The sequence below is a fragment of the Amphiura filiformis genome, chromosome 12 (assembly GCF_039555335.1).
Source record: "Amphiura filiformis chromosome 12, Afil_fr2py, whole genome shotgun sequence".
NCBI lineage: Eukaryota > Metazoa > Echinodermata > Ophiuroidea > Amphilepidida > Amphiuridae > Amphiura > Amphiura filiformis.
The window spans coordinates 59,222,876-59,294,964 of NC_092639.1; the positions used below are offsets into that span (position 1 = coordinate 59,222,876).

The 72,089-nt window shown below is 35.5% G+C and overlaps 3 protein-coding genes across 3 annotated transcripts; 1 reads left to right on the top strand and 2 right to left on the bottom strand.

Annotated features, from left to right (window-relative positions):
• Positions 1 to 6,935: 6,935 nt before the first annotated feature.
• LOC140166956 (uncharacterized) lies at positions 6,936 to 7,732 on the bottom strand. Its single transcript, XM_072190439.1, has 2 exons — positions 7,259 to 7,732; positions 6,936 to 7,136 (listed from the first exon to the last, which is right to left on the bottom strand). Exons 1-2 carry the CDS (start codon positions 7,730 to 7,732, stop codon positions 6,936 to 6,938), a joined length of 675 nt encoding a protein of 224 aa, XP_072046540.1.
• A 5,535-nt stretch (positions 7,733 to 13,267) lies between these two features.
• On the bottom strand, positions 13,268 to 39,249 carry LOC140166501 (neuronal acetylcholine receptor subunit alpha-10-like). The gene is made up of 6 exons (XM_072189980.1): positions 38,889 to 39,249; positions 20,332 to 20,492; positions 19,158 to 19,202; positions 17,445 to 17,554; positions 16,035 to 16,962; positions 13,268 to 15,507 (listed from the first exon to the last, which is right to left on the bottom strand). Exons 1-6 carry the CDS (start codon positions 38,959 to 38,961, stop codon positions 15,397 to 15,399), a joined length of 1,428 nt encoding a protein of 475 aa, XP_072046081.1. The 5' UTR covers positions 38,962 to 39,249; the 3' UTR covers positions 13,268 to 15,396.
• Positions 39,250 to 53,730: 14,481 nt separating this feature from the next.
• Positions 53,731 to 54,408, top strand: LOC140166958 (uncharacterized). The gene has a single exon (XM_072190440.1). The coding sequence runs from the start codon at positions 53,731 to 53,733 to the stop codon at positions 54,406 to 54,408; it is 678 nt and encodes a 225-aa protein (XP_072046541.1).
• Positions 54,409 to 72,089: the final 17,681 nt, after the last annotated feature.

Sequence of the window (72,089 nt, forward strand, 5' to 3'; positions counted from 1 at the left end):
CAGGGCTACAAAGAACCACAAACCGCGAAATTTGGATATCCAACCAGATTGCCCGTAGGCCTATCGATTATAAAGAACCACAAACCGCGAAATATGGATATCCAACAAATTGAGACCACAAACCGCGAAACATCGCCAACAACTGCCGCTCAATATTGATATCAAACTAGATTGCCCCGCAGGGCTATAAAGAACCACAAACCGCGAAATTTGGATACGCAACTATTGCCCCACAGGGCTTCAAAGAACCACAAACCACGAAATATGGATATCCAACAAGCTTAAACTATAAATTAGCTCCCGATAGAGGGCAGGGCTTGATGAGGTAAATTCAAACCACAAACCACAAAAGATCGCCGATAACAGCCGCTTAATAGGGATATCCAACTAGATTGCCCCGCAGGGCTACAAAGAACCACAAACCGCGAAATTTGGATATCCAACTAGATTGCCCGCAGGCCTATCGATTATAAAGAACCACAAGCCATGAAATATGGATATCCAACAAATTAAGACCACAAACCGCGAAAGATCAGCAACAACTGCCGCTCAATATTGATATCCAACTAGATTGCCCACAGGGCTATAAAGAACCACAAACCGCGAAAGTTGGATATGCAACTAGATTGCCCGCAGGGCTACAAAGAACCACAAACCGCGAAATGTGGATATCCAACAAGCTTAAACTATAAATTAGCTCCCGATAGAGGGCAGGGCTTGCTGAAAACAACAAACCACGAAAGATCGCCGACAACCGCCGCTTAATAGGAATATCCCATACAAAGAACCACAAACCGCGAAATTCGGATAGCCAAGTAAATTGCCCCGCAGGGCTACAAAGAACCACACACATTAAAACACGATTATCTTGCCTAGTCGGGGCATTTAGACGCTTCCGTAGTATAGGCTTAAATATATGCGCATTAACCAGTTCCGACTTGAAGTAGGCCTAAATCGGACTTACTCTCTGTGTCTCTCTGGCATTGTTAACATTGGGTGTGTGTTGTTCATATTTACATTTTCTTTACATATTTACGTGTATTAAAATGTATAATTATTAACATTACAGTCACGCGTGACGAGCAAGTTTTAAAATAAACGACTGATAAAGTTTTGTTTAATTTATTTTTTATTGTCATGAATCAAGAATAGCAATCTCAAACATCTATTTTTCGTTTTATTCGTTTTATGGAGCACTTCGTAACTTGATGACTTTCCAAGCTTGGAGCTGATTGGCTATATTCATAAAAAAAAAAGAAATCTACCAAAAAAAAACGTTGACAACGTAAAGAAATCAGCAAGTTTAAAAAAACCCACCTCGGCTCACTTTTTGAAACTTGGTCCCATTTTGAACACCAACACCAAATCACTGTTTTTATTTTATTTCAACAGAATACAGCGTTTCCAACAAGATTACAAGCCTACTTGTTATTCGTTTAATTTAATCATTAATCATGATTATTATAAAACAAAACACAATCGGATATTGGTTTACCATGCAAGAACAAGATAATAACCTTTCAAGCCGTTTCAGAAAGCTTACAAATTAGAATCGCATTTGCACATTAAAGATACATATAACACTACTGGAAATGTTTTAAATTTATATAAATATGATAAAGTTTAAATCAGTATCTTTTACAAATGGGACCAAGTTTCAAAAAGTGAGCCGAGGTGGGTTTTTTAAACTTGCTGATTTCTTTACGTTGTCAACGTTTTTTGGTAGATACTATACTATACGCAGGTATACATGGTATACGGCCTTTTCGAATAGTGCCTTATGTGACCCGGTACTATGAAATTACATTGCCCGATTTAAGCTATTCGCGTGCACCTGCAAAACGTGCACCGTATACCCGAATAGTATACTTCTATCTGATCGTAGCCTTATGTGACCCGGTACTATGGAATTGCATTGCTCGATTTAAGCCATACGCGTGCACCTGCAAAACGTGCACCGTATACCCGAATAGTATACTTCTATGTGAACGCAGCCTAAGGCTTTAACCCGCTAAAATACAATTGGCTCTTTTACTCGTTACTACCCAATTTTTAAACCTCTAACCTCCCTTTTGCGTTACGCATTTCTTGCGCGATCGACGCAGTTTACAACGCAATTTACGCATTTTGACGCAATCTATAACGCTTTGACGCATTTCGTTGTGTAATCGACGCAATTAGTTACGCTTTGACGCAAATTATGACGCGATGATGCATTTTTGACGCAATGTACGACGCATTGACGCATTTTGACCGCAATTCGTTACGCTTTGACGCATTTCACGACGCATTGACGCATTTTGACGCGATTCGTTACGCTTTGACGCATTTTGTTACGCAATCGACGCATTTTGCCGCATTTGTTTTATTTTGTTTCTCTACTTTATTATCGTGAGTATTAGCGGGTTAATCGTCGCCGCCTTCGTCCGTGGCAGACTCCTCAACGTTATCATCTTCATCGTACTGGAACAGCCCGTCAAATTTAGACCGATGTTTGGCCATCGTTCTCTTCACGGCTTTGTCCACGTCGACCCCTTTCTCCATTTTCTCCTCGAGATCGTCCGTGATCTCCGTATAAACGTCTTCGTCTTTGAGACGCGCGTGGCTTCGTAGAAACGTACTGTACTGGTCGAAAAAGTCACGTTTGACGGCCCATACGGTCTTCAGGTAGGCCTTTTCCCCAGCCATCTCAGGGTCCATGCCGTCTTTGATGTACTTTTCGTATTTTTCCCTCCTCATATCTTCCGTAGCTTCTTTAGCTCCCTCGTACCATTCCCGATAAGCCTCGTTGTCTTCCAGTTCGTCGTTGTCTTCGTCCGACACATCGCGCTCTTCGACCTCCGACTCTTTATCGTCGGAATCCATCTCCTCCTCCTCTTCTTCCTCTCTTTCCTTGGAATGTATGTGTCGCTTGTGTCTCTCGAGATCGTACTTGCGCGAGAACGTCCTGCCGCACAGGGAGCAAGGGTAAGATTTAAAGGTATTCATGTTGACTCGTTGAAGGCTCGGATCGAAATGACCGAGAGGTTAAGCTAACCGGTTTATATAAGCTTTTGCGTTACGCATTTCTTGCGCGATCGACGCAGTTTACGACGCAATTTACGCATTTTGACGCAATCTATAACGCTTTGACGCATTTCGTTGTGTAATCGACGCAATTAGTTACGCTTTGACGCAAATTATGACGCGATGATGCATTTTTGACGCAATGTACGACGCATTGACGCATTTTTGACGCGATTCGTTACTCTTTGACGCATTTCACGACGCATTGACGGATTTTTGACGCGATTCGTTACGCTTTGACGCATTTTGTTACGCAATCGACGCATTTTGCCGCATTTGTGCATTTTGTTGTATATTTGGTGGTGATGGGAGGAGAGGAGAACCGGTTCTAACCGGTTTTATCCGTTCTATATATAGCATTACTCCGCTTATTTCGCAGCTCGTTGGCTCATTTCCCTGATCATTTACTCATTTACACGCTCATTGACATGCTCATTGATTCATTTCACGCATCATTGACTCATTTCACCGTTCATTTGCTCATTTCACCGCTTATTTGCTCATTTGCTCATTTCCATGCTCATTTGCTCATTTCCTGCTCATTTCGATGCTCATTTGCTCATTTCCATGCTCATTTGCTCATTTTCTTGCTCATTTGCTCATTTTCTTGCTCATTCCAATGCTCATTTGCTCATTTTAATGCTCATACGCTCATTTCAATGCTCATTCGCTCATTTCACTGCTCATTGACTCATATCAGCATCCCTAAATATTAACATCCCTAAATATGAACGCTGGTAAAAAATCAACTTCTCGATTCAAAATGGCGGTATTTTATTTACATTCGCTCATTCATTCATCTGTGGCAATTAGCCGCGTCCTCATGATTTGTGTTTCAAAATTGTTTTGAATTTTTTTTTTTTTTGTTGAATATTTTTTCGAATTTTTTTTTTTAAATTTTTTTAATTTTTTTTAAATTTTTTTTTGAAATTTTTTGTCAATTTTTTTTGAAATTTTTTTTTGAAATTTTTTATTTTGAAAATTTTCAAAATGGCGATATTTCAGTTGACCTTTTCAAAATGGCGGTATTTCCGGTTGACCTTTGACCACTTCCGGTTGACCGATGTTCACCCGGAAGTGACTCTTAACCTTTGACCTCATGACCCATGACCCGGAAGTGACCCAAGTTGACCTTTGATCTCGATTGACCTTTGACCTCGGTTGACCCGGAACCGGAAGTGGTGATGTCCTGGAATACGTATTTATAGTAGTTTGATAAGTAATAGCTGGTTGAGGCATGAAGCTGGTTGGGTGGTTACGTGACGTTAAAACCACTAACCGCGAAATGAGGATATCGAACTAATTTGCCCCGGAGGGGTTCAAAGAACCACTAACCGCGAAATATGGATATCCAACTAACTAACTGTACTATCGACCAGTACAGTACGTTTCTACGATGTCATGCGCGTCTCAAAGATGAAGACCTTTTTACGGAGATCACGGATGATCTCGAGGAGAAAATGGAGACAAAAAATGAAACAAAATACAATCGGCTCTTTTACTCGTTATTACCCCAATTTTAAACCTCTAACCGCACTTTTACACATTTCGTCGCGCGATCGAAGCAATTTGGTACACAATTGATGCATTTTAACGCAATCTAGTACGCTTTGACGCATTTCATCGCGTAATCGACGCAATTAGTTTCGCTTTGACGCATTTTGTTACGCAATCGACGCATTTTGACGTATATGTTCATTTTGTTGTATATTTGGGGATGGGTGGGAGAAGAGGGAGATTTACCGGTTCCCGCTCATTTACTCATTTCACCGCAAAATTGGCGTGTTTGATGCAATTTGCGCATTTGAGGAGAAGTCGTGTAGGGGTCAAAGATCGTATATGGCACTCAGGGTCGAACGTTACCTCCAGGTCAAAGGAAGCTTATTTTTTTTAGCTTAATTTAAATAAAAATCCAATTATTTTTTTTTTGATTTTTGTTTTTCATTTTTTTTGGACATTTTTTTTTGAAATATTTTTTTTGAATTTTTTTTTGTATTTCCGGTTGACCTTTCAAATGGCGGCATTTCCGGTTGACCTTTGATGACCCATGACCCGGAAGTGACTCGTGACCTTTGACCTAAGTTGAACTTTGACCCGAAACAGGAAGATGTCCTGGAAAGCGTATTTACTACTTGCAGGCCTAAATCCCGGGCCTAAATTAAGTGTACTGTTCGAGTAGGAGGATTTGTTTGATATTATTCTTGATTTTGAATAATATTTTAGTACCCGTTTGTTTCCTTAGCATATATCGGTTATTAAAATTACAATTCACCACATACACATTCCAGTTTGCGAGAGGTTTATAATGAATAAATGAATAGGTGTTATTATTTCGAATTATAATTATTTAGGGAGAGTGTTTTAGGATTTTGTTAGAAAAGGGATGATTGTTGATCATGTTTATTTTATTGTTGTATGTATTTTCCTGTCATTTCCTGCAAACCTAATAAAGATATTTTGATAATTGAAAATAGTCTGTATCATAAATCGTAGAGGTTGAAAGAGTCAACAAGCGTCGGAAATTATAATTTGCCATGGAACTTCGGTCATATTTTATTTGAAATATAACTGGATGTTAGGGTCTGCATGCATAGTATGCATAGTATGATGATATACAGACACTGACCTTTCCCTTAAATTATTAAGCAGCAAGTTGTGTATCACACCCATCATGGGTTCGAACCCCTTTATTGTATTTTATTGTTAAACCTGAATAGCGTGATTACTTTTGAATGAGCGGCAGCACGCATATTTTGTTTGAGGATAGCTGGATCTATCTCCTTTTCCTCACATCTTCTCTGTAGTACAAAGCTGTCTTTTTATCTAGTGTTTAGACAATGTTTACTCAACCATTGCTATCAATGGATGTTGCCATATATGACGACTTCTAACTTTTGATACACCCCAAATGAATCAATAAAAACGTGTATATAAGATATTTGCGGGGATATTTGGGCGCGATTACAAAAAATTAGAAAATAAATGGGCACTTCTGGGTTGGGTATCTATAGAGGCCCTGCATGAAATTATTGATTGGCTCCAAACAAAGGATTTGAACCGGTGTCCTTCACCGTAGTTATGGCGTAGTACAGTCCATTCAATCAAATGTTGTCATCAACCTATTTGATCGTAGTGCAGGGTTATGTGTGAGACGAACTGTCACGGTAGATTGCAATCATGCTTTTGTTGAATGCATTTGAGTAGTCTGCCATATTTACGGGATGATATGTCACATGCAATGCCTCTATAGATTCTATAGAATTTAAGTATGATATATTTTCGATGGTAATATATTTTCACTTTCAAAATTTGTAGTTTTCATAATTGCAATTTCTGAATATTATATAAAAAGCACTAATAAGTCTATAAATGTAAGAGTATCGGATCATTTTGAATGTTAATAAATGCGAAACGCCGGCGGTAGACACCCGCGATATCAGGGATTGCCGCGATTCTTGCAGTAGCTTTTATGAATAGAATACAATAGTGGATACAATAGCGGATACAATAGCGGAACAATAGAGCTCTCTTACGGGCAAATAAACCTCGTCGCGTTTTGCTAAATTTCACTTCTTCTTTTTCATGAACTAACCGTTATTTCGTTAAGTAACCGTTATTTTTAAAACTTGGCAAAACCTCGACGCGAGGTTTTTAATAACAGGTCCACATAGTAACTTCCGTAAGTCAAGAATGATTTTCAGTTGCATCGTGATTTGTCGCACTCAAGGGGTCGCACACTGAACGTTTTAATTAAACGTTTTTTAAAAGTGTTTGCTTTATCTAATTATGGTCTGAAGAGTTAATGCTAGTATTCCAAAGTAAGAACTTTCAAAACGTATTTGAATAATTTCTTACCGGTCTTTTTTTTATCACTCTGTCTCGATGACATGTACAACTTCGTCAATGTGTGGTCGTTTGTTGCGGTCCTCATCCCAGCATCTCTCAAGCAAGCTTCTCAGCCCAGGTGACACGTCAGCTGGTATCGCTGGCCTCCTGTTTTCGTTACCAACCGCCCACATGACACGTTCTTCAATCTTCAAGTCACTGTACGGCAACTCCATCACAATAAGCTCCCATATCACCACACCAAGAGCAAATATGTCGGATTTGGGGATAGCTTTAAATCTTTGAAACACTCTGGCGCCATCCAACGTATCGTACCCAGATTTCGTGAAACATCTTCCGTACGCACCAATGTCCTAGCGAGCCCAAAATCGCACAACTTGAGGACGTCCTTCTTATCTATCAGGAAATTAGGCGACTTGATGTCCCTGTGAACTACTTTCATTTCCTGAAGATACTGAACAGCAAGCGATCCGTGTAAAGACCATCTAAAGAACAGACCATCAGGCAATCGCTCTTTCTGTTTTGCGAGGTAGCCTCTGAGCGATCCTTTTTCTGCCAATTCTGTTACCAGAATGATGTGTTTGTCCTTTGTGACGATTGCGCCAAAATACCTCAGGATGTTTGGATGAGCCATCTGCTGGAGCAAGCTTACTTCTACATTCTTAGCGATGTCAACATCTACCGCCTTAAGTTTCTTCGCGGCAACGGCTTGGTCTATACTCTTTATATTAGCACGGTATACTGTTCCGAAACCGCCTTCTCCCAGTCGATCGTTCTCGTATAAGGTCAGATCTGATTCTTGTAAATCCCATGATGCCATTATATTTTGTTAACTGAATATGGAAGCAAAGACAACAATATGTTATTTTCTCTCAATTACGTTACATGTCGCTTTTGTTCCTGTGAGGAGACCGTTTGTATGTTCATTACAAAAAAGTTGTTTGCTAGATATATTAGATTAATTAAATTATATGTTTAATCTGATTTTAATACTTATAATCACTGTTTTGTCTGCGATCTAACTAACTAAAACTAACAAAACAAGTAACTTACTATATACCTAGCTAACTAGCCCAAATTAAAACATTTTATACGGAAGTTTTTAACTATTTGCAGATGAAACAAGATCTTTAAGTAGATCTACTCTGATCTAACGTCAGTAAGTAAACACATTCCCTTGCTCAGTAGGTATATAGCCCGTTTTAGCCTAGCCTAGCCTATATCAGCTTACTGTATGGGCCATGTAAGCTTATAGAAAACTGCTTCTTTTAATTATCCAGGAGACAAATATCTATGTATGATTGATTGAGGAAATGATAAAACTATAACTCCCTCTGTATTGTGGAATTTTATAGAACTCTGTCCCAGCACAATAAGTCATCCCCAGAATTGGGTATTGATAAGCAGCCTTCCAGAATATAAGAAAATTACTATTTATCCTAGAACTACGAAGGAGGGGGTGCACCACATCAGTAGCGTAGCCAGCGGGGGTGGAGGGGGGTGGGCAGGAGAGTGCCCCTGACAAAAAATGAAAGAAAAAGTGCCCCTCTGACAAAAAATGAAAGAGAAAATCAGGAGGGCAAAGGAAAAGAAAAAAGGGCAAGGACTCCCTTTTCTAGCAAAATTCAGGGCTAAAATAGTGTAAAATACGAGAAAATCAGGAGGGCAAAGGAAAAGAAAAAGGGCAAGGAGTCCCTTTTCTAGCAAAATTCAGGGCCAAAATACAAACATTGTGACAATAAAGCCCTTTTCAACCGGATAATGGGCGAAAATAGTGTAAAATACGCGCGCACATCATCTCAATAAGGCCTTTTTCAGGATACATTTTCAGTCTGTATGTATTGTATAATGCAACTGCATTTTTTTCGTCTGTGCCCTCGAAATTTTATTTCCACCCCCCTGACCAAGAAAGCTGGCTACGCCCCTGCACCACATAATAGATGGATAGTATTGATTTTGCTGATGTTTTGCCCACTTCAAAGTACTGCCCTCTATTTATGTACGCCATACATCGAAAATGCTGCATCGTCTAATAGATTTTCTGTGACAATGGTCAACATGGTCGAAGCGCACAATATCAACAGATATATTATGATTATCTCCTTTTCCAACCAGACAAAAATAAATAAAACGACAACCAACGTTTCGAAGAGATATCGTGCAATTCGCACAAAGCGAGAAGAAAGTATGTCACAATCAAAAGCTAATTTTTCTAGCCATGTAAATTTTTCTGCGCGCACGAACCTTATTTGAAATGTTCGACAGCAGTAATTAACTAAATAAACCCATTTTAAACTACTCGTATTGGTTAGCTGAATCAAATAATAAATGTTTCTTAATTTCCTGTTAGCGTCATACCGTTCATTGTAATATTTGAAGTATTGTTATTTACTATGTATATAGCGTCGTACTATTCTTTCAAATATTTTCAAGTATTAATTTTCATTAAGTATGCAATTGTAAACGTCGTTCAATATACTAGTACACCAAAAGAATTCTTTTTAAGTGCAAGACTTTAACTTACCTTCCTACGCATACGGACATGACAGATACTTAACAACATCGAAACTATGTGATATAATATATGTACATGACGATACCAGCTATTGCGTTAATCATTTATGATTATGACAGCGATATTGCGACCTTTGTGTGATTATTATCTGTTCAAACAACACAAGTTCAGCGAGCATATTAACCTTTCACAGATAAAACGTGCAATTTTATCAAAATGTTATAGTGTATATTTTGATATATAGCTAATAACCTGTACGCGCATGATGTAAAATCAATTATTCAAATTTTTCTGTCGAAATAGTATACATAAATGTTATTGAGCATTCATTACCGCACAGAATGAACGGAATTGAAATCCAGTGGCGTGGCTAGTGAGGGGTGTAACCTAAGGGACGCACCATTAGATACTCAGGGGGGGTAGGAAGTTGGGGTCGGGGGAAGAAATTTTTTTCGCCGCCTTCGGCGGCGAAGTTTTTTTTTGCCGTCAAAGGCGGCAAGTTTTTTTTTTTTTTTTTATGCATTTATACACAGTTAGGTGGGGGAAGGTTTTTGTTTTGTTTTTTAGTGTTGGTGGGGAAAGTTTTTTTTCCTCATGTAGTGGGGAAGTTTTTTTTGTTGAAAAACTTCCTACTCCCCCCTGAGTATCTAATGGTGCGTCCCTAAAGCACTGACCACCCTATCCTTGACCTTGAGGTATTGTCTGCCATCTGGATGTCCGAACTGTTCTGAATCTCAGGATGCTTACAGTTTAGGTCATGTATAGTGCACACCCCCACCGAACCGCTTATGTGTGTATCTGGGGTGAGGGGGCCAGCAACCCCCACTCTAAACTGCTGTGAACCACTGATTGGCCCATGTAGTTGTCTTTTATAGTGCCTATGTGCCTATATAAGTTCTTGACCTGTGTCACTCCTCATGGGCTACTGTTTACTCTAGCATTTTATATACGTCATAGGGGCACGCGCCCATGTGCCCCTACCCCTCCATCGATTGGAAAATTGAGAAACTCCCATTGCAAAATTGCCGAAAAACGGCTTTTATAAGGTACGGTATTTATTCAAAGAGCTGAATCAACATGACTTACAACTGTAAAATCACTGACGCGTGGCCATTAATGAAGACTCTGTGGCTATTTTTGTGAGCCGTGTAAACATGCACCAAGTCACCAAGTCAATAAGTCTTTTTGAAATATTTTCATGCTATTTCAATAAGCCTTTTTGAAATAAGGCTGGCACAAAAGGAGAGGGCGAACTTTGAAGTGAGTAATCTTTTGTATGCTTCTCAGCTGACAAAAGATGACTCACTTCAAAGTACGTCCTCTCCTTTTGTGCTCGCCATATTTCAAAAAGGCTTATTGAAATAACATGAAAGTCACAGTTTCACCATTTTCTTTCAGTACTTGACAGAACGTCTTGCAGAACACCAAGTGGAATGGCCACAGGATCTCCTGATCTTACACCTCTGGATTTCTTCTTGTGGGGCTATCTGAATCAAAGGTTTTCACTAGTTGACATCCCCAGGGAGGACAGATCTCTCATAATAAGGACTCAGTGGCTATTTTTGTGAGCCGTGTGAAAAGGGCGCCGGTTCGCTATCTCTAAGGACCGCTATCTCTAAGGTTCGCTCTCTCTAAGGTTCGCTATCACTAATTACAAAAAGGTCCATTATACCTAAGGTTCGATATCACTAATTTTGAATAAGTTTATGGTATTTCTAAGGTCCGCTATCACTAATTTTAGATATAGCCCGTTATCACTAATTTATTGAAGGTTCGCTATACCTAAGGTTCGCTATTACTAATTGTAAATAAGGCCCGCTATTTATCCCTAAGGTTCGTTATCTCTAATTTGAAATAAGGTCCGCTATCTCTATGGTTCGCTATATCTTAGATTCGCTATTTCTAAGGTTCGCTATCACTAAATTTAAATAAGGCCCGCTATCTCTAATTTTAAATAAGGCCCACTAACTCTAATTTAAAATAAGGCTCGCTATTTCTAACTTAGGATAAGGCCCACTATCTCTATTTTTTTTATCCATTTTATCAAGTATCTGCTATCTTTGCACTGATTTGGACTTTCACATCTGTTTTTGTAAGTAATCTACATGCTGATAGTGACTTTGATTGGACAATTTTTCATCCGATTTGTAATTTTTGTATCGTCTTCGATGTAAGCGCCATAAGGTGTTTCGTAAGGCGCTATATAAATGCAGTTTTGTTGTTGTTATTTAAAATTAGAGATAGCGGGCCTTATTTTAGAATAGAGATAGCGAACCTTATTTAAAATTAGAGATAGGGAGCCTTATTTCAAATTAGAGATAGTGGGCCTTGTTTGAAATTAGTGATAACGAAGGTATAGCGATCCTTAATTACAATTAGTGATAGCGAACCTTCGAGATAGCGAACCTTCAATAAATTAGTGATAGCGGGCCTTATTCAAAATTAGTGATTGCGAACCTTATTTAAAATTAGTGATAGCGAGCCTTATTTAGTGATATCGAACCTTAGAACTAGCGAACCTTATTCTGAATTAGTGATATTGAACCTTAGAAGTAGCGGACCCTTTTTTTAGGTATAGCGAACCCTTTTCTCTTTTAGAGATAGAGGGATTCTCACCTCCATAGACTTTACACGTTAGTGATAGCGAACCTTAGAGATAGCGAACCTTAGAGATAACGGTCCTTAGAGATAGAGGGATGTTGCGGTATAAAGGCAGTTGCACAAAGTCAATTAAAATAACATGAAATTCACAGTTTCACCACTTTCTTTACAGTACTTGACAATGGCCATAAGATCCCCTGATCTTACACCTTCAGATTTCTTATTGTGGGGCTATCTGAAATCAAGTTTTTCACCAGTTCTCATGCAGACCTTGATGAAGCCCAGAAACACATAATTAATTGCACAAGTTGACATCCCCAGGCAGCACATATCTCTCACAAGACGGGGTGTGAATGTCATTGTGAGGAGAGCTGATATGAGTGCAAACAGAGAAACGGGTGCAATCCCGGTGGCAATGCCCTGGTGGCTATGTGGAAGACTATGGCCGACTATTATTGTAAAGATATGGTTAAACATGTGATTTTCATGTTGCTTTGAATAATGAAAGTAGTATCATTGTGATATGAGAGTCGTCATTGCCAAAGGAAAGCTGGAACTGGGCATTATTTCAGAGAGTCGTCCGGAACATTGAGTGCAACAGAACTATGTAATCAATAATAAGAAGAAGATTGCTGGATGAGTAAAATTCATAAATCAATGTATTTGATTGTACATCATCATGATCATTGTATCTTCATATTTATAATCAAGGCTGTTGTCTAATAATGCTCTACTCTTCATTAATCCTAACACCCAACCCTACTTTTTTGCTATCGGAAGTTACAGAAGAAACGAAAAAGGAGAGAAGATGAACAAAGAAGTCACTTGGCACCCCCCGGATTCGAACCTGTGATCCCCCGCATGCCAAGCACACGATCACCAACCGATAGCCACACGGGTAACGCTGCCCCGGGCAGCGATTCCGTGAGCATATAGCACTTAGGGTGATTGCGTCATGGCAGACTCTGGGATTCGCGTTTGCGCAGTGGTTTTCATCGTGGTATTTTGTGGTATCTATGGGTGTTTAGGGTTAAATATTTTGTTAACTCAAACAAACAGTGTGTTTTGTTGTGCATTCGGAAGTAAATTCGGGTATAAGATGATTTTTGAATCCTTCCGACTCGTAACAAGCTGCACTCTGACTCGAAAATGCTAGTTTTGAAAAGCTAAGAAACTCAAAAGTCAAAACAAATGACATTTGAAAAACAGGCCTTTTATAACAGTAAGTCAATGGATTGATTTTTTTTAATATCAAAAATATTTATTGAGACTTGAATAATGAATATGTTACACTTACCGCGCTTTCAAAATATTTAGGATCAAACTGAAATGTGTTGTTCGTCATTTTAATGGAATACATGTCTACTTCTACTTTCTTTTGTTCTTCAAGTTACATGTAAACGTTTTTTGTATTTTATCAATTACTTTACTAGTTTAATAGTTATAACAAAGATCTGTAAACACGGTGATTGCAATTTGAGTCACTTTAATAAAATCTGAGTAGCATAAAAGAACATGTTCTATAATGCACACCACAAAACAATTAAGGTACCAGTCATTGGCTTAGGAAGTTTTCAACATGGGGGGGTGCTGAAAATTGAAAAAAAAATCTGTGGGCCACCCTGGGGTGCAGGATGGGGGTTTCTTCTCGGAGTCAGACTATTTTGCAAAATATAGGTCACAAACACCAATTTTCCGTCTATTTTATCACAATTTTTTAACTTCACCTAGGATTATTGGTGTGTGTGGGGGGAGGTGAAAGGTATTCCAGCCCCCTCACCAAAATTATTCAGGGACTGAGCCCCCAGCCTCCCGGTTCCTAAGTCTATGCCAGTTATGTTTACCCCTGTATATCTTAAATAAAGATATCTCATAATTATATAGAACCAGAAGCCAGTAGTTGTAGCATGGACCTCGTTCGTTAAAATCGTTCAACAACTAGAGACACGATGATCCAAAACCCAAGGAAGATAATAATTCAAAAGTTGCAGTTTGCTTCATTGGATGCCGTATTGATTTGTATACAAAGCGTTCTCGAACAAGAGATTAACACAGTGTTTTCCATTGATTAGCACATAAAAACTAGCGCCACACTTTCCATTGATTAAAACATAAAAGTGCAACTTTTGATTACGTTACTTCCTTGGGTTTTAGATCACCGTTTCTTGAATTCTCACCCAATTTAAACAAATGATGTCATAAATCAGAGGGGTCTGGCTGCTTGTTTTAATTGAGACATATTAGTCTTTGTTTATGATATATAGGGGTGCACATAAATAGGTACCTTAATTCTTTTGTGGTGTATACATTGATCCTGTTGTTATATGTAACATTTTCAAACTATCTTAAGATAGTTTGAAAATGAAGAAATGAAGAAAAAGAAGAGCTCCTGCAGCTTAAAAGCTGCAGGAGCTCTTCTGTTTCTTCATTTCTTCATTTGCTCTTCTCCTCCTTGCCTCGTTTATTCTCCTCTTTCTCTTACCCCTTTTTCTTTTCAAGTGGAGAAACTGATTATGAGAACAGATATCGCTCATTTTGAATTATCACAGATAAGTGGGTTCGGAGAAATGGCCTGTCGGAGAGCAAGCTTTTGGAATGTCATTGTTACAGTTCTACAAATCGACGTATTTGTGAATGTTTTCAATTATCCAGGTAATACATCAAAACTGTTTATCTTGGCTTACTATTTTCAATCTCATTAGAGATGCATATCCAGACCAAATTCGCTGTAGAAGTGATGATGAAACAGGATTAACAACCATGGCAATAGCTGACAACAATGTTTGAATAATCGCCCTGCACTACAAGCAGGTTGCACTCATCACCTGTGTATGTCTGTAATTATGGATTGAATAGAATACCGCTATAATCTTACAGGTAGGAGTGATCATTACGACATAAATAGTCCGGGTCGTTATCCCTGTTCTTTGACATCTATGGTTCAATGCAGAGGTATTGCCTGAACGTACTAGTACAGTGCGATATATTCAAAAATTGTTTAAACTTGTTGCTATAGTAGTTTAATCCTGTTACATCATCACTTCTACGGCGAATAGTCTGAAGGTAAACTGTTGACCCATGACGATCCTGATTTAACGTCCGGGAGAGTCGACAAGGAATTTGATGGCTGCGTCGACGTCGTAAGTAGCCTGGACAATTCATAGGAGACTCTCGTGACGTCAATTGAAACTCGTCAACAGGTTAACGTTAGATCATTCGGCCTGAAGATGCATATTGGAAGAGACTAGACATAGTACTGTATAGCCATCAAAAATAGTCTTAAATGTTTAGATGAACAGTATTAATAGTTTTGTGTACTTCTAAACGACACTAAACAGACATCTTGATGATGGTGATACTAAAACATGTTATGGTCGTCTGGTTAAAACAATTAATGTGAAAATGATATATGCACACGTGACCACGACTAAAAAGAAGCGGTCCAAAGTCTTCGTAGCTGTCTGGTAGTCTGACGATGCCTGCAGGAGTGAAACAGAAGAGTTAGCGTAAGCTATTAACCATACTTTCTAATTTCGGTTGTTTGTTTGTGTTTGTTTCCTCTTAAAGAAAGGTGGGAAAGCAGTAGCCATATTTTTCCAATTTTAGCCACTTAATTATTAAACTATTAATCGTATTTATATTTGTGGTTCTTGAGTTATGATTTTGGATTTCTCTAAGTTTTTCGATTGGAATGACATATTCAATTGTTGAGAGAGAGAAGGTATGAAAACCCCCATTGAGATGCCGAGAAACCAACACGGCATTTTGGTTTACACAAGTGGGCTGAATTCTTTCATTTGGTCGGTTAGTTGTCGTGCAATTCTGTGTGATTTTCTGCACCCAAAATCAATACGATTTATAATGTATAATGAGGCTGGAAACCCAAGACTTTAGAAGGTAACAGGGTTAACTATCATATTAATAACTTAAATCTAAGTTTTCTCTTACGTTCATTTTGTCTTAAATGATACTGCACGCGCACGGTGTCTGAATTAAAATACTTTACCTCGACTTTACTACATGCAACTTGAGAAGCTGATGAATATCTCCCCCTCGCCTCATACTGACTATCTTCCTTTGCTAGATCGCTACCTTGATGAAATGTCCGCAAAGTAACTGCATTAGCGCTCTCTATGGCCGAGTCCTCATTATCAGATATTGAAAACTTGTTTGTAGCTGCAACATTCTCAAACACTACATTTGCTGCGATATCATTGTTTGATGTTGGTACACGAGTTGTGTCATCATCTAATGTACAACAAAGTCTTGGCAGAATTTCTAGCAACAGCCTTCTTTTAAATTGTCCTTTTATATTTTCACCGCAATTGTGTAAGTTAACAGAAATAAGTGATAATAACACCGATAGGGTTACGAAAAGGAAAGACCCAAGCCAGTAAATTCCCAGAATTGGTGGTGAAGTGCTCACTGGAAGCGCATCACATACCAGCAGTTCGAAGAATGTCAATCCTAGTAATACAGAGATCCCTGCGGAAAGTCTCTCTCCGCTTCCTGGTGGTATTAAGAATATAACAATCCCTAACAGTGTCAGGATTAACACTGGTGCGGCCGTTGTAGACAAATGATATGCAGACAATCGATTAAGTTGTACGTCAAATTCAACAACATCAAAACTTCTTATTTTCCCTTCAGTTGCAGTATAAGATCTTCCTGTAAGCTTTTGTAATTCCCATTGCTTAAAGATAGCACCAATATCGCCCGTTATATCTCCAGCTCGTAGAGTAATATAGGTGTTTGGAACACGTTCAGCACTAAATTGCACTAGGCAGTTTTGCACGTCGAAAGGGAAATAAGCAATTGCAATTTTACAAGAGGTTGCGTGTAAGAGTGGGAAATCTAAGAAGACATTCCCGTCGGAGGCAAGAGTTGCTTGGTTGACACGTTTGCTAATGATGTCTTCAAATGATCCAACGACTCTGCAAAAAAGGGTCAATATTATAAATCGAGAAGCAATTACTTAGAGAAATGGATTGGATATTTATAATTTAGTTCAGGTCATTTCACTCCTATACTTTATATAGATCCGTGTTATCATGGGGTCCGTACAATGTACAATGTCACGTACAATGTGGAGTATTTAGGAAAAGGAGAATAATGATGAATGACAATTCCTGTATAGGTTTATTTTTTTTGGATATTTCGGACAATTGCCGGGTCTTATGCCCCGTAACTTTCAGATTGAAAGTTTAATAACCAGCGTAAAGATATTATTTAAAGATATGGTAAATATATTTATTTAACAATTGGATGGACAATGCCGCTAAAAGGTGTGGCATGTGTTTGTGTAGATGTCGTAGTGTGTTGCGGGGTGTGCATGTAAGAGTGAAATTTGTGTTTGCTGGTGAAAAGTCCATGATATCAAGTTTTGACCTTTTATACCAAGCAGCTGGCTTCTTACGTATTCTCAAGAATTAATATCGGTGTCCAAACAGCAGATGCATCGGTTGGAATGAATTCCAAGTCACCATAGTCTTCAGGATCCCACACAAGCCGCTCATCTAACCAATTCTGTATTGTTTAAAGAGGATATAAAATATTATTCATTCAAATGAGAAAGTGTAAACTAAATTATTGTAATCATCTTGAACCATATCTGTACAAAGATAACTTGTTACTGTGCTGAAAAATATAAAGGATGTATCGAGATGCATGGTTAATTGGTTTTGCATGAAAATGTTGTATTTAGTTTTGTAGGTAGGCATTGGCGGGTTACGTGTTGGTCGGTGTGTGGGTTTGTGTGAGTATATAACTGTCTATGAGTGTGATGGTCGAAATATAATCACGAGGTGAAAGATGTATTGTTCCATTCCACTCGCCGGATTATATTTCGACCATTACACGAATTTAAGACAGTTAATATGTGACCCGGCAGCACAAATGAGCCGTAAATTCCCTAAATTGTATTCTGAGTTACGATGTAAAATGTGTACGAAGGTCGTATTCATCGGTAACTTAAGCTGGCCCGACATCTATCTTATTTTGATAGTCAAATAGTAATCAATAATCCTATTGTTGAAGTGGATAATAAGCCTCTACCTTAGATGGCTATAGAACTTTTAATAGCTCTGGTCTTTGTTTGTTTTTGCTAAATCCTGTTCAAGTGGTGGGTTACCAGGCATTGTAATTTGTATAGGTATGCATAACCAACAATTAACAATGAGAGAATTTTCTTAAACCTCGTTGACTTGGGGATGATTTGAAATGACCGCCAATTATTACTGTTTGATATTTATTGCCAGCAATGTGGAAAAACAGACACATGTAGAAACGAAAAAAACTATAATTTTGTTGAAGGAGCAAAGTTTAACAAACTATAACCCCGCTTCTGGATATCGTTTGAAGTCAAATGATATACCATTTTTAAGTTTATGATGTTTATTTTTTAAACACAAAATAAAACAAAATTGACCGGGGGAGGAAGTTACGGCTCATTCGCCGTGAACGGTCACATATTTGTTTTATATCACTCGTACATAAATTCTATTCCTTAAAAATACTATTTAAGATAGGGAATACATTTTTCCATCAAAATAACACCATGTTTTATCGTGACATACTTCACATTTTGGTGTCAATCCCATAACTAAATCGGCGAGTCTAAGAGTCAGAGCACGGCATGGCGCAGGCGCAGGCGCAGCAATACGATGGTAAGAACTATCACACGGAGAGGCTAATGGTAAAAATGATAAATGGCAATCAGCCAATGAACTGTCTAGAATTTATGTAGGAGTGATATAATCTATAATCTATAATTATTTAAGTGCAATGGCTGTATGTAAGGAACTTTGGAAGTGTGGATGTGTGAGGTGGATGTATTTATGTAGGACGAATGGGGGATGATTGAAATGAGTCTAAATCCAGTAGTGTATTTCGGAGTTGTGTGGGGTGGATATTTGTGTTTATTAAAACATACTTTGGCATGTCTGGTCTCAAGTTGAGAGTAACGTCATGTTTGATTTTGCAATGGCAGATTCGAATCAGTGCAAATCGCCATTTTACTACGTGTGTGTATACGTGTTTTTAATCTGCAACTGCGAAATCCAACATGGGGTTACTCTCAATTTGAGACGAGACAAACCATAGAATACAATTTAGTTCAAGCTTTTCTTACCAACCGTATCCACGATGAAGCTGTAAATATTTCATCGTTTTCATCCTGTCAAAATCAAACAATGCAGAGAAAAACAAAATGTTTTATCAAGTCAGTTGTGTTTCATACAAAATGCTTCGAGGCGATCCATAACCTTTCAATTGATATATCATGATAATCCCTTAAGATATGAAACATACGTAGCTACTCATAACAATTCAGCATCTTACTTAGAATTAATATAACTTAATATTGTGTACGAAAATAAAGGACGGCGTATAACCACAGATTCTGGTATAACAAAAATAATTATCTACAACAATGCAATAATTATAATGATTTACTTACAATTGTAATATTTACAAAAATCTATTAAGATTGACCAGTATAAATATTAAAATATAATTATTCATCCTTATAAGGCGCCGATAAAAAATACAATAGCCATGTTTCGCCCGTTTTTTAGCTGTATGAAATTTTGAAAAGCAGTTTTTGGTCGAAATCGATTAATCATGACAGACAATTTTTGAAGAAAATCAGACAATTTTCAAAATATGTTTGCAAATAATTGTTCAAGCTTTCGGGGATTTTTTAGAGTCATTTAGCCTCTTCCAAAAATAAATCCGTCCTAGAAAGTGGCCCATGCATGCGTGATCTTTTCCTACAAGTTTAGATCGGTGTGTGTGTGGGGGGGGGGGAATTTATTATGTCAACAAAACAGTTGATTTGGGCACCCTCTGTATATGGGCAGTTACTATATTGAGAATATTCAAAATGTGCTGTGATTGCATTAAAACAGTGCGATAAAAAAGCACTGAGATTAAGTAGATTTTGTTCATTTTGAGCAATTCCATAGAAAACCGAAGATGTTCAACGCTGGTTTAACAGGAACCACCGTAGAGGATGTGATGAGTTGGTCAAAGATGTTTGCAGGAGTGTTCATGCTCCCTCGTCCTTGTTTACAGTGTATCACGCCCTCTACGGCGATTCCTGTTGCATATAAAAGATCTAATGGGTTGCCAGTCTGATGAAACCAGTAGTGTATTGATAAAACGTCACTGAAATGTGACTTAAACATCTTTTTTTTTTTTTGGAATTGTTCACAGAACTCAATAGTTGAAATTTACATTCCCAATGTTACTGTGATTTGTGTTTTGGAAAATGAGCTAACGAACAATAATAAATAAAACATTACCAGTTTCACTATATCTTGTAGCGTCATTGAGATCTCGATATCGATTGGTTCGCCTGAGCAATTACCAGGTGGCTTCCTTGAATCATAGGTATCGTTTAAGAGATCGTTATGTAAGCGAGATTCCTCTTGACAATAGAGGGATGCCGATGTACTGCAGAAAGCTGCAAAATATCAAACAGACGACGAAATGAAGGTTAAAGGTTCAAATATATTAGGCATTCATGGTCATCAATCCAAACACAATGAAAGAAAAACATTGGCTCGACGACCGACAAAAATCACTGTGGCAGCAATACAGTCATTGGTTTGAAAATCAGTGTTAGGTCTTCATTTAAATATATAAGCGACCTAATTGGTATCTAGGATAATGGAAAGAAATCATTGTCAACAGAACAGAGAGTGTTCACATGCATCATGTGCATAGCACTAATAAAATACTCGAGGAGCTTAAACACGGGACATCATAGATCTTGACTCCAGAAAGAAAACATTATGTATGGCGTTAACAAGAGAGAGAGAATCTCACGCCCAATTCTACTTTACAGAGATACAATAAGCCTGCAGGCAAAATACAGAAAGGAGATTGTTCCTATTGAGAAATAATGCATCTAAATACATATCTCGTAATTAATAGCAAATGAGAAGAGTGATAGGTCTGAGATAACATTGAAGGTGTTTAAATGATTTCAAAGGGATGATACGTTGAACCAGGGAAGTAATCAGGGGGAAACAACTTTAACATGATTCTAGTCCTGTATACGCAGTACCAGTATCAAAAAATGCAATTAAACAAAGTAAGATTTCAAATATTTTTACATTTTTCAAAAGGAAGGATGATTGGTTCAACAGAGTTTCAATCATTTTTATTGCCCTTTATCCAAATATCGGTGCTTTAGAGGTAGAGATGATATTATCCCTTTCAATTTGTTGTCATTTTTCGTATGTGCTTTTAATAAGTTCTTGACACATAAAGCCTGAGATGCGTTTGCTGATTTGAGATTTATTACATTCGAATCATTTTCAATTATCATTTAGCTTCTTACAAGAAACAAGTATAAAAAATACATATAAGATGTTTAGAATGTGTTGCTGACACCTGTTTATCTCATTCGTATCTTTCTTGAACAAGGAGAGTAGAGTCAGTCTTGCCTCCCCAGTATAAAATGCCGTAGGTACTTTGTTGTCCTTAGCAGATACCGTCTTTTACTTCCGGGCAGACTGACTCAAATATTTGCATCTCGATAAATACGAGTAGTATCTACTATTTCATTTACTAGAAGATTCTGCATGTTCATGTTGGTTGATTCAAAAACACCTGTCTCCCAAGTAGAAAGACAGTATATGCACATGTGTTTACTTTGTAAACATTTGGTGTGTTTACTTTCTAAACACTATGAAAGTAAACATGTTGAAATGTTTAGAATCTAAATACTTTCATGTGTTTACTCTTTGTGCTTATGTGTTTACTTCGTGTTTAGGTGTCCTATACCTTTACTGTGTAAATGACAAATTAAACACCTTACAGTGTTTAAAAAGTGTTACAGAAACCCTAAACACTTGTATTTACAGTGATATTCGGTAATATTTCGTAAATTTTTACTTGCAATGGAGGCTACAGTGTGGAAAGTTCGTCTAAAATGATCGCAAACATTGATTGAACCTAATACTATTAATGTCATTGCACAGAACTTGCCAAATATATTTTAATGTTTAAAAAAAGAAAATATTCTCAATGGTTCCTGTTTCACCAAAAATGTAATGTGAAGAAAATTAAGTTAAAACCACGTCATAGAGACAACATACAACGTAATGAAATAACGGATCACTGCATGCATGGCAGGTGTGCCTCGTGGCCACAATAAACTCATGTTTTAAAAAACAAAATATTTCTGAACGCAAAAAAGAATATTATCATAGTCATTTGGATGGAAGATATTGAAACCGAAATGGTAAGTGAGAATTGTTGAGCGTGTAAAGGAGGCCAAAAATGCCATAGTGGGAGTCGTCTGGATGGCAGATGTAACTTGAGCATTAAGCATATTATATCATAATGGTGATTCTTTATTGCAGAGCGTGAAACATGGTTATATATAGATATATATACATTAAGAGGACTCGTATACTAACATTTTTGCAATTAACAACATTTCTTTATATTGTTTATGTTACATGATATATCTTATCGTTGTAATCCCTACGAAACTTTGTTTTTGTTTTCTCTTTGGTTTTGTTTGTTTTTCATCTCCTTCTTCTAATTCAGATCTGAAACCGAAAATAAAACAATAAAGAGGGAATATAGTTTAATTAATTGTAGGCCGCCTTTCATATTCTAGCAGCATACACTCATCTTGCTCATATAATGTTATAATTATCTCCAGTCTTTATGTAAATACATGTTGCTTTGACATACATATAATAGATATGACCTATCAAGTAAACAACAACAACAACAGTATCTGCTCTATCAAGTACCAGGAGATACTTTGTTTACCTTTGGAGCAGACTGGTTCAAAAACTACATGAAAATATAAATATACTGGTTTAAAGGGCCATATCTGCTGTTATTTATTTGGAAAGTCTTCACAAAAAGTAATGCAACCGTTATAAATAAGCATATAGCTTCAGAACTATTAATCGTATTCACAATTTTTTAATATAGAAAGAAGGGTGGTTTATTTACCAGCATTTTGATACCCAATTCAACCATTATTATGTTTTGATGGATCCAAGTTGTGATAATATTGGATCCAAAACATAATAATGATAAAATTGGATGCTTTACGCCCCATATTTATTGGTCTCGCTATGAGTTGTAAAATATTTGACTCGACTACGTCTCGTCCAATATTTTAAAACTCATAGCTCGACCAATAAATATGGGCTCAACTGATCAATTTTATATCAATGTCGTTCAATATTAACAACACATAATTATTTTCAAAGTAAAATATCCGAATAAAAGTTACAATTTACAGCAATCAATAGCATTATTGAATGTAAAATCTGCCATTATATTCGCGCTGAATTAAAATCAATACAAAAACAACTGCAACTTTTATATTCGGGTTTTGTCTTCTTTAAAATGCTGCTGTGTTGTTAATATTGAACGACATTGGACGAATGGGGTATCAAAATATACGTAAATAAACCATCCAACTTTCCATGTTAAAACAAGTGTATGCGATAAATGTTTCTGAAGCTATCCGTATTTATAACGCAATATTACGCCGGGGGCAGACTATATACTACCTAAAAGGAAATATCAGCTATGCTACTTATATACAGATACTACGTTTTGACATGAGAGGGCCAGGTATGTGAGAGCAGATAATTCTATGAAATAATCGCTTTTGAACAGGTGAACCAATCTGACTATAGGGTAACTGTCATGATGTATGATTCCTTCCGTGGATTTAGAAAATGCTCTAAGGAACGTGTAAAGCAGATTTCTATAATTCATTTAACGTACCACGTTGTTTATAAAGGGGATATCAAGTCACAGATATAAAGTAAAAGTGCCATTACTTCTTATTTATTCAAGCAAAAGTGTACATTTTTTGGGTCAAGTACTCTCAAATGTGACTTTTTACTGCCCATTTAGGTCCGTAATTCACCAATCCAAAAAATGAAAAAACATTTTGAGCGAGTAATTCTTTTTCAATTTTTTAATGTGTTAATAACATGGTTTTTTTTTTGTTTTTTGTTTGTTTTTGTAATCCTTGAAATCTTTTAAAATGTTGCTATGTTAGGTCAGGTAGAGCCCCAATTCTGATCTTTGATTACATTATTCATGTGAATTCACGAAGAGTGGCTATCGCAGACAAAGTATAAAACTGAAACTCTGCTTTCAAATACTTTTAAGCTAAAATGACTAAATGAGGTATTTCGGTTATAGGTAAACACGTAAAATATGTGACAAAAGTGCATATGAATGGTAATGTACTTTTAAAAGCAGATTAGGACGTTTCTAATGAGAACATACTAATGCACTTTCTGCATAAGCAAACACTCATCAGGTTATCCGTTTGTTCCCCGTTGTTTGTTTCCTCAAAAGTACATTTCAAGTGTCATCCCTTCATAAATATTTTCATGAATAGTGTTCATATTGGATTTGATAATATTAAATATAATGTAATATACTATAGAGTAACGTACATGCGTCAAAAGGAAAAGGAAAGGAGAGGAAAGAGAAAATCTTAATTGTATTATTAGTAGTGAGAGAATAATAGAAAGGAAAACACAAGTAAACCGATAGCACGATGAAAGCATAATTGGTATTACGGTTTAACAAATAAGCCATCTACCTATAAATGTAATCTTAACATGACATTACTATTTCAGATATTCGCGAGGATGATATAGCGATGGGTTAGTGCAAGAAGGCCCCATCTGTAATAGCTGCCAGGTATCATATGTTTAAATGTGTACAATATAGAATGCAAAAATTGATGAATGGCAGCTATTGCAAAGAATGCATTTGCCCTTAATCCTCGGTCTACCGCCATTAACTCGTGATAGGTCAGTTTTGAACAAAATCAAAGACTACCTCAACGCTATCAAATTATTCCTAAAAAATGTCTATAATGTTGTACATTTTCATAAATCTAACGAAAATCTAGTTGAACTTCATACACCCCCATGGAAGACAATCTCCTACCCAGAGGGTGTAGTCACCCATTCAGGTAACTCCATTTAAAATTAACACTCCATCTGTGGAAGAATCTATAATGCAAGGTCATACATAGGGGTGTATAGATTTCAACTGGAATAGCTTAATATTGTTCAGTGCTATCTCAGAATGATTTTGTAACATCAACAACAAAGTTTGACTAACCACTCTTTCCCCGGAAAGGTGGTAGGTAAAAACATTTATGACCTGCCATAACGAAATGAGTATAGTTTCGCAAGTTGGTATTGATATTCTTTGTGTGCCGCGCACCTCTACAAGCCAGTAGTATGTTCTTCGTGAATAGTCCATTTTGCCCCCCCCCCCCTCCACCTCCCCCCTCCCCCGCATTCGCTAAGGACATACAAACATAATTCTGGCTTGAACAGGTGCGTGTGAAACAAAGAACACCTCCGCAGTAGCCGGGGCGTTTCGAAACTTCCAACTTGAGACTTATTTTGTTTGTAGCAGGTCACATTTCAGCTCAAATGTGCGCAAATGGAGGGGCTTACGACTAACCCAAGCCATTTAGACGATTATTTGAGTACTGTTTATTATAGAAGTGATGATGCAATAGGATTAACTACCATGGCAATAGGTTAAAACAATTTTTGAATATATCGCCTTGAACTACACGAAGGTTCCACACATCACCTGTGCATGTCTACAATCATAGATTAAATACAAAAGCGCTCTTTTCAAAGATACAGGTGCGAGTGATCAACATGATATATTCTATCAAATTGTTCTTTGACATCTAAGGTTCAATGCAGCGGTACCGCGTGAACGTACTGGGGAAGTGCGATATATTCAAAGATTATTTTAACCTATTGCTATGGTAGTTAATCCAGTTACATCATCACTTCTACAGCGAGTAGCGCACCGCGAATAATAATGTTAGGGGTGGTGGTACAATCCCCACCGAGACTAAACCCCAGAACAGAGAGTCAAAATCAAATAAGAATAATCATGTTTCGGTTCAGATCCTAACCCATTTAACCCTGTTTGAACCACCTTTGATGTTATTGAAATCTAATCCTCTTCTCATCTACAATTCATTATCAGAGATATGTCAAGATATTCTGCGAAGTCTTGGATGTGTATAGATGCATGATCTCTCAATAAAAACCATCTCTTTTCTGTATTTTGCCTGCAGCCTTATTATATCTCTGTAAACACCTCAAGTAATATTGGGCGTGAGATACTCGCTCCTGTTCACGCCATGATGTTTTCTTTCTCTCAGTAAAATGATGGGATATGATCCCGTCTGCAGTCTGCGAGACGTTGTGTATACATGATATTCGGAGATTGCTATTCATCTTTGCTATGTTAGTTTTATTCAGATTTTATTCAGAATTAGCAGCTGTTACAGCCATCGTGGTATTGCCATGGTCCACAAGGATTTTCTTTACGGGAACAGTTAGAAATTCCGAATGGTAATTAAACAAATACCCAGGGTATCTAAGTGCGCAATGCGATAGCACCACTGCTGTATGTAGTTCGAACTCGCAACCTTCCGGTTATGAGTCTGCGCCCATACCGCTAGTCCACGGTGCCCTCAATAGTCTTGCACGCAAATTTTCTTGCAGACACTATTGTAATACTGTGTGTTGAGAAGTGTTTAGAAGTAGATTTAGTTTCAAATTTGTAGGCATACTAAAGTTAACGAAAATTACATGAAACAATGCCCTACCACAACTTTGAAACAAACATCTAAGTTCGAGTCCTGATCCACAGTTTTATATAAAATTGTGGACTACATTTAACAGTAGTTCCCATTATGCCTTTGATGATGTTTGACAAGAAATACAGTATTTCCCACTCGCTTAATTATTCCATACACAAAACATATTTAATATTATGACCAGTATTCCAGGAAATTATCAATACAAAATTATTATGAAACATGATCTTCATATGAGACGTTATCTATTTAAAGACAGCCATGACAGTTGCACTTCGCACGTGTCTGCACTTCGGCAGTTTTTTCACTCCTGTCTGAAATTGGTGAATGATGGGATCATCTCTCAGGTAATAAACTATGAACGATGGTCTTTGGTTGGAAAGATTTAATTAACGAACCCAAACAATAGGAAGTACTAGAAGATTTATAAAGTATAGAGCATCTCTAAAAGGAAATTATTCATTGATCATTCACTTTCAAACTAGTAACGCTCAGACTTATTTTAATTAACTTTATAAGCATTGTAAAGTAACAAATCATACTTGAAACAACGACCTTTTCTAATCAATGAAACAGCGCGAATTTATCTTATTGGAATGCCAGCACATACATTTACAGTTTCGCAGACGCAACAGAACATTATGTGAAATTAAACTTAAAAGTCTTGTACTTATTACAAATCAGACATTATACAAACTGTTAAGGTAATGAATAAAACGCGTAAACAGTGATTGCTTAGTATCATGAAAAAGGTTAGAATTAAAGACAGAAAGGTACAGTGCGACAACCATACGGCAAATACCAAGTAGTCTGAATCACTACACCAGATATCCCCTAAAATCCCATCCCCAATCTATATACATTCTACCCCATTATGACCAATTATCCCCGTCGACTAAGAATCCCCGACCTACCCTAAAGGCGCTGTCAGTACCAACCATAATAGCTGATTAAGTTCGGCGTGTATCTCGCCTGTAATTATTGTTTTCTGATGGATGAAAACGTAAAGCCTTTGGGCTCTTACTTTGTGATTTATCTCAACACTAAAGGTAGCTTTACTATACTGAAAAAACCAAATCGATACAAGACAATCCAGTTTCCTCAGATCCGTATCAACATTTCCCGAAACGCGTGAGCGTAACTCGCACATTAATATTGTATCTCCTTTGTATGCAACGTGTATGTGCAAATTAATTAAGACTCGGATCGGTGTCCCCGCGACGACGCTTTATGTATGACGTCTCACCTCCCTGGATAAAGTACATTAGTATGGTTCAATTGGGCTCATATAGACGCGTCGTGCCTTTAGCGCTATTTAAGCAGGTATCCGATTCGGTGTCTTGACCTATCTTGATAGAATTTTATTCATCCATCCGAAAGATTTTTGGTTCGTTAATAAATTTTTGCTATGGGCGTAAGGGGAATGCATTATTTTCCCAGGTATACCACATCAAGTGCAATTAATATTTGAATGTCATCATAGAGATTATTATTGAGGGAATTGGGTTCCTTTTAGATCCCCTAGACGCAGGGTTTAGCTACTTTACCTACTATCATCTCACTAGATTTTCACTGATATTTCCTTATTTCCTTTTTCATGGTTCTGAGCAAACACTTCAAAGGAAGCCAAGTCTAATTACAAAATTATATGCTTTATCATCACCTTCGGCATCATATTGTTATCAGTTTCTTATTCTTACAAGTGCACACCTCATCAATTAAACACAATCAAAATTCAAATATAACGCCATTTCATACAAAATTCAAAACCAAATATAAACACTCTCAACGCTCCGGATATCCTTTATTTGGCTTAAATCGTGTTTTCATCTTTACATGGGGTAGATACTGGTATAATGTCATTAAAACATCAGAAAAGAGAAACAAATAGCAACGAAATAATTATCAAAAACCTTTTATCATAAAATGTTAGGAATAGAATACATCATTTGGTTAAATTTAAAAATATATATAAATAGCGCCCTCAATTTGCACACAAATATACAGTTTACAGAATAAAAAATACAACTTGTTAGAAAAGAAACGAAAATATATGTTAAAAAGAGCTGCAAATATATGAATATATTAGTACGATAGTTGTTAGTAATGGCCCGTTCTAGAATTGAACATTATCTAATGTTTTGTTAGAAAATTTAATAAATGATCATATCAAACAAGCTTATTTTAGATTTGTTTCACTTAGCAGAAGAGAACTTAGACAAAACACATTGTTCCAGTTTTTGAAGTGTTTCGGCGAAGTAGTGAAATTTCTCTTTATTTCAGTGTATACTTCTGGTGTAATTAGTTTTTTTGCATTGTTTTTGCCTCGTGCTGTTTTTTGAGCTTGCCTATTTAGCCCAAATTTTGGGACTGATTAGATTATATAAATAATGAAGCAAAATAGCGTTAAAACAATACAAGAAATTTTTCTTTAATTCTCGGCAAAAATAATACAGAGAAAGTTTCCCTATTTGTTTGTTACAGTTCTTCCTTTTCCTGCATGATTCTTCATGATCATCATGATCATCATCTTTATAATCATGATGATGATGATGATCATCATCATGATCATCATGATCATGATCATGATCATCATCATCATCATCATCATCATCATCATCATCATCATCATCATCATCATCATCATCATCATCATCATCATAATAATAATAATAATAATAATAATAATAATAATAATAATAATCCGCCATCACCTCCTGCTGCTGCTCCTCCTCCTCTCCCTTCTCCTCCTCCTCCTCCTCCTCCTCCTCTTCATCATCATCACCATCATCATCAGCAGCATCATGATTGTCTTCTTCCTCTTCATTTCCATCTTTGTATTTTCCATCCTTCTTCGCTATTATTGTATAATCCTGATTCCCACAAGAAAATCTTTGTAACATACCCTTGTATTTTGTATGCGCTGTATCGTTACTCTAATTTGCTCAAAATATGCAAACTTGTTAATTCCACCTGTAAAGTACCCCCGAAAATAATATTTCATATTCAGCAGCGATATGAAAGAGGAATCCTCTGTTGCAAGACTATATTTATATCTAATATTTCTCCCGAGCTTTCAAATCAGCTTCTGGTACATCTATAAGCTTTTGTTATTACCTATACACACGTCAAAGTTTGTGACAACAAATGACGCTAATGCACAGATTACCCTTACCAATATATTAGATATGAATTTTTGGTGACAGTTTGCAGCACCACAAAACATTTTGACAATGCGGGTTTCGCTGTATAATGTGCGTATCAACTCACGAAAATACCAGGATATTGACTGTTTGCGTAATCCGAGACATAACCCTTTTATATACTTGTGGCATGAAAACTTGATTTGTTATTTTTGTTTTGTTCGAAATAACATGCAAGTTATATAGGATAATATGAAAGCGAAATCCGAACAGTTATATGGAACATTGTCAAAACAGAAACACATATCTCGTTTCATATAGCAGGGATGTAAAAAATGTCAAGTTCGTTTAGTATCTATATATTGACAATTCCTTTACAAAGTTGCACTTCAAGTTTACTCTGTGTGTATCGGAAATACTATCGAATACATAACATATAATCAAATTGAAATCTCTAATTATATATTACATATTTACATATTAATACACATCTTTGCCCTAGGTTGAAGAGCCCATTCAAATTGTTTAAGGGATCTAAAATGAGCGTTTATTGCGTTTCGACAGTATTTTTTGTATGACATGAGAGCACCTCAGACCTATCGAATTGCATTCTGAATACGAAGCATGTCTTTCTGATATCAAATAATTTTCATTTTTGAAAATCACAATATAATACAAATTTTATGACAAATTATAAAAATTTGATATTTGTCAAATTTTTGATATATAACAGTCCTCGAAGTAAATTATATAAATCTAATGATATATTCTTAAAGTGTATGTAGCAGGGAGGAAAAGCCGACGGTCAATTGAAAATTTTGACCTTTCATATTGAAGATATGGATTTTTCCCAAAAGACCTATTTATTTTTGGTGTTTTGGGAAAAAAAATCCATATCTTCAATACGAAAGTTCAAAATTTTCAATTGATCGTCGGCTTTTCATCCCACCTACATACACTTTAAGTATAAATCATCAGATTTATATAGTTTACTTCAAGTACTGTTAAATATCAAAAATATCAATTTTTAATGATTTGCCATAAAATGTGTATTAAATTGCGAATTTCAAAAAATCAAAATTATTTGATATCAGAATGACATTCTACGTACATTCAGAATGCAATTCGATATGTCTGATGTGCTCTGATGTCCCAAAATAAATACTGTTCAAACGTTCATACCCCAGCCCTTAAGTACAATAACCAGAACAATTTAAGTTGTATAAAGTTGTTAAATATCACAGAATTCAAAATCTAAATAATAAGTACAACTTTTAACACATGGTACTTCGTGCTAAAAGTTTAAATAAACCGCCAAATGATTTTTGCTAATTGTTGGACCATGCTTTGATTTCTAATTTTTAATAACCTCTATAATAATGACTTGACAGTTCAGACCACTTCTTTTATGTTACAAAATATCTCACTTAGGTTAGACAGGGGTTAAATAAAACTGAATTTTTAGAAGAACATAAAGAACGTTTTATGTTCAATGAACTCAAATAGGCAATAAGAAATAGAAAAATAAACATTGAAATCGTATATATAAGATGTAGTTTTAAGTATTTTCAGTCTCTCAAATAACCAGTAACCACCTGCAGACTCATACTGGGGAGGAAAACACAGATACTGTTTCATTTTTACCACATCTGTGCTACCAAGTTACAAAACAGTATCTAAGTAAGTAACATAGCATTATATACTGCGTTTTTGCGTAGGAAGTGCAGTCTGCTTCCAGAGTAAACTCGTCGGTCGCTACACATAGTGGTGGAGAGTGAATTTTCAAAATTTTCCGTTTCACATAGTGACGTAAAGGTTTAGAGCTACCTATATCCTATAATAGTTATTCCTTTTTAACTATTAAAGACACAGTTTAATAGTTTGAACCTTGAAACTTTAATTTCAAATGGAATCGTTCTAATGAGAGATAACAGTGAAGGAGTATCGACTCCATTATTAGTAACATATCCTTCAAACACGCATTTTGTCCTTCACGTACGCCACTGTGTGTTGCGACCGACGAATTGCAATACCTACAAGTAATAACATAACATTACTCTCTGTTAATTTTGAAGGTAGTTATTGATTCTGAAATACAAGTTTTCCGTTATGCCAAAATACATAACTTATGTAAAAGACGGGAAAGGAAGTTATTGCTTCACTGAAAACATTTAAAACTTGGTACTTTATGTAAAATTTCATATGTATGTTTGTCAGTTTTGCTTAACATAGATAATATTAATTATATTGAATATTCTTTGCAATAGTAAGCACGGTACGGTTATTGTCTTTTAAAATAACACCCGGTTTATTTTCATATTTAAATTTTCATTTTCTGTCTGAAAGTCTTCTGAATAATTTATGACTAAATGAAACCGGGTATAATGAGAAACACGATGCTTTTAGTACATGAGAAATATTTTCTTTAAAAAACCAGGAGGCTTTTGTAAAATCTGTTATGCTTAATGGAAATGCGGAATAATATTACAAGCATGGTATCATTTGTCATTTTAAAGACATATCACCTTCCTTGTTACAATTACCATTTTTATATGCGCGGTGCCTTTGATGTGACAGTAAGTAACATTTCACGACTCTCAAATAAATTTGGGTGTGATTTTTTCGAAAATAATGTAAAAGAACTAAACTATATACCAATTCGTTTTTTTATTTTTTTTATTTGGCTAATTGGTTCATAGAAGGTTTTCATTGAATTGAGTTTCCTTGTGTTTATATATTGCAACACCATGATCAAGAAATCGCGTAGAACCACCCTTGGGAAAGATCTAATGTGTCAATGTGTTGCTCTTTTCCACCGTGGACATACTTGTTCAAAGACTACGCGTTCATCTACCTTCTTACCAAATATAGTAAAGTTTTTCTTTTTGATACATTTTTTCAGATAACGGCGGTATGTTATTTATGATAAGAAAAGAGGTACCACTAGAATGTACCTCATTTCTTAACATACATGTATATAATGAACCACTTGTCTTGAATCATTGAAATTTCAGTGAAGTAATTGGATTCCTTGCCCCTATAATATACATAACTTTTGTTACCAGTGTGCAGTTATTTTTTGAGAAAAATGCAAAAAATAGTCACAAAATTTATCAGGTGGTGTAGTACCACCTTAAACTGGGAATAACCATCTTCATATCCCAATTACTTAAATAAAAATAATAGATCGCATGTATTTATTCCCATTCATTACTCTTTTATGAGAGATTTGGAATTGAATCAAATACTGGAACTTACTTTTTGCAACTTTGCGACGTTGCGTCTTCATGTGAAAATATCACTTTAAAATATTGGCAATTTCTTCATTCTAGCTTGATTTAGTTATTCAATAGTTTGATTATATTAATGTGTTCCTGTTAATTCTCATAATTCGGACACATTAGTATTACAAGAATATTCTCACCACGGTTTTCCTTTTTCACCATTATTTTCGTTTGATTTTCCCTGCCTAAATACATCATGTTACACCTGCGGCCATTCACTATATTATTTAGCTTACTCGTGAGCTTTCCTGTGAGTGCTGATATAACATTTGCAATTTAATTCTGATGGTTATCACAACGAATCATAATATTCGGAGCAGTTTTGCCTTTACTGATTGTCATTTGAGATAAAACAAAATTTGTTTTAAATGTAATTTCTCTTTCAATTGTTTTTATACCAAAACACATCTAGGAATTGACAGAATCTGATGACATTTAGAAATCGCTGTCCACTGAGATTTATCATCATCGTCGTTTTCTTCTTTCATCATCGTTAGCTTCAGCATCATCATTGACATCATCATCATCATTGACATCATCAGTAACATCATCGTCATCCTCATCATGATCACGATCATTATCATCGTCATCGCCATTGTCATCTTCATCTTCATCATTATCATCACCAACAGCAGAATAATATATCATGATATCAGAACAAATGTGATAAAAACAATTGATCAATACATATTGATTGATGCAGAAGAATTAGTAATAGTTTTAATTATCGTTTTCAAATACTGCCACGAACTTCTCGTGAATATAGCTATGGTACACCTACAAATGATTCTATTCCCAAACTTTGTGATCATGTGTCATTGGGTTAATGGGCTATTCCAGAAAAGGAAAATACACCCCCCCCCCCTAGATGATGTTGAAATTACCGAGTTATTCAAACCATGGGCGTCAATCCCGGGGATAGGGGGAACATGTCCACAACCTTTCGGCAAAATGACCCACTTCTTGTTCTTTTCAGCCGCTTTTTAACCATTTTGACCGGGTGTCCACCCTCCCACACACACACACATTTCAAGCCGGATTGGCGCTAATGATTCACACTGTAAATGTGGTAAAGATTGTCGCAAATCCGGTTGCTGTTTTGTTGGGGTTTTGTTTTTCTTCTTCTTTTTTTGTTGTTTTTTGTCCACATTTATGACAATTCGACGAAATAATTTCAATATTTCGTGACATTTTTCATATATGTCTAGGCTTTCAGCTTTCAGGCTTTTTTCACCCAGTTATACCGTGGAAATGCAAGAATATTATCTGAATATCTTTGGATTACCTTATATTATTTGAAAAACAAAAGGCATCCTCTCTTCTTTTTCTAGAATAGCCCAATATTATAGACTCAACGATCCACATCCTAATTGTTAATTGACCCTTTTGTATAACATTTACTTCTTTTATGACCCATTTACTCCTCTATTCGTCAAACGGCAAGAGTTTCTAGAATGCTGCTAAAATAAGAAAACTTTTAATGCTAATTTATTGCACATTCTAGTGAAGCGTATTAATTAGCCGAGTACCTTATTTAAATAGCCGAGTGAGAGGGTTTGCAATGAAATATTTTTTGTGTCAAAACTGAAGCATCCTATGTATAAAACAATACATGAATATTTACTGCACATCATATATAACAATTCGTGATACCAAATTGTGGCACATTTGATGTCGTTTAAGAGGCAGAGAATTTTATTTCAATTTTATATAGGCCAAAAATGAGCAAGAATAAGGATAGAAAAAAACGTTGAAAATTCTATGTAAAAATTACATTAGACCCCACCAAAGATTACTGTTTCCTTTTTATGGTAATCTAATCTTTTATTTCCTGGGAAAAAATTGGGATCTAATGTGGATTTTTTAAATAATTGATAAAAACATCGAACGTGTATACAAGAAAAATGGTAGACTGACTGGCCATACCTCGCAACCAACGCGATGTACTGCAGAGCACGTGGCCGAAATCAAAATCGATTTATGTGTATCATAGTACCCTCGTATTAATTGTTTGTATGCGCTTAAGAATTCAACAATATAAATAATGGTAGCTCTATTATAATACACATTAATGTTTTTAGGCAAATAAAATTCCAAAATATGGTACATTTTCTGCCTTTTCTTGTCACGTGGTAGGCGTATGTTGAAGTTGCGATTATATGTTCAAATAAGTTTCAGATGGATAACAACAAGACAAGTGGCCGAGCGGTCTAAGGCGCTAGGCTCATAGAGTATCCAAAGCTGTGCGACGTTAGTTCGAACCCCGCCTCTGCCAAACTTTAAAAAAAGTAAAATTTAAATTTAAATTTTATATTGGAGAAATGTGACTGGGAGAATTTATGTATGGCGTGGAGTGGTGTATGACCCATTGATGTCTTTACATCTGATGGGTTTTAACTGATTATTGGAATTGCTGTAATAACTCTTGTACTATTCTGCCGAGTTCTGTTCTATAAGTGTTCCATTTGTCATAACATAGGTTTTGCACCAAATGTCAATATTTTTAAGTTCTAAAATTGCTTCTATACGCATCGTTGCTAACTTGTGAGTGGTAAGAATTCCTGCGGGTCTTGAGCTACCAATTGCAATTGATTTTTAATATTCGACGTGATAAATAATAATATTAATCAAAGTGTTGTGCTTTAATATGTAAAATGAAGTGTGAATTAATTTCCTATTCATCATGCAATATCAGGGGAGTTTGGTGACAGTAAATTTTGTTTACCATGTTTACGATCTATAAAGTATCTACTGACTGGCTGTCTTCTCAATAACTCTAAGCAACTAAAGATCAGATAATTTCACATTGAAAAATCATCACTTTTTTCATCAGTTTTGAAACGGAACTTTCCCGAACTCCCGCATCTTGCGCGTTAATCTAAAAGAGTGTTATTATCATTAAATGGCAGAGTTTTTATTTCGGGTTGATTGTTATTGAATTATTGGAGCACACTTATCGTGTCTAAAATACAAAACTACACATCATTTTGCCTTTTCTGTTAAAATCTTGGATATGGTATACACCATTATCATGATTATTAATCATATTTTAATTTTAAAGATTTCCTATCGATTAATACGTATTAATGAAAGATCCCAACACGCACACCTGCAAAGGGCTCTTTTCCTGAACTTGTGATATCATTTTATTCACCACACCATTAAATGAGTTGAACTATTAATTTAATTTTAAAAACGTCTTTTTAAAAGGCATTATTAATTGCCCAAATAATCATGGAAATGTAATCAATAACTGCCTGTTTGGGGTTTTGTAGCTTACTCGCAAGATTTAGATTAATGTCGATGCTGCATATCCAAAGTGAAATTAAGTTTTGACGAATAATAAACGTTGGTTTCTTCCTATTGTCATAATTCTGGTAACTAAAATGACATTTGATGACAATCATTGTTATACATTGTTTTATGGCTATTTGATAATCATTTCCAAAATGACAGAAAAGCAAAATCGTTATATCAACGCATCTGCTCTGACTGAGTACTCGGTTACAAGTAACCCCTGCTCATTGTGCTTTACTCCGTTTGCACGACACTTAGATAATATCAGTTTTCGCGCCAGTATTTAATTACAAGTCTTTTGCCTATACTTCAAGACTGCGTATTATTTCTATCAACTTACTTTCTGATATTCAGAAAACTGTGAGCCAACCATTATTTGATTCGGATTTATGTGACCAGCTCCACATAATCCAGTAACATGTCGGTAGACCTACTTTTCATATAATGGCCTATACAGATTCTAACAATAAAAATTATACAAATGCAATTTCGCTTTTCAAAAAAAAAATGGCAACAATGTTATATTCAGTGGAATGAGTAACATCTTGGTTAGCAGAAAAATTTCACTTGGTTTCTTTACTAGTCCGGGCTCAAACGCTATGCTCAAAATTAACTAAATCGTCCAGAAACGAGTTGGGCCACTTTTGACATTTTTGCGCATATCAAGCTTGATATCTGAAGGGGTAATAACATAAATGTGGTATGCAGTAGAATTATTAATATCTTGGTTAACAGAAAAGGTGTTTTTCTTAGCTCAGGTTCAAACGCTTTGCCAGATTTTACTTAATCGCTCGAGTTGGGCCACTTTTTGCACTTTCGCACATCAAGTTTGTACCGCGTAAAATGCACTCCCATCATGCTTATCGTCAAAGATCTCGGAACAAAGCAAAAGTTTTTCATGTTTTTCTTTCATTTAAGTGACATTAGTAAATAAATAAAATGATATTTATTTCAAAATCATAAATTAGAATAACACTTTAAATGCTCCATTGTGTAAAATGGAGCAAATAAGGTTAGCAAATATTATAAACTGTTGCGATTTTGTAGGTTACAGCATCTTGCGAATGGCAGTGAGCTTTGGCAAAAATTGGAATACCACTTCAAATGCCCAATTGTTTAAAATTACCTATCTTAAGGTTAGCAACTATTTTGTTGCGATTTGGTAGTTCACAGCATCTTGCTAAAGGTAGTGAGTTTTGTCAAAAATTGCATTGATCAATAATCATAGCAAGTGTGTAGTAGAATACAAATATCACAGATATACTTTTGTAGGTCCTGTGGTTGTTTAAATCATTAACAACAATAAATCAAGCAAGTTTTGAAAGTATATGATCAGAATGAACTTTTGCAAAACACCAAAGTGTTATTTTTCAATAATATATTAATTTAGATAATGAAAAACTATTTCTTTTATTGCTTCGACCAACAATATCTAGCCTACCCTTAAGTGCACCGACCAGATGGTTCATGATTCAACTCAATCTATCACGTTTGCTACACAAAGACACGGTACGGAACTGGCACAAGCTGTTTTAGGAGTATTTTACACAATTGATCATATCTTCGCTTGTAGACCACCGATTTTATTGAAAGAATGCCTACTTAGTAGCATAAGAAATTACCTTGACGACCCAGTATAATTCAATACAATCAATAGGTGCCATGTTGTCCTAATACTATTTTCTAAATTGTATCATTTTTTGTTTTTTTTTGTACAGGATGCATATAATAAAAGTTGTCCAATCCCTTATATTAAGTTTTTGATGGTACCCATATAATTCATTAAAGAAGAAAATTAAGTTTAAATTTCTTGGTATTAGCCGATTCTGATAGAAATTATAGAAATTCAGTACGCAATCACTTGACATCGTGTCTTCAAAACTATATTCGGTAGCATTTTCAAGTTACTTGTTGAGTCTTTACAGCAGTAATGAAATCTCTACAAAGTAATATTTTGTTGACAGATACAATTATGCACACCTGCACATTACCCATAGCTAAAGTTTGCAATCACCGTTTTAATCGTTATTGAAATTCCCTGAACCAGAACTTAATGGTTAAATATGCATTTAGCATACAATATTTATTTGTTCGCTGACCCAGTAATGTGTGCATCAACCCGTTGTCATTTACTCAATAATTTAAACTACATGGTGGTTCACTCGTGCATTTACCTTTGAGAGCTGAAACACAAGTATGGTAATTAATCCTGTTAATTGCATAGTGTTAAGCGTTGTGTTGCATATTTATGTTCAAATTCTAACACTGACTATATCCCTTTCCATATCAAGCATTATTCAGAAACCTAAATATTTCATATAATGTAAACACAGTGCTAACATATTAATGTTAACTTATATATTCAAAATCAAGTTCGTGTCCTGATTAAGATCAAGTTCGTGTCCAGTTAAACCAAACTTTAAGCAGTGTTAAGAGATAAGAGAACTATAATTGTAAAAGACAATACACAATTATACACCAACCTTGGGTAGTCAAGAACAAGACGAGATAACACTGCAGATAACGTACTAACATACAAAGTCGTAGCTTCCACATTTTGACTCGTTCAATTATGATACATACACTTTAAAAAGACTTAGATCGGTCATCTACCGTAGATCTACCACTTGACGAAGTATTGCTGCATATCTTTCTGCTAGCGCTGATATCTATGGCATCTCAGATTCGCTACTTATGTACACATTTGTAACACATAACAAAAAGCCACGGTTGCAGTGTACGAGTTCTGATATCATTCTGTGCAAATATGATGTAATGTGTTCCTATCTACGTAGCACGCTGAAGCTAAAATTCATGGCACGAATCATAGACCGTGGATAAACAGGGTAGTTTGTTAGTAGTGGGTGTCATTGACTAAGTGATTGACGGAATCTATGACAGGTTATATGGAATATGCATGAGCCAAATGAGAAACATGTCGGCTAAACTGATTATGTGTTATGGCCAAAACCTGGTGCGTAATTGTTATAGGCCATTTTATCGAAGGTATACAGATTGCCATATTTTTTAGAAATTGGTATGTCCACGGTTAATGAAGCTTTAAGAAAGTATCGGATTTTAAAATTTCAAGTAATTGAAAGTAGCACATAAAACGTTTTTCTCTACAACAGACCTAACTTGATTCATTGTATCACAAAATGCAACATTGAGCCATGAGGACATCCCTTTCTCAGGTGCGGAAGTTACAGATATTATTTTACTAATGTAAATGATTGTTTAGGGAGTATGCCTACCTAGCCAATTCCCTACTAGTATAACTTCAACATACAACATGCTGCAATTTATAACAAATCTTTATGCAATAATGAGATCGTCGGCTCTAGCCTCCTTACACTTCAAATTATCCCATACCATTAAGGTATTAAAGGGTTAGCTTTAGCAAACATGGAAATGTAATCCAATAGATACCGAGGAAACGATTACATACCGGTACATGTAGCAAAACGAGCAAATGGTGAGAGTTCATATTTATCTTAAAGATGTACTTATATATTAAGTTAAATTCAATTAATGTTTGAATGTGTTTAATAAAGTGGATCCATGTTCCCTTTTTATTTTCATATCTTAAAATGTTAATCAAATTAATACGACCATTTTGAAGATTTATTTATCAAGGAGTCATGTAGAAAACACAAGAAGGAGACAAACAAACAAAATAGAAAAAATGGGGAATTGGCCAGTAGGGAGATTCATATAATAGATAACAACAACAATGAAGATAGGGAAAAAGGATGAAGATGACCATTTTATTGTATTATTTTTTTTAAACGTATTTTCATATAATGCTGAATAAAGAATAAGCATTATAACTTGAATATGCATATCTTTCTCAACATTTCAGTTTCAATACCCACTATGACTCCTATGACTATAATAGCACGTGTTTTGGTCTTCATTTTAATCTCCGTTTCAATATCTGCTATCCAAATGACCTTCATAAGCCTTTTGAAAAATGTCGGACCCAATTGGAGGGCGATGTTCAGTTTGTGTAAAGTCTTTTGAATATAAAATGCTTCTTACTTGCGAGACATGTGTTTTTTAATCGGTCAAAATGCAGTGTCTCTGAGTAAATATAATGACAGATACTTTTGAATCAGTCTGTTCCAATACATGAAATAGTAAAAGACAGTATCTGATGAGGACAACGAAGTACATACTACATTTTATACTGAAGAGGGAAGACGGACTCTTGCTCGAGAAATATTGGAATGAGATAAACAGGTGTCAACAACATATTTTTAACTTCTAATATGGATTGTTTACACTTTCTGTAGTACGAAGCTAAATGATAATGGAAAATGAATCGGATGTAATAAATCTGAGTTCAACAAACGTATCTTTAACGATCTCATGTGATAAGAACTTAGAGACAGAAGAACAGAAGAAAAATGTCAATAAATTGAAAGTGATAAAATGCCATCTCAAGTGTATTATTTAAAATACCTCTAAAAGCACACACATTTGTGAAAATGGCAAAACGATTGAAACTCATTCATCCAATCCTCCTTCCTTTTGAAAAAAAAAAAGATCTTTCAATGATAATGTTCTTTTATACTGGTACTACTAATGAGTAGAATTAAGTTATATTCATTTACCTCTGATTACTTCCCTGGTTCAACCATCGTCCCTTAAATCATTTAAGAAACACCTTTAATGTTGTTTGAGACCTTACCCTCTTCATATTACTTATTAATTACAAGTGATGTGTCCAAATAACCTTGCCAAGTCTTGGATGCATGTAGATGCATGATCTCTGAATACGAACCATCTCCTACAGCCTTAATGTAAATACCTCGAGTAGTATCTTAACACGATGATGTTTTCTTTATAACAAGATGTGATACAGTCCGAATAATGGTGTGTGTATAATATATACATGTTTGGGGTATGCTCTGTTTAATTGCTATCTTATTCTGACTCTTATTTTAACCAGGCTTAGATGTTGCATAACTGGGCATAATTTGGTATAGGGAAGCAATTCTAATTTCTGAATGGTAATTTCAAAATTTCTCGCCTGGTTCAAGGGTAGACGCGGCATTGTTGGTCGAAGCAGCCAAAATATCGATTTGCAATATCTAATTCAATATATTATTGGAAAATAACACTTTGATGTTTTGCAAAAGTTCATTCTACAAATCATACTCTTTGAAACCTTGCTTGATTTATTGTTGTAAATGAGTTTTGTACGTTTTACAAAAGTGCTGCTTTTCCAGCTCTCTTTACAACATAACTCAAAAATCACAAGACCTACAAAAGTATATCTGTATATCAAATTTTTGCCAAAGCTCACTACCATTCGCAAGATGATGTGAACTTTTCCTTAGATAATATACGTTGAACGATAGTCTTTTTAAATTAACAAAACAAGATCTTACTCTCCACCTTCATGATACTGTTATATCTGTATCGACCGGCACTCTGCGGAACCTGATTATTGTATTGGGGCCAAATATGACCTTGTCTCATCATATCACCAGTTTGAGTCAATCCATTAACTGGCAAATGTGCAATATTTACAGGATTCGCAGATTCATTGACTTTGACACTTATGCTAAACATCGTAGATCTTTCATTATCTCCCGTCTAGACTAATGTAATCTTCTGTTAAATGGTATCAAACAAAAACATCTGAATCTTGTCCCCCCCCCCACCAGACCGGTGAGCCCCTCCCCGAACATGGTCGGTGCCCCCCCATACGATCACCCACGCTACATGTACGCTACTGCAAGAGCTCGGAAACAAATGTGCCCGGCCGATTTACCAACAACAAACATCCTGCCATATCACCCCTTTGCTCACTGACTTGCACTGGCTCCGTATTGAAGACCGCGCCAACTTGAACCTTGAGGTCCCTAAGACACATAAATGTGCTGGAGACATGGTGTTCTCAATGGCTGGCCCCAGAGCTTAGAATAATCTCCTAAATCATATCCGTAATTATCCAACAATTGTAACCTTAAAATCTGCTCTCAAAACTCAACTTTTTCTGATTCCCTTTGTTAAGTTTCTCTTGCTTATGCTTATTTGTTTTTATTTCATTTTGCTTTGAATCCAGCGGTAAAGGCGCTTTATAAGTGTTGGTTAATGTAATGTAATGTAATGTAATGTAATGTAATGTAATGTATTGTATTGTAATGTAATGTAATGTAATGTAATGTAATGTAATGTAATGTAATGTAATGTAATGTAATATACATAATATAAACAAAAACAATGAGAAGTACTAAAATATTTATAAAGTATAGAGTTGCTCTATAAGGAAATTATTAAATGATCATTTACTTGACAACTATATATATTATAGTTCAGACTTAATTTAATTAACTTTATAAACATTGTATAGTAACAAATGATATTTGGAACAACAACCCTCCCAAATCGATGATACAGTGCGTGAATTTATCTTATCTTTCAAGACGCAACAGAACAAATGTGAGATTTATTTCAAAAGACTGACTGATGCTTACAGAGCGAACATTATTTCATGAAATAATAAAGAAGAGATATTAAAAGGTAATGACTGAAACACGCACACAATAATGCTTAAGATGCTGAGAAAGGTAAGAATTACAGACATAAAAGTACAGTGTGAAAACCATACGGCAAGTGCCAAGTAGTCTAAAAATCCCCTGAAAACAGATCTTCAGTCTATTTACATTCTGCCCCATTATGACCAACTTTCCCCCATCGACTAAGGATCCCCGACCTACCCTCAAGGCGCTGCCAGTACCTACCATAAAGCCTGGTGGATAGTCACAGCGTTTTTCTCGCAGCAGCAAATCGCCGCGATTTTTTTCCCGCCGACGAACAGCGACTTTGTCGCACTTGTTCAGCGGAAAACGCTAGCGAGCCCATTTTTGTCGCCGACGGAGTTGCGATAGAAAAAGTTCCAGTAGAAATTTTTTCTACTGGAAACGATTTTAGCTGGCGATTTTCTGTGCTTGTCCAATCAGGTCGTGTTATTTCCCGACGTGACTTGCCCCAAGTAAGTATGAAGAAATCACAGACATCATGGCGAACTTGACCGACGAACAAATTGAACAGCTCAAGTTATATTAAAAGTGGAACAATATCCTCATCTCTAGACTTCTTACGTCGCGGGGTGATCATCGTGATGTCCAAAAGAAAATGAATTCCTGACAATATATTGCTACTCGTTAAATATCGAAGGTGTGGAAGAGCTATCTTTTGAGCGCAATTTAGTCGGTAGGCCCTATGAGCATCATGATGTGCGGCGATATAGGCTACTTTCATTGGTATAGGGCCTACCATTACCACTGTATAATTAATTATTATTAATATTTTACTATAGGCCTATTAGGTTTTAGGCCTGACCGTTTCCGCCGGAGTTATTTTCCTACATATGATCTATTTCGCGGTAAAAATATTCAAAGCACAAGAGACTGGAGAGAGAGAAAAAGCGCGAGATCCAGAGAGAGAAAGAAAGAAAATCTTAAATTGTCCTTCAAAACCACTGGTATCCTATCGTGCATTACTTCATATGAAAATGACACTGTTATAAAATGCATAAAAACGGACAAGACGCTATTATTTAGGCAACATATGTCACCATAATAGACTGGCAACGCCAGCCTATAATTTTTTTTCTCGCAATTGAAAGCGTGATAAGTCGCACACTTTCGCCGAAAAGTCGCACACGTTGGCGAGAAATCGCGGCGATTTGCCGCCGCGAGAAAAACGCTGTGACTATCCACCAGGCTTAATGCCTGATTAAGTCCGACGTGTATCTCGCCTGTAAATATGTAATTATTGTTTTCTGATGGATAAAAACGTAAAGCCTTTGGGCTCTGGGCTCTTACTTTGTGATTTATCACAACTAAAGGTAGGTTTATTATACTGAAAAAACCAGATCGATCCAAGCAAGTCCAGTTTCCTTATATCAGTATCAATAAGTATCGCAATGCGTGCGCCTTGCGCATTTGTGTCAGTGGTGCACAGCGTGATAATACAAAAAAAAAACTCGGATCGGTTATTGGCGTCTCCCTGCGTGGACGCATTATGGATAAACGTAAAACTAAGTTAGTCCAAATCCATTTGGATTGTTTACATGCGTCATGCCGCGCCGTTAGCTGTCATTATGCAGGTATCCGATATGGTGTCTTGACCTATCTTGATAGAATTGTATTCATCCATCCGAAAGATTTTTGTTTCGCTAATAAATTGCTATGGGCGTATAAGGGAATGTATTATTTTTGCTAGGTATATCGTATAAAGTGTAATTAATGTTTGAATGTCATCATAGGGATTATTGTTTAGAGAATTGGGTTCCGTTTAGATCCCCAGACGTGGGGCTTTTATACCTTCTTCTCCTTCCTCCTCCTCCTCCTCCTCCTCCTCCTCCTCCTCCTCCTCCTCCTCTTCTTCTTCTTCTTTAAACCTTTGTGTTTTATATGCCCTACAGGCTACAACGTATCGTCGCTAGCCCAGTTTGTTCACAATTGGCAAAAGTGTTTCCCTGTAAAGTACCCCAAACATGATATTCCATATTCAAACAGCGATATGAAAGAAAATTCCTCTGTTATCCTCTATTTCTCTGGAGCTTTCAAATCAGCTTCTAGTACATCTATAACCATAAGCTTTTATTATTACCTTCACCTGTCAAAGTTTGTGACATAACAAATAACGCTAATGCACAGATTACCTTTGCCAATATATATTGGAAATGAATTTTGGTGACAGTTTGCACACCGTACAAACATTTTGATAAAGCCGGCTTTGCTGTATAAAATGTGCGAAACAACTCGCCAGGGAGCTTGAGATAAACCAAAATACCAGGATATTGACTGTTTGCGTAATCCGAGACATAACCCTTTATTTGTGACATGAAAACGTTGAATTTGTTATCTTTATATTGTTCGAAATAACATACAAGTTATATAGGACTATATGAAAGCAAAATCCGTACAGTTATATGGAACATTGTCAAAACAAAAATGCATATCTCGTTTCCAATAGCAAAGACGCATAAACATGTCAAGTTCGTTTAGTATCTATATTTTGACGATGCCTTTGCAAAGTTGCGCAGCAATTTTACTATACGTGTGTATCTGAAATGCGATCGAATACACAACATTTAATCAAATTGAAATCTCTAGCAATATATTACCAATATAATATTTATATATTAATATACGCTTTCCCTTGGGTTGAAGATCCCTCTCAAATTGTATAAGTGGATATCATTAGGAGAAACTTAACAAACTGTCTAATCCACTTACGCATAACGAAGTACAATAACCAGAATAAATATTTCTCATTTGAATTCTATCACAGAATTCCAATTTATTTATTTTATTACTTTTTTACCAAACAAGGTTAAAAGGCACACAAAACCCAGGACATGTCCAACATCGAGGTCATACACAAGGGCTCTTCCCACAATTCCAATACTATACGAACCCAACAAAGCGCATTTAGAAATGTCGTTTGAGACTTTTTAAGTGACTGTAGCTTTGCAAAATATGAAAATGGAACAGATTCGAGAAATATTATCTTTGCTGACCAGGCCACGAGAACCACCCTAAAAACAAAGAAGATTTGCTTTCACGAACCCCTTGTTAAGATCAGAAAGAAGACCGGCATATTTGTTTTGCTTACGAAAACGAGCCCCATGTTGTATACATATTTAATTCAATGACTTTATTTTAATCCCCAGCTTTGCATTCGACGTGCTGAAAGCTGAAATAAACCACCAAATGAGACTAGCTAATTGTTGGGCCATCTTTTGAACTTAATTTGTCAATGTGGACCTCCCAACCTAGAGTAGATACTAAATATATAGCAATGATTTAACTGAGAAAATCCTCTCTTTTTTGGTGTGTTACAATATTTTGATTATTTCGAAGAACCTAAATAATGGCTTATGTTCAATGAATTCAAATGGGAATAGGAAATAAGCAAATAAACATTGAAATCGTATATATAAGATGTAGTTTTAAGTATTTTCAGTCTCTCATATAACCAGTAACCACCTGCAGACTCATATTGCACGCGGCAAACACAGATACTGTTTCATTCTTACCACATCTGTGCTACCAAGTTACAACACAGTACCTATAAGTAAGTGACGTAGCATATACTGTGTTTTGGCATGGAAGTTTTAGGTATATACGTGATTTTAAATCTGTTTGCTTTGAAAGTAAATTACTGTATCTAGATGTAAATAACATACTGTTTGTGAACTTTGAAGGTAATTTTTGAGTCTGTTCCCAGAGTATACTTCGATTATTTCACTGAAACATATTTAAAACTTGGTAATTTGTTTAATTCCATAAAAAAATGTCAGCTATTTTTGTCACTATTGCTTACCATAGATAAATATTAGTTATATTGAACATTTCTATGAAATATTAAGCACGGTTTATTTTCACACCAAAATGTGATCGGAAGGTCGTGGGTTAGAATCCAGTTGGGTTGTGTGCTGGTTGGGATTTGTGTTTATTTGTAGTCTTGTTTAATTGTAACACTTTGGGTTAGTAAACTGATAATTTAAACCAGTTTTATTATTATTAATAATAATTATATTCAGTTTTCTCTTGCAGCTGGCAATTGTTCCCTCATTGTGTTTATATGTTTTTGTACAAGATACGTAGCCCCATTACCTACTTACCATTTTTTGTCATATTGAAATTATCACTTCTGTCTAAATAATATATCAGTAAATGAAACGGGATGCTTTTAGCTTACAAGAAACATTGTCATGAAAAACCTGAGGCTTTGGTGATATCTCTTAAGCTTAATGGAAATGCGGAATAATCTCACAAGCTTAGTATCATTTGTCATTTTAAGGATATATCACCTTCCTTGTTACAATTTGTATTTTGATATGCGGTGCCTTTGATGTGACATTAAGTAACATTTCATGACTCGTGAATTTTGGTGGCTTTTTTCGAATATAATGTAAAAGAACAAAATAACACTATTTTTTATAAGGCTTTATTTTATTTTAGAACTTTCCAAACGGTTTTATTTGAACCAAGTTTCATATTTTACAAAATCAAAATCAATGTGTTGCGCTTTTCCGCCCAGGACAAATTTGTTCAAGGTCTTCGCGCTTGTCCAACTTGCTACTGATATTAAAGTCTTTGCAGATTTGGCGATGCCACAGTAGTATCGAAAATATTTGGCCATTAACGTTCATGTGGTCTTCACTTCAATTCTCTATTGCCATTAACTTAAAAATCTGCATATAATTAAAGCAAATGAACCACTTTTTACATCAACGAAAATTAGTGAAAAGTTGCATGTTTGGTGATACAAGTTAGAAAATGAACTATAAAACACTCCGTATCATTATTACAAATGTAACGGTAGAGATTTTTAGGGTAATTTTCTTTTTGTTCAACTTTGGATCCAGGGGCTTACTCGGGCGATAATAAATGTCCAATCCCGTTACACAAAATAAAATACACACAGATGGAAACTTGAAGATATATACGCTGTTATGCTCCGGCTTTAATATAATATAATATGATGATACGCAGAAACAATATTCTTGAAGAAGATGGATGCAATTAATAATAGTAATAATATGATATGAAGATTAAGTTGTTGATGTTGACCAGTTGGAAGCTAAGATGGAAGGTTTGATGTTTATCAGTTCGATGCTCGGATGGAAGTGAAAAATAAATTAACTAAGGGGCAAGCTCACCAGAAAAACACTTGAAAACCAACTTAAGTACCATCTCTACAACAGCATAAATAATAACCTTAACTAAGCATTTACCTTACGACTACTCTTAACAATACATAACCTGTTAAAGAGATAAAACTTTCTCATGAATATTCATAAGTACATCACCTACCATCTCAAGCCAAAAGATAAGTGGTAATAAATTACACCACACTTAAGTTTTAGGATAACAATACACACTCATATAAGGAATCAATTGCTAAAGTGCTCTTAAAACTTCTATGAATGAAAGACAATAAACAATGAAGACATAAACATTTAAAGTACTCATAAACTTGAGAATCAAAGGATGCAGCGTGTTCATGAGGTAAATGACCTTTTCAAATTAAAGATAAACCATGATCTATTAAAAACAGTTTTAAAGACAATAATGATTACGATGGAAAATAAGATTACTTGATGATGATTATGATCGATTAATTACACTACAGATAGAAATATGATTTGATATGAAACCAAAAATCTATATTAATTAAGAATGACATAATCAAAATAAACAAAATAATAAACATGGTAAATAATCATATACCTTAAGTCCTAACATTTCAAACCCTAACCTTATTATTAAGACCAACCATTCTGATGCCGGTTACATTCACCCCTGCTGCAAAGAAAATGACGTCCGCGGCATTTTACATGAAATTTGGAAGATGATAATTTGAATGTTACAAATTTCAACAAAAACATAATAATCCAATACATGTACATACGTAAGTGATGTAACTATCTCTTTTCAATTTCAAGTGCATTTATGACTTGCTAATTTGGTATGAAATCCAAAAGGTACACTTTGCTGTAATACAAAACAATACAAAATAATCAATAACCATCACTTCAACTTTTATGACTTTCATGACCACATCCAAATCTGACTTAGAAATCAAAAGAAACTTTTCATGATAAACCAATTAACACTTTGGAAGAAACCCAAACTTCACAATGCCATGAATGCAATGAAAACAAGCTAATTTGAAAGAAAATAAAGGCCTACATCAATATAGAATACATTTTTGAGATTCTACTTTTAATTTCGTCATGTGAAAATGACACAGATCAAAAAATAAACAAGTGAATAACTTTGCATGAATACGATGGAAAACAAGCAAATTATATAAGATGACAAGATAATTATGACCTTAATGAACTTAAGATGGAGGATACATAATTAACTAATCATTAATATTCCTGACAATGAAATCAAGAACAAAATAGAACACAATGATTGATGGTTCTACACATAACTCTTTCATGTAGATGATAATGATACAGGATGATATCATGATGATGAATGAGACATGATATCATAAAATAATAAAACATTTGGTGAGCAGCTATTTGGAAAAAAAATGTGATGACATGTTGCGCAAATTAAGATCATCTTTTCCCTGTGATCCTCATGCCAAAAATATAATTAATAAAATATAGGTTTAATTTATAAAACCTACACTACTCAAACAAAATAGTGAACCAAATAGGTCCTTAAATATAACTTCTTCAAACAATCCTAGCAAACCATAATCTTTATGATATGATTATTGAACAAAATAATAGAACACAATGTTAAAGCTCATAACTTATAGTTCATATCAAATGACATGTTTAAAGAAAAATAAATTATGAGATAAATTGGTTGGCAAATTACTCAAGATGGTATCATGATGGAAATGAAAAATGCTTTCGTTTAAATAACTGATGCCAAACACGAATATTCAGATGATTTGATGATAATTTTGGATTGACAATTGCATGCAAATTGGATCAATTTTGGTAATGATCTAAAATATGCCAAAACACAAAATACCACAACAATAGGTTTAGTTTGGAAACCTGTTCAAATCAATTAATAAAACATCAGTTTGCATAATGAAAATCAATAAACATGTAAAATAACAGGAGACTATCAAAAACTCTGTTTTTAAGAGAAATTGGATGTGAACAGTTATTATGCTCAACTTAACTCCTTATTTGGCCTACATAAAACATGGAGTGAAATAAAATAGTGAAGTAAACAATGGCTTTAAACTCAAAGCAATAATATAATTAATAAAATGCCATGACATACTCAGATTTTTATGAGCATAATAATAGAATCGCAAAAGAGGACCGCAACTCTTAATTTGAAAGAGGAACTAAGTTTGAATAAGTGCACGTCTTCAAACTTACTCTTTGCAAAACTATATATATGAACATGATAAACACCTCTAAAATAATGATTTAAGAATTTAAGTTGTACACAAAGACGACAACAAACTTAATCATGATCATAAAATGAAGCATTTAAAACACATTATCTGACAAACATAATTATAAAGTTACTCAGGGGTGACAGCTACTTTCAACTCTGCTGCGAGGAAATGGCGTCCTCGACATTTATATAATTATGACAGTTTAAGACATGATGACAATAATGTTTGAACTTTGATGTAGATTTTAGCAACATACACTTCATTATGATATTTTGATAGAGTCAGTCTTTGAATGATATTATTATTCAGATGACAAAAATATGTAGATCGCACAATAATTTGAAATTTGTTGTATTAGAATGTCATTTGAAGTGTTTTTCAAAAGTCAGTTTACTTTTGTTGTTCTGCTGCTCGCTGATAATATACCTTCCATCTCCGATAACAGTTGTATAATGTAGTGGTGATGAGTTCTTGTTCCTTACTAATGTAAAATAGGTGACATAATTTATCAAGCAAATGTCCATATTGTTCCAAGTTAGTATGTTGATGGTTGCAGAAGATCTTATTTGCGTTGGCACTTGTTGCATTCGCGATTTCAGAGTCTGTGAGAGTTGGTTCAGATGGGTTATACAAAGTGCGATGCGAGGGGTGAGTGTTTATAACATTATATCCAGATGGACGAAAAGAATAATACTTCCTAAGTACAGTCACAAATGGTGGTATAATATTAGTAAGATGTCCATGGTGGTCAATTTCTAGAAGGTGTTGGCATAAACATAACAGTACTTCCAAAATATCTTGGGATGGGACACGACGTGAAATATCCTCAAGTTGACACAATATAAGAAAATTAAACTTTCTGTCCAGTAACTGGTCACAACAATCATCAGTTTGTAAGTTACTCAATTTCTCCCAAGCGTCAGACATAGCAATTTTATCATGTTCACTAACCAGGTGATTATCAAGTGTAGCTGCAGCTGGTGTGTCATTCAGTTCAGAGGCACTACATGAATCAGATTCAGATGGTTCAGATGATGGATCTTCAGGAGAAATGTCAACAATGGGAGCAATATCATCAGCTGGCGGCAAGTTATCAGGTACAGAGTGTTCAGATATTTGATCACTAGTGTCACACGGGAAATCGTCAGAGTTATATTCAAACATATCATCATCACTCTCGACATGATCAGGTTCAGAGTCAGATTCCCTTTCACTTTCAGGCTCAATTGCATGACTTTCATCAGTTGGATCAGTTTGCGTAACAGATTGATGCTGGACACTATGGCTGAAGCATGGTCTGTCCGTGGCATAGTTACTTCCAAGAACACATACGCCTCCAGGGCCGGTGACATGAATGGCTTCAGGAGTGCGTCCTGGAATAAGCACGATGTCAAATACAACTGCTTCACCGTCGCCTACACTCGCCTCAACTTTCGCGGGATTGTTCCTGGTAATACCTCGCCAATGCACAAACACATCTTCTCTGGTGTCATCACGGGTGATGAAACCATAACCATCCTTGACGTTGAACCACTTTACATGTCCGAATATTTGATGTGCAAGATATGTTGGTCCTGAAGGAGATGAACGTTGTCTAAAGTGATGGAGGTGACGAAGATGATTCACTTCAGCTTCCAGGGCTTCCAGCCGGGAGATAATGTCAGTTATCATGATGTAGTCCAAGGGTCGTGGGTGCCCTGATCCAATTTGTTGAAGAAAAGTTATCGCCAATTTTTAGCCCCACGTTGGGCGCCAATGTAACGGTAGAGATTTTTAGGGTAATTTTCTTTTTGTTCAACTTTGGATCCAGGGGCTTACTCGGGCGATAATAAATGTCCAATCCCGTTACACAAAATAAAATACACACAGATGGAAACTTGAAGATATATACGCTGTTATGCTCCGGCTTTAATATAATATAATATGATGATACGCAGAAACAATATTCTTGAAGAAGATGGATGCAATTAATAATAGTAATAATATGATATGAAGATTAAGTTGTTGATGTTGACCAGTTGGAAGCTAAGATGGAAGGTTTGATGTTTATCAGTTCGATGCTCGGATGGAAGTGAAAAATAAATTAACTAAGGGGCAAGCTCACCAGAAAAACACTTGAAAACCAACTTAAGTACCATCTCTACAACAGCATAAATAATAACCTTAACTAAGCATTTACCTTACGACTACTCTTAACAATACATAACCTGTTAAAGAGATAAAACTTTCTCATGAATATTCATAAGTACATCACCTACCATCTCAAGCCAAAAGATAAGTGGTAATAAATTACACCACACTTAAGTTTTTAGGATAACAATACACACTCATATAAGGAATCAATTGCTAAAGTGCTCTTAAAACTTCTATGAATGAAAGACAATAAACAATGAAGACATAAACATTTAAAGTACTCATAAACTTGAGAATCAAAGGATGCAGCGTGTTCATGAGGTAAATGACCTTTTCAAATTAAAGATAAACCATGATCTATTAAAAACAGTTTTAAAGACAATAATGATTACGATGGAAAATAAGATTACTTGATGATGATTATGATCGATTAATTACACTACAGATAGAAATATGATTTGATATGAAACCAAAAATCTATATTAATTAAGAATGACATAATCAAAATAAACAAAATAATAAACATGGTAAATAATCATATACCTTAAGTCCTAACATTTCAAACCCTAACCTTATTATTAAGACCAACCATTCTGATGCCGGTTACATAAAGAAGGATACCAACTTCAAGATATTTGAGATATGTGTGATTTCACATAAAAAGGAAATGTTTGATCTTTTACACCCATCTTGATAATTTTGGTTTTCTACAACAAAATGTCCCACCCCCATTGTTCTAACTTGTATCACCAAAAGAGCAACTTTTCTCAAGATCATCAACAACAGAATAAGGCAGAGGCTCGAGACTGCGATAGCAGACGAACAGGCCGGGTTTAGAGCAGGAAGAGGCACCAGGGATCAAATTGTCAATATGCGAAATATCATTGAAAAATGCAGAGGACATTCCATTCCACTCTACCTTTGTTTCATCGATTACAGCATGGCATTTGACTGTGTCAACCATCAAGACCTATGGAACATCATGGGGGATATGGGATTCCCCGGTCACGTGGTGAAGCTCATCAGTACGCTATACCAGGATCAGCAATCTTCAGTCAGGACGAGTAGAGGTGACTCAGAGTGGTTCCAAATTGGCAGAGGTGTGAGACAAGGGTGCATTTTGTCTCCTCCGCTCTTCAACATCTATGCTGAGAGCATCATGAGAGATGTTTTGGAAGACTTTGGAGGAGGTGTTACCATAGGTGGTCAGCGGATCACAAATCTCAGATATGCAGACGACACAACCCTGGTTTGCAGTAGCAAAGAGGAATAATGGATCTATTGAAAGCAAAACAATCGGCAAGTGAGCAGAGGGGACTGCTCTTGAACACAAAGAAGACGAAAGTCATGATTGTAGACACAGGACGAAATGATACAGATGCAAACTTTTCCTTAGAGGGTGATGTCATTGAAGAGGTGGAAAGCTTTGAATTTCTGGGTTCCATCATTAACACCAAAAGTGACTGCACCCAGGAGATAAAACGAAGATTGGCAATAGCTAGAGGTGTAGTCTCAAACCTGACCAAACTGTGGAAAAGTAAACTTCCTCCATCCCTCAAGGTTCGTTTGCTAAAATCAACAGCATTTGCTGTGGCATCATATGGATCTGAATCCTGGACGATGAAATTATCGGACAGGAAGAGACTGGATTCTTTTGAGCTGTGGTGCTATCGACGAATCCTGAGGATTCCATGGACTGCGAAAACAAATGAGTGGGTTCTTCAAGAGCTTGGAGTTCAGAAGACCTTGCGAGCCGATATCATTTCTAGAAAGTTATCTTACGTTGGCCACATCACCAGACATCACTGCCTTCAGAAAACAATTGTCCAAGGAATGGTTGAGGGAAAACGCAAGAGAGGCAGACCTGCAGCGAGCTGGCTTGACGACATCAAAATTATCACAGGCCTGAGCATCACTGAGGCTACCAGGGCTGCCGCTGACCGCATTTGATGGCATACTCTCATACGATCCACCTTAGAGAGAGAGAGAGATAGGGGCTAGTGTAGATTTCGGCGTTCATTTACTATTAAAAGCTTAAAAGAAAATACGAAGGCAAATACTTTATGTGTCACCCTTACCACATTCATCTAGTGTTATGTTATTTTTCATCATATGATTTTCTCCGTTGCAGCCAGAATTAACTCGTAAGGGTTAACCGGGGCAATAATTAGCAGCATGTTCCCTGGCAAGTGAAATAAAGTGAAACAAATATGAATCGCGTACGTAATGATAAAATACATTGCTCGCTCGGAAACATCTCCTACCACCAACTCCAGATCCCCTTGCCAACTCCACCCAAAACTCACACACATCACCACCCACACAGCTGGAATTTGTGTTTGTGTAAAGCCATTGCCACAATCATTGCCACAATATTAGCTTATTTCTGTTATCTGGGTAAACGTGGCCAAACCCAGACTTTTTTATGCAAAATATCGAATATTTATCTTCTTATCATCCAATTATAAATTCCATATTAACCTTAATGTGAAAATCTCCCTTAAAACATTTTAATTTTCTTCACAGTAACTTGGTTTTACAACCAGATGGCTGTAATTTTAAATTATTTCAGTGTTTATTGTATTAATGTATTCTTGTTAATTCTGATCTATACAAACCGATGTCTAGCAGTGCAGTGATATTACATGAATATCCACACCACGGTTTTCCTTTTTCCCCATTATTTTCATTTGAATTCCTTTGTCTAAAATACATCATGTTACACCTGCGGCCATTCACAGTATTGTTTACCTTACTCGTGAGCTTTCCTGTGAGTGCTGATATAACATTTGTAATTTAATTCTGATTGTTATCACAACGAATAACAAAATTGCTAGCAGTTTTACTGGTGGTCATTTGAAATACAATGAAACATATTCTATTTTAACTGTAATAATAATATTTCTCTTTCATTTTTATGTCAACACAAAATCTATGAATTGCTGACAATTTGCTGATATTTACCAGCCGATCCTAATCAGTATCATCAACACCGTCGTCGTCTTCGTCTTCGTCTTCGTCAGCTTCATAATCATCATCGTCCGTCATCATTATCATCATAAGAGATTTAAGGAATTATACTCGCATGCAGGGAATATTGTTATCCTGTGGTTTCTTCTCCTCTTTCTCCTCCTCCTATAAAACATATCATTCTGCCAATTCTAGAGTTAAAACTACAAAGGCCCCAGGGCACATATGTGATACACTTATGGGCCCTACCCAGTAAATGTGCCTTTTGATCATCTTGGTCACGGGCCCCAGGGGCTCAAATGTAAAATACAAAGCATGTCGTTTCTCATCAAATAAAGCCCCAGTGGTATTTAATATTTACAAGTATACAAGGCCTCCATGTGTCATATGTTGAAATAATGAAATAAAGGGCAACAGATTGGCAAGGCTAGCTCTAAAACTACAAGGGCACTTAGGGCGCATATGTGGCACACATATGGGCCCTAACTTGTTGATATGCCTTTTGCCCATTTTGGCTAGGGGCCCCAGATGCCCAAATGTTAAAACAAAGGGCTGGACTTTTCTCAGTAAATAAAGCAGCTTACGCACTCCGTGTTTTTATACTGATAGAATTTGAACATTGTACCTTGCACGTATGTACATGAGCCCCGTAGGTAAAATATTATGGGTCCAGGGCCACAAGTGTTAAAACAAAGGGCCGGTCGTTTCTCAGCAAATAAAGTAGCTTTGGGGCTTAGATTTGGTATACTGATAGCACTTTGGCATTGTATTGTAATATGTATATATGAGTCCAATATGTCACATATTATGGGCACAAGGCCCCAAACGCTAAAACATAGGGCCAGCCGTTTCGCAGCTTGAAGTACATGTACACCGATAACAATTCAGGTATAGCCGTATTTGTATATAAATGTAAGGCCCTCTAGTTACTGTAGTTACTCTTGTAAGCAATTTTTCCGAGTTCTGTTCTTTTTCCATTTGTCATAACATAGGTTGTTGCACCAAAGTTTTGAGGAATATTAAACTTTGCTCCTATAATCATAATTAAGGTAACTAAGTTTTTTGACAATTGTTGTAGTTCATTATTTCATGGTTATTTGATAGTCATCTCCACAATGATAGAAAAGCAAAATTTGACATAACGTATCTGCATTGATTACAGATATAACCCAGCTCAGTCATGTCATGGTATTTTACTCCGTTTGTATGACACAGATAATATCAGTTTTCGCACCAGCATTTTGATTACACGTCTTAAGCCTATACTTAATTTCTGAGATTCAAAAACATGTAGGCCAACCACAATTTGTTTCGGCTTATGTGACCTGCCCCACATACCCCAGTACATGTCGGCAGATTAACTTTTCAAATAACAATTAAATTAAATTTTATCAAAGCAGAAAATTTATATTTCTTGTTAACCCCGATTCTGATGGCAAATATAGAAATTCCGTACTCGATTACTTTTTCATTGACATTTAATTATCTATTGAAAATGGCATCGTGTCTTCAAAGTATTATGGTACACAAGGAATTTAGTTTGATAACGACATATCAAAAAAGTACAATTTGCTCATTCCTGAATCTGCGCTGCGGGAACGGCTCACACGTTGTCGACAGCTCCGAATTATGCACACCTGCACACTACCCATAGCTAAACTTTGTGATCAACGTTTTATTTGTTATTGAAATTCCCTCAACCAGAATTTAATGGTTTAACGTTCCTTTAGTATACAACATTTATTTGCCCGCCGACACGGTAATGTGTGGTCTTCAACCCGCTGTCATTTACTCAATAATTTAAACTACATGGTGGTGAACTCGATGGAGGAGCTAAACCACCAGCATGGTAATTGATTGTATGGTTTTAAGCGTTGTTTTGCATATTTTATATGTCATTTTCAATATGGACCAAATCCTGTTTGATCTTATTTCTTAATCAAAATATTCAGGAAATTAAATATCCCGTGCAAAGGGTGTAATAAATCCTATAGGAGAGACTGATAGGCCATTTCGGGTAAGGAAGGACGAGCATCAAAAAGACGCAGAAAAGATTGCAACTAAAATTTCACTAATGCTAGCAGAAAGCTTTCCACCACAGAACAGCACAAATCGGCAATAAGTGAACACATAGCGCAAGAAAATTATGCCATCGACTAGGAGGGGCCAAATTACTCGATAGAGACTCAAATGGCTTCACAAGAAGAGTCCGGGAGGCAATCCAAATCAGAAAGAGAGGCAAGAACTCAATCAACCGTGACAAGGGTGCATACTTTCTAGATCATGTATTATTACCCACTGCTATTCAACCTCACTTCCGGGTAACGATGACGCGTCGTTAGCAACCAAGTTTCGCGGGAAAAGCAGTGGACCAGTTTATCTATGATCAGGGCATCAGACAAGATGGCGAAAGCTCAGTTCCGTGAGTAATAAATCTTGGATTTGGCTAATAAGATTAACCAGTTTATTTTCTAAATATTTGTTACAACATAAACATAGCGCTAACATATTGTTAAAATAATTTTCAGTTGCTTAATTGACAACAACAACAACGTTTCTGGCTTAAACACAGAGATGCGTATTTTATAATAACAAAATATTTCTATTGTGTTGATTTTATGAAACCATTATATGCACGTAAACAATTTCATTGGCGCATGTAGAAAACGGATACATTTAAAGGTAGAACCCTTGGCTCGTATTATTCTTACATAAAACAACCATTCTTACATTCAAGAACAAAGGTAAAATCTCATTTTATTTCAAAGTGAAAAACAGCTGTTATCAACTTCTAAGATGACACACAATATTGTACACCAACCTAGTGCAGCCAAGAGCAGTGCAATACAACACAGGAGATGGCATACCAAAATACAAATTCGTAGAATCCACATTCTGGCTTGTCCACTTATGCTGCATAAAAAGGCTTACATCGGTCATCTACCGTAGATCTACCACTTGATGAAGTATTGCTGGAGTTACTATTACATATCCTATGCTGCTAGTGCTGATCTATACCTTCTCAAATCTGCTACTTAACTACACATTATTTGTAGCATACTGCAACTACTCATGGTTCAGCTGATGGTAGTAGTGTAACCTACACGAGTTCTGATATCATTGTGTGCAAGCATGATGTAATGTGTTCCTATCTACGTAGCTCGCTGGGAGCTAAAATTCATGGCACGGATCAGGGTCCATGGATAAACAGGGTATTTTGTTAGTAGTGGGGGTCATTGACTAAACCTAAACAATTGACGGAATATATGACAGATTATATGGAATAATTATGCGTGAGCAAATGAGTAACATGTCGGTTAAATTGATTATGTTTTATGACCAAAACTGGTGCACAATTTCTACGTAAAATAAATTGTTAAATTTTTTGAAATGGGTTGTACAAAGTTGGTGAAGCTTTAATATAATATCGGGTTTTTAAAGTGCAAGCTATTGAAAGTAACACATGAAAAAATCACTGAACAAGAGACTGATTTGGATTCATCGTATCACGTAATGCAGTACTGGGCCACGAGGACATACCCTACTCAGGTTCGTAATTTATATCAATTTCGCTAATGGAAGTAGGTGTTTAGGAAATACCTAACCTACTCTACCTTGAAAGAGAAGTTCAACATACAACATGCTGCTATTTATGACAAATCTTATACATCACAATCGCTGTGCAATAATGATATCATCGGTTTTAGCATTACACTTCAAATTACCCTACTCCATTAAGGTATTATGGGATTAGCAAAAATGGAGATGTTATCCAATAGATGCGACGGAAATGATTACAACAAAACAAACAAAACGGTGAAGAACAAAAAGGTGCATTCAGCAAATTCTCTGCAATATTTGAATCAAATAAGAAAAATCAAAATGTGTAATTGTTGTGAATTTGTTTTAGACGATACAAATTTTGACCCATATAGTTTAAACGGCATGGCATCCCCAACGTTCACATTAATCTTGCTATCCCTGCTCTTTTCCTCCGCCCCCTAGATGTCGGTGGCAAGACATAAATGACGTTGCGGGTGCGTACACAAAAGAGACTTTGCGCGAAAGATGAACGGTGTCGCCAGGTCTGAACGCTGCACCGGCGTCGGCTGAATTCAAGTCCACTTAGCAGTATACTTCGATTATTTTTTATAAATACGTTAATACGCACGTGACCCATGGGCACGACATGCCAAATCATCATGCATTGACCACTATGCAGAAAAAGATAGGAACTCTGTAGATAAATATCATCAAGTTTTAGTATTAATTGAATAGCAAAACTGTTGCACATGGGGGGATTCCGAACTTGTACTATGTTATCAAAAACAACATTTTAAAAGTATTTGACGACAAAAATAAATACTCTACAACGGAAACGTTTACAATATAATCACAAAGTTGAACAAAATAGACCATTTTGCTGCATAGTGGTCCCATGTTGTTCCGCATTTACATTCAATTGCATAGGAAGGCCATCCGCTATGTAGAAGGTCACTTCGAGACTTACTGTCTACAAGCTGTTATGGCAGCGCGGAGGTGGTCACGTGCGTATTTATAAAACGTATTTATAAATATATATTTGGAACAACGACCTTTCTATGCTGCTTCGATGCTTGAAATGAATGAACTATCACCTAATTAATCAGAACTAGTGGTAAATTTGTTGGCCAATATCATTACATGCACAGATCATAATTAATCATTTTTATATAAATAATAATGATCGACAAAGCATCGATGGTCGATAGAAAATTCGAACTAATTTGGCTCCCTTCCAGTATTTTCCTACAACATTGAGATAATTTAAATCCTATGATTGAGGAATAAAGCATTGTTTAGTCGGACCCTTAAACATTATATTATTGTGGTTATTCCTTTTGACCTAGAAAACTTTGGCTTTAGATACGTCACGGAAGGAAAAGTAAAACGTTGTGACGGCAGAAAAATTAACCCCACGGCAAGACACATTGTTCCAGATCTTGAAGTGTTTTAGGAAGCTGTGAAGTTTATTTTTATTTAAGTGCATGCTACCGAAGCAGTTTTCCTTGATCAAAAACATCAAAATGTCCTTCCTTATAATCATTTTCACTATTAAAATCCACAAATTGCAGGTATTTTTTGCTGTTATTTACGTGTTTTAAACCTCACTGCTCCAATTTATTGCCTCCGTTGATAAGATACACTTAAAAACACACTTCTGAGGTAATTTGGTTGTTTGTATTTTTTTTTCACCTCGTGATATTGTTGTGAGCTCTGCCTATTTGGGACTAAACATATTATACTAATAATAGCACTAAAATAATACAAAGTAATTTTTCCGTAAATATTTGTTGCAGGTCTTCCTGCTGCACCATCATCCTCATTATCATCATATTTCTTTTTTCTTTTTCTTTTTCTACCCGGATTTCTACCTTTCTTCTACCCTCTTATCCTTCCCCTCCTCCACTTCTTGTCCTTTTCTTTTCGTCTTTCTCTTCTTTTCCTCTTTTCCATCATTGTATTAGTTGTTTTTGCTATTAATGTGTTTTCTGTTTCCCGCAAGAAAATTTTTCATTTGTAAGAAACCTTCATTTTTTGTATGTCCTTTACCGTATCATTGATACTCCAATCTCTGCTCAAAATGTGCAAACTTGATCCCTGTAAAGCATCCCAAAATGATATTCCATATTCAAACAGCGATATGAAAGAGAAATCCTCTGTTGCAAGACTTATATTTATATCTAATATTTCTCCCGCTCTTTCATATAACATGTATAACCTTCTTGTACATCTATAACCATAAGCTTTTGTTATTACATACACCCGTCAAAGTTTGCGACACACCTAATACTGAACTGTAATGCACAGATTACCTTTGTCATTATATTTGAAATGAATTACTGTGGCAGTTTGCACACCGTATAAACATTTTGATAAAGCCGGCTTATAGCCCGGGCTTATAGCATACAATGTGCGAAATAATTCGCGAGGAATTTTGAGTTAAACCAAATTACCAGGATATTGACCGTTTGCGTAATCCGTGACATAACCCTCTCATATGTTGCATGGAAAACTTAGAATGTGTTATCTTTGTATTGTTCGAAATGAAACAAAACAGCATATCTCGTTTCAAATAGCAGAGACGCAAAAACATGTCAAGTTCGTTTAGTACCAATATTTTGACGATGCCTTTGCAAAGTTCTGCAGCAATTTTACTATACGTGTGTATCAGAAATGTTATCATATAAACAAAATAGATTCAATGACCTATGTGGTCTTTATTGACAATTACCACACAACTAGGTATAGTCAGAAAACAAATACAAAGAACAGTATGAAAACAAGAAACACTACTATGAATAAACATTAACATGTAATACCTGAACGAACAGTAAAAGCTGCATTGATATAAGCACACACAATTTGTAAAATATCATTATCTTTAGCACCCATATAAGCAATAAAAATATCATAGTTATTTAAGTTTGTGGTATTCAAAATAGACTTAATATCAGACAGAAAACCCTGTCTAATTCGCCACTTGCACGGTTCCGCCATTATGCACTATGTGCGGGGAGAGCCTCGAACTGGCAGCATACATGAATGGAAATTGAACCGGTCATATAACATTCTGTGTAAGGTTACGTAATTCTTCCTTTCATGTATGCTGCCAGTTCGAGGCTCTCCCATATAGTGCATAATGGCGAACCATGCAAGTAACGAATAGTATCATAGGCTTTACATTTCATAATAAAATGATATTCATCCTTGGGTTCATCAAGATCACATTTAGTACAAATCCTATTTTCAGGTGGAATACGAGGTGTAGAATGGCGACCCGTTTCAATCATGATATTGTGGGCACTTATACGAAGTTTACAGAAGTTAGATCTTTTACTACGACTGAGTAAGTGAACATAGTTTTCACATTCAATATAATAATATTGAAATCGCTATCGATATTATGTTATTGTGATCATGCAAAATCAGTCTGAAATTGGGATATTCAATTTTCAGATTTTGACATGCATGTGTGATCCATCTGCAAAGCTACATTTTGCAGGAAACCCCATTGAAATTGAACATTTAGTTCCAAATATATGAGCAGTTGAAGTGTTTCCAAAACAATATGCAACAAAAGAAATTATTGTCTTTGTTTGGTTATATCTGAAAATCAATCCAACTTCCGACTTATTTTGCTTGATCACATCACATATAATACCTATACAATATTTAAAAATATACGTCATCCCTCGGTTGAAGTCCCCTTTCAAATTGTTCATAATGCAAGTGGATGTTAAGAGAAGTATAATACAGAATGTGTGAACCGTTGGTGCATCAATCATTTAGGTAATAAAGTACAACAACTAGAATATATATAAGTTCAATAATATTTATCAGTTGTATTACAGAATTCCAAATGTACATAATAAACACGAATATGAAGCATTCTAATGACTTTATTTCAACCCCCAGGTGTGCATTCGACTTGCGGAAAGCTGAAATAGACTACCAAACGGTTTAACCTAATTGTTGGGCCATCATTTGATCTTAGTTGCTTTATAACCCATATGACACCTATATCCCCAACTATTTAGAAGCTGTATTTTAATTGGTCACTCACATGGATAAATCGCGTAACTAACAAATAAGAAACGTTGTAATAAAAGAAGAAATAGCACACAGGAAAATAAATATCGAAATCTTAATCTCAGATATGAGATGTAGTTTTAAGCATTTACAGTATCTCAAAAAACCAGTAACCACCTGCAGACTCATATTGCAGGAGGCAAACACAGATACTGTTTCATTCTTACCACATCTGTGCTAGTGCTACCAAGTTATGTGCTACAATATGTATTGGGAACATATTATATACAGCGTTTTGGCGTGGGAAGTACACTTCTATATTGAACTACTCCCAAAGTAAACTGGAGTATCCACATGTAAATAACATGACAAATACTGTATATTAACTTTGAAGGTAGTTTTACAATTGGTCTGCTTAAAAAACAGGTATCCGCTGCTAATTAGCAATGGAAGAAATTCTCTACGAACAGATTCTGAAATGTAATGATTTTCGTAAGTTTTCTCGTTATGACAAATACCTAAAAAGTGGTCATTGTTCACTGCAAACGTATGAAAACATATTGGTTATAATATTAATTACATTGAACATGTCTATGTAATAGTTAGCATGTGAAGGTGATTGTCTGTTTAAATCACGTCAGGTTTATTTTCTATTACGTTATGTCTGAATAATTTATCAGTAACGAAGCACGATCTTTTAGTGCATGACAAACATTGTCATGAAAAAGGAGGCTTTTGTGAAATCTTTTAAGCTGAATGGAGGGAATGCAGAATTTTCTCACAAGCTTGGTATTGTTTGTCATTTTAAAGATCTATCACCTTCTTTGTTGCCATTTCCATTTTGATATGCGGTGTCTTTGATGTGACAGTGAGAAGCACTTCATTACTCGCGAATTTACTTTTTGCTCGAAATTATGTAAAATAACTAAAATATATTCCAATGGTGGTTGTGTTGTTATTGTATTTGAGAACTTTGGTTGAACTTTTCAGAATTTGAAACAGGGTTTGATGAATCGAGTTTCCTGTATGTATTACTATTTCGTATCAACATCGTGATTCCACTCCTGATGGGAATGATCAAGTGTGTCAATGGGTTGGTCTTTTCCACCTGTCGTGGCCAAATTTCTCAAGCACTTCGCGCTTGTCTACCTTCCTACCGAATACAATAAAAAAAATAATTATAAGAGGAAATATCAAGGAAAGTTTGTATGATTTTACCTATAAAAGGATCTCCTACACTCATTATGTATACTTTGGTTATCTCAAAATTTCCATTTGCTGATGAACGCCGTCTCATTTAATAGCATTGCATCACATTATTATCTTTTATGTACATGTTTACAATGTGAGTATTCCTCCCGAGGTATCCGTAATTAACTTCTGGTATTTCTCATAACAAATAATTATACTCGAAGCGTTTCTCTTCTTGATAAAATATTTCAGATAACGACAAATTAAATTGAATTAATTTTTTTGCAGGGGCATAGAAAGGGTTCGTGAAGACCGGGGGAAAGTGTAGATTTTGACGTCCGCTTAATATTTGAACAGTTGGAAAAACAACAATAAGGGAAATATTCCATGTGTCACGCTTACCACCTACACACATTCAGAATGTCCATTGTTATGTTGTTGCTCATTATGGGTTTTTTTCTCCGTTAATATGATATTTTCAGCCTATACATAAGTATAACCATTGCAACCAGAATTAGCTCGCTCGAGTTTATTATTAGCAGTAAGCTCCATTTGTTCACACCTGGTCATTACGCCTAATTTCCTAATTTGCGAATCTTTCTTATGATATTTCATTCGTTGTTTTTTATTGTTGTTGTTTGTTTGTTGTTGTTTTTATCTTTTTTTAAATCGCAACCTTACTGTGAAAATCTCCCTTAAAAAAATTTAATTTTCTTCACTATAATTTGGAAATGTTTTTTACAGTTTATTGTATTACTGCAGGTAATTCTGATGTATTACTGGTAATTCTGATCTACATCAATTGACGTCTTGCATTGATATTACATATATATTCACATTACGGTCTTCCTGTACTTTTTCCTATATTATTTTCATTAGATTATTCCCTGCCTAAAAACATTATTTTACACCTGCGGCCATTCACTGTATTATTTAGCTTACTCTTGAGCTTTCCTGTGAGTGCTGATATAACATTTGCAATTTCATTTTGATGGTTATCACAACGAATAACAATAATCGGAGCAGTTTCGCCTTTACTGATTATTTGAGATACCAATGAAATATATTTTAACTGTAATGCTTTCTATTTCATTTCCTCCTCCATGCTTTTTTGTTTTGTTTTATCAAATCATATCTAGGCATTAACATCTGGCGAAATGTAAAAACTGCTGACAATTTGCATATTTATCAAGTTATATGATCATTATCATCATCCTCGTCTTCGTCTTCGTCGTCGTCATCGTTATCATCCTCATCATCGCCATTTCATTATTATCATCATCACCACCATCATCACCGGCAACAGCAGAATATTCTATCAGAGCAAATATGACAACAATGTCTGTTTACGGATATTCTAACAAAAATTAATCATTACCAAACTAACCAAAATCAATCATTCAATCAATCAATCGATCAATAAAATCAATCAATCAATCACTCAAGTCATTTAAACAAACTATATCACAATAATATTATGAAATATGATTATGTGCAGCTTGATCTGAATGAAACTTGCAAATAAAATGGCAATTGCTCAAGTGTGTCAATGGGTTGCTCTTTTCCACCTGTCGTGGCCAAATTTCTCAGCACTTCGCGCTTGTCTATATACCTTCCTACCGAATACAATAAAAAATAATTATAAGAGGAGATATCAAGGAAAGTCTTGTATGATTTCACCTATAAAAGGATCTCCTACACTCATTATGTATATTTTGGTTATCTCAAAATGTCCATTTGCTGAACGCCGTCTCATTTAATAGCATTGCATCACATTATTATCTTTTATGTACATGTTTACAATGTGAGTCTTCGTCGTCGTCATCGTTATCATCCTCATCATCGCCATTTCATTATTATCATCATCACCACCATCATCACCGGCAACAGCAGAATATTCTATCAGAGCAAATATGACAACAATGTCTGTTTACGGATATTCTCACAAAAATTAATCATTACCAAACTAACCAAAATCAATCATTCAATCAATCAATCGATCAATAAAATCAATCAATCAATCACTCAAGTCATTTAAACAAATTATATCACAATAATATTATGAAATATGATTATGTGCAGCTTGATCTAAATGAAACTTGCAAATAAAATGGCAATTGCTTCTTTCATGGTTTTATATGATATACGGTTCTATACGTATTGATCGATTTAGAATAGTTAGTTATACTGCTAATTACCCTTTTGAACTTCACATGAATATTTTTCTATTATTATTTTCTAGCTTTTAAGATTTCGAAATCGATTCGTTTTATAATTAAGAATAGCTATCAATTAGGCACACCTGCAAATGACTCTATTAATAAAGTTTGTGATCAAGTGTCATGTGTTATAATAGATAATGTTGGAATTCCTAATTGTTGAATGTTCCTTTTTTACATATCATTTATATCTTGTCTGTCCCAGTGATGGTTTTAAACCTGATGGATTTATTTAATAATGCATCGGAATTACTCTAGTTGTTTATATTTGTGATTTGTGTGAATTATGGAAATAAATGATCTCCCAGCAAATACAAAAAGTTTTCAACATCATTCGCAAAAGGTTATAAAAAGTTGTCAGAAAATGTTTAAATGTCGGGTTATATAAAGTGGGTATATAAAGGGTATAACATTAAAAAACATTTTTGATAAACCACTGTAAATATTTTAACATAATGTCATTTTTGTGTTGACAAAATATTTAGCAAAAAATGTTTGCAAAAAAAGTTTACAATAACGTTTTGAAAACATTTTTCGAATATTGTCGCAGTGTGTATTCATACAAACGTTTTAAAACATTTTTATGACCTTTATATAACCCGACATTTAATGTTATTAAAACGTTTATACCTAAACCAAAACCCAAAATATAACTTTTTAAAACGTTTTTGTGTTTGCTGGGCTTGTATCTTGTTGGCAATTCTTTCGATTTCTGTTGAATAAGGGTTTCATTTGTCATAAAATAGGTTTTCATATCTTCATATTTCAAGGTGTAAAATTGCTTTTATTACGCAGCGTAGCGGAGTCGTAAAAATTCCTGCGGGTCCTGACCTACCAAACGCAATTGATTTTTAATATTCGACGAGATAAATAATAATATAAAATGCTCTTATATAAATAGTGCAAGTGTGAATTAATTTCCTATTCTTCAACAATTCTTCTGCAATAGCAGAGGATTATTGTGAAAGTGAAAATGTTGCCGAAATTCCATACATCTTACGTGTTAATCTAAAAGTGTTTATTTTATCATACATAATATGATAATAAAGTCTTTTTAGTGATATGGGTTGATTAATATTAAATTATTGGAGCTCACTTTATCGTGTCTAAAATATAAACTGCACATTATTTGCCTTTTGTGCTAAAATTAAAAACCGTATTCTCATTTTAATAATTCTAAAGATTTCTTATTGATTCATACGTGTTATTGAAGGATCCCAATACGCACACCTGCGAAGGGCTCTTTTCCTGAACTGATATCGTTCCATTAACGATTAAATGAATTGAACTATAATTTGAATTGAACGTCTTTTTTGCACTTCGCATTTATTTATCAACTGCCTTAATAATTACAGAATTAGACATACTTATTTGCGAGATTTATATTCCTGTCAATCCTATTAAAATCTCCCAAGAGAAATTAAGTTTTGACGAATGATAAACTTTGGGTTGCTCCTATTATCATAATGCGGGTAACTATATAAAATGACAGTTTTCAGACAATTGCTAGGGTTCATTATTCTATGGGTATTTGATATCGTAATTGGCAAAATTTTATATGAACTTATTTGCCCTAACCTGGCACTCACTACAATATTAAGACTTAGCTCAGTCACAGTATTGAACTCTATTTGCACGACACTTAGATAATATCAGTTTTCACGCCCGTATTTGATTACACGTCTTATGCCTATATTTCAAGGCTTCGTATTATTTCTGGCAACTTACTTTCTAAGATTAATGTGGGCCAACAACAATTTGATTCGGCTTATGTGACCAGCCCACATACCCCAGTATATGTCGGGAGATTTACTTTTAAAATAACGGCCTATAAATTCATATATGATATCATAAAAAATTGTAATATAATTAAATTAAATTTGATCAAAGCAGAAAATATAAATTTCTTGATCATGTTGATTTTGATAATATATATGAAAATGTCATCGTAATTGCAAAAGTATTATGGTACAACAGGAATTTGGTTTGCTCAAAAAAGTACAATTTTCTAACTGTCCAAAGGCAGATCTTTTGGTTCGTATTATTCTTGCATAAAACAACACTCAAATGATATGAAAATAGTGATAGATATTTTAGTAAAATGAAACTTTAAGCAGTGTTAAGTTAAAATTACATAAATCATGACACAGTTATAAATTCATGAACAAAGATCTTAAATCTGGTTTTAGTTCAAAGTGAAAACCAACTACTGTCAAATTCTAAGATAACACACATGCAATAATTGTACACCAACCTTGTCCAGCCAAGAACAAGATGATACCACGCAAAGGATTGCATACCAAAAGTCGTAGATTCCACATTCTGGCTTGTCCACTTATAAAAAGGCTGATATCGGTCATCTACCGCAGATCTACCACTTGATGAAGTATTGGTGCAGTCACTATTACATATCCTATGCTGCTACCGCAAATAATGTATATACCATCTCAAATCCGCTACTTAACTACACATTTGTAGCACACTGTAAACTACTCCTTTTTGTAGCGTTACCTGTACGAGTTCTGAAATCATTCTGTGAAAGTATACATGATGTAATGTGTTCCGTTCCGATAGAGCTATCTATGTCGCTCTCTGGAGGTAAAATTCATGGCACGGATGAGAGTGCGTGGATAAACAGGGTATTTTGTTAGTAGCGGGTGTCATTTACTAAACGATTTATGCAAATATACTTGTGTAACATGAGTAATTTTACGGTTTCATTGATTATGTTTAATAAGATGAAAAATTGGTATGTCTTTTATAGCCAATTTTAAAGTGCAAGCTATTGAAAATAGCATATTGAATGTTTTACCTCAATCATGATGCAGTCATGTCTACAGTAGAACTCATCTCGACCTTTGCAGGATTAAACCCCATTAAAAGCTATTAAACCAAGATAACACTCATTGAAGCAGCTCAACTGATTAAATCAGATCTTCTCTGGTTGTGAACAAGTGTCTGTTTTCAATGTGCGACATCGCAATAAAGCTGGTATTTATAGCTTCAGTTGGGTAACCGATTATAAAGGAAACGAAAGGAAACAATGGTATGTGTACTTTTGTTCACGAAATGAGACAAAGACCTGCTTTTTGTTAACCAGCATTCTTCAAAATGAGCAACATAATGATTGTTGACTTAACACGGTTTGGAAATAATTTCTTCATATTTTTGGTGTTATCTGTCGTTTACATATCCTTCCTAAAACACAAAAGTGCGACCCCCTCTCCAAACATCTAAATTAGCTAAAAATTTAGGACATGTTACAAAACTTTATTTTCTAGAACCTATTTAGAATAATTTAAATGTAGCTTTTACCGTTTTTTTGTGGCATCCTTCAGAAGTGAGCGGTCCGATACCAATATTTTTGGTCAAATCTCCATTCAATTAACACGGGGAGTTGGCTAGCTATGCCTTGCCCTCACTCATATTTTACAAAAGTGCGACCATTTCTGAACATCTAACCTAGCTGTAATTTTAGGTCATGTTAGAGAAATATATTTGCTAGAAGTTTTGGAGAATAAATAAAATATTGACTGGTTATTTTTCACACAGTGATGTTAACTAGGCAAGTGTCCATTCTCCCAACATACATCATTTGTAGGGGTCACGCGTCAATGGTGAGAGCACTGTGTATTGTGTATAGGAAAACGGACAGTAACTGCAGTATGCAGCAGGTTGATTTGATTCATTGTATCACATAATGCAATGCTGAATCACAAGGACACCCCCCTACTCAGGCGCGGAAGTTATATAATATCATTTCGCTAATGGAAGTAGGCGTTTAGGGAGTACCTAACCAATTCCATACTATAACTTATCCGGAAAGAGAAGTTCAACATACAACATGCTGCAATTTATGAGAAATCGTATGCATCGCTGTGCAATTATGACATCATCGGGTCTAGCCTTACACTTCAAATTACCCCTACCCCATTTAAGGGGTTAGTAAAAATGGAAATGGTATACGTAATCCAATAGACATGAAAAAATGATTGCATACATGCAGCGAAACGAGCAAAATGGTGAACTGTCATATTTTATCTTAAAAATGCACTGAAAAAAGTTGAATTCAATGTATTAAACAAAAAGATTTTATGTTCCCGTTTTATTGTCATATCCTTTTTAATTGCAATATCTTCTCTAATTGTATCCAATATGGTAAATCAAACACCATATATATAAGAAATTAGACTTTTTTGACGGGAATTCATAATAAGTTATAGTGTTTCAACGAGTACGTCGTCGGTTATTACAATACCGGCGCAGCTGTACCATATCATTGTTTGACCTTATGGCCACTTCAAACCCAAGTTAACCATTCCGGTTTCAATATCTTTCATCCAAATGACTTTCATTATAACATTTGTTTTTTGCTCTCAGAAATATGAACTCATGTGCAAATTGTGTTTTTCAAACACGAGTTTATTGTGGCCACGAGGCACACCTGCCATGCATACAGTGATCCGTTATTTCATCACGTTGTATGTTGTCTCTATGACGTGGTTTTAATTCAATTTTCTTCACTTTACATTTTCTGGTTAAACGGGAAGTATTAAGAATATTTTTAAAATATTGAAATACTTCAGTCTCCATTGCAAGTAAAACCGCAGTATCTCTTAAACATCGTCAAAGAGATGCTGATTTTTACTTGGAACACGAGTGTCTCAGTAAATGAAAACAGCGGCGTTTTTATCGAGAGGCCAACATTTCAACCAGTCTGCTCACAAAACTTGAAAAAGTAAAAGACAATATCTGCTAAGAACAACAAAGTACCAAAGTACATACTACATTTTACACTGGGGAGGGTGTCAACAACACATTTTAATCCTATGAACATGATTCGGATGTAATCAATCTTAGTTCAACAAACGCACCTTAGATTCTTTTAAAGGTCTCGTGTGATAAGAAATACAGAAGAACAGAAGAAAAATGTTAATAAATTGAAAGGAATATAAGGAGTCCTCTCAAGTGTATTATTTATATCTCTAAAAGCACAGACGTTTGTGAAAAGGGCAATGATAACGATTGACACGCTGTTCAACTAATAATAATAACTAATCATCCTTCTTTTGAAATAAATTAAAACATCTTTGAAATATTGCTTTCTCTTTAATTGTAAGCTCCTTTATAGTAATACTACATATAATATTTTGGGAGTAAAATCAACTTATAGTTGTTTGTCCATCGATCACTTTAACATCATTCAAGAAACGCCTTTGATGTTGTCTCAGACCTAACCCTCTTTTTTCATCCGCAAATAATCAAACCTGACCAAGTCTTGGATGCATGTAGATGCATGATCTCTCACTAGAAACCACCTCCTTCCTTTATCTTGCCTGCAGTCTTATTGTATCTCTGTAAAACACCTCGAGTAGTATTGGGCGTGAGATACTCTCTCTTAACGCCATGATGTTTTCTTTCTCTCTCTCTAGAAAGATGTTTTACTGTCTGCAGTCGAGATAAGTGATGCTCCGTTGTAAAGCTCCTCGAGTAATATAAGCTAGCATTAGGGCATGTAATGCCTCTCCGTTTTATGATACTGTCTGCGAGTCAAGACCTACATGGTATCCCGTTGTTAAACTCTTCGAGTAGTATGCTATAGTATAGGATCTAGACATTAATAGGCAAACTCCCTATTTGTAATACGACCATTGCTTTATATCCTAGAGACAATTATGA

Excerpts from the sequence above, each read along its gene's own strand:
- LOC140166956 (XM_072190439.1), bottom strand. The coding sequence starts at position 7,732 with ATGGCATCATGGGATTTACAAGAATCAGATCTGACCTTATACGAGAAC. Across the intron at positions 7,137-7,258 it reads TTGGGCTCGCTAGGACATTG|CTTATTGTGATGGAGTTGCC; the intron begins GTGCGTACGGAA and ends GTGATATGGGAG.
- LOC140166958 (XM_072190440.1), top strand. The coding sequence starts at position 53,731 with ATGGATCTATTGAAAGCAAAACAATCGGCAAGTGAGCAGAGGGGACTG.
- LOC140166501 (XM_072189980.1), bottom strand. The coding sequence starts at position 38,961 with ATGTGGAAGCTACGACTTTGTATGTTAGTACGTTATCTGCAGTGTTAT. Across the intron at positions 20,493-38,888 it reads CTTGTTCTTGACTACCCAAG|CTTTCTGCAGTACATCGGCA; the intron begins GTTGGTGTATAA and ends GATATTTTGCAG. Across the intron at positions 16,963-17,444 it reads ATATTAATTCTTGAGAATAC|AGTCGTTGGATCATTTGAAG; the intron begins GTAAGAAGCCAG and ends CCTTTTTTGCAG.